At 37.2% G+C, this 72,089-nt stretch overlaps 1 protein-coding gene across 1 annotated transcript; it reads right to left on the bottom strand.

Annotated features, from left to right (window-relative positions):
• Positions 1-14,251: 14,251 nt before the first annotated feature.
• Positions 14,252-39,805, bottom strand: SLC6A14 (solute carrier family 6 member 14; the record flags this gene model as incomplete). Its single annotated transcript, XM_081081136.1, has 14 exons — positions 14,252-14,398; positions 15,792-15,959; positions 18,738-18,847; positions 19,091-19,190; positions 19,723-19,841; positions 20,952-21,077; positions 21,886-22,114; positions 30,355-30,495; positions 31,341-31,473; positions 32,626-32,764; positions 33,575-33,736; positions 35,231-35,362; positions 38,517-38,682; positions 39,758-39,805. 14 exons carry the CDS (start codon positions 39,803-39,805, stop codon positions 14,252-14,254), a joined length of 1,920 nt encoding a protein of 639 aa, XP_080937262.1.
• Positions 39,806-72,089: the final 32,284 nt, after the last annotated feature.

Raw genomic sequence — 72,089 nt, 5'->3', positions numbered from 1 at the left:
TCATATATGGTCTTTATCATGTTGAGGTATGTTCTCTCTATTCTCACTTTGCTGAGAGTTTTTACCGTAAATGAGTCCTGGATTTTATCAAATGCTTTTTTTCTGCATCTATCAATATTATCATGTGTTTTTTATCCTTCCATTTGTTTATGTGGTCTATCACATTTATTGTTTTGTGGGCCTTACCCCACCTGGACAGAGCCCCTAAACAGAGCCCAAGGGAGAGGGACCTCCTGGTGGTATTCATGTTGGATATATATACCATTTTAAAGTACTATAACAATAAACCCATATACTAATACTACCCAAGCCTTTTCAACTTGTTAATTTTAGATTAGCTAATCTAATCTAATAAAAGAGAAACATGCAAATTAACCATACCTTTGCTATGCCCCAAGCTACACCCACAAGACAATCAGAGTGACTATATGCAAATTAACCCAATCAAGATTGCGGCCAGCAGCCACGGAGCTGGAGCAAGCAGGAGGCTTGGTTGCCCGTGCGATGGAGTAAGCCAAGCTTCCCACCTGCCCTGGCTGGCTCTAGTCTCTGCTGAAGGCAGCAAAGTTTCAATTATAGAAGATAAACAAACCCCAGATACCTGCTTCCAGCCAGCCTCTGCTGGGAGTTTGGGTGGCTGGGGGCCCTGGCCAGCCTGCAAATAGCCATGAGGCCATCACCCAGGCTGGCCACACCCTCATGGGGTGAGGTCCCTGCTGGGGGGCTTGGCCAGCCTGCAAACAGCCATCAGCCCCTCACCCAGGCTGGCCAGGCACCGCAATGGGGACCCCTACCCTGAAGGAGCTGTGTCCAGCCTGCAAAGAGCCATCACTCCCTCACCTAGGCTGGCCAGGCACCCCAGCAGGACCCCCCCACCCTGAATGGGCTGTGGCCAGCCTAAAAACAGCCCTAAGCCCCTCAAAACAGCCCTAAGCCCCTCACTGAGGCTGGCCAGGCACCCCAGTCCAAATTCAAGCAGACTTTGGCCTTCCATGGAAGAAAGGAAATACTAAGCTCCAGCCTCATTTAGCCTTTCACATAAGAGAAAGGAAATACTGGACTCCAACCACTCCAGCCCTCCAGTCCCACCTAAGGTAGTGGTGAGGAGAAGCACATATGAAGTTCACAATCTATAGGTACAAGCTCACTAAAACACTAAGACCTAAACAAAAGTATATTGACCTAGCCAGTTTTCTCAGTGGTTAGAGCATCGGCCCATTACTGAATGTCTCAGTTCCAATTCTGGTCAAGGGCACATACTTTGGTTGCAGGCTCGATCTCTGGCCTTGGTTGGGAGCATGCAGGAGGCAACCAATCAATGTGTCTCTCACACATCAATGCTTCTCTGTCTCTCCCCCTTCCTTCCACTCTCTCTAAAAAAATCAATAGAAAAAAAAATCCTCCAGTGCAGATTAACAAATAATAAAATAAACATAAATATATATATATAAAATAAGGATGATAGAATTATAAGACTGGGAAGTTGAAACAACTATGATTGATATACTAAGGGCTCTAATGCAAAAAGTAGACAGCATGTAAGAACAGATGAGTAATATAAGCAGAGAAATGGAAAGTCTAAGAAAAAAACACTAGAGGTCAAAAACACTATAATATAAATAAAAGATGTCTTTGATGGGATATCAAAGAGTGGATATGGCTGAGGAAAGAATCTCTGAGGTATGTCAATAGAAATATCCAAAACTAAAATATGGGCTTTCAGTCAAGATGGAGGAGTAGGTAAATGTAGTAATTGCATTCTCCCACAACCACATCAAAATTACAACTTCAGAACAACCATCATTCTGAACTTTCTGAAATCTAGCTGAACAGATGTGCTATAACTAAGGAATACAGAAGTCACATTGAGAGTGGAAGGAGGGGGAGAGACACTGAACAGGCTGGTCACATATCCATATGTGGCAGATGAAATCGGGAGAGATATCTCAGTTGCAGGGTTTCCTCCTGAGGAGCAATGATCCCAGTCTCACACCAGCCCAGAGCTCTAATGTCAGGAAGAGAAGTCCCCCATACGTCAAGCTGTAAAAACCAGCAGGGAGAATGTTAAGTGAAATAAGCCAGTCAGAGAAAGATAAATATCACATGATCTCACTCATTTATGGAATATAATGAACAACATAAACTGATGAACAAAAACGGATTCAGAGACAGAGAAGCATCGATCAGACCGTCAAACCTTAGAGGGAAGGTAGAGGAGGGTGGGGTAAGGGAGAGAGATCAACCAAAGGACTTATATGCAAGCATATAGGCCTAACCCATGGACACAGACAATGGGGGGGTGAGGGCATGAGTGGGGGGTATGTGGGGTAATGTGGGGATAAGGACACATATGTAATAACTTAATCAATAAAGAAATTTTTAAAAATAAGAATAAATTAAAAAGCAGCAGGGATTGTGACTTAGTGAGATGATCTGCTGCTGAAGTCCCAGGTGATCCTCTTAAAAAGCCCGTGCACTGACCTACTCAGACTCATACACTCTGAGCTCCAGCAGTGGGGCAGCAACTCAAAAGGTGCCAGGGGCATACTGGCTTCAGGGTAAAAGCTGGAGGGGCAGCTTTCTCTGAGACAGAAGTGGTGGCAGAGGCCATTGTTCCCTTGCTGAGCTCTCCCTCTACAGAGCTGGTAGCGGGCACCTCAACCTGGCTCACACTATTCACCCTGCCCTAATGATTCCCTGAGACCTCACCCTGAAATAGGACAGTAAGAGGCTAGGAAAATCCAAACAATTTGGACAGCTTGCAGCCATCTTGTGAATTGCAAGGCCCTATATTCCTTAACCAAGCAAACTTAAGAGCAAATGGTTTATACCCTCCTCCATAACTAGAAAATACATAGTTTAAATCACTCTGGCCTGGAGAAATAGAGGACAAAGGCCCAATTAATGTCATTTGTGCCAGCTAAACAAGGACAGATGAAGTTGGGGAACAAATAACAAAAACTCCACTAGTGCCAGACAGACCTAAGATAAAAGTAAGACAGTAAAACAGACCAAAAAATAACCCAAAACTCCCCTATACACTCATTTTAATGCATCAGCATATTAAAAATGCACCTGGAAAGCTGATGAATATTCTACTGAAACCCTCCCCTAAGATTCTTGCTTGTATGGAAAAAAAAATGGATTAAAAGCCCTCAGGGCAAAGATTCAATGGGGGTTGCTCTAGTCTAGAGCATGCCCACATCCCTTCCTGGGCATGAACTTTTTCTTTCTTCCTGAATTCTAAGGGTCCCCACAAGACTTACAGTCATAGGAGTGGTGGGCAGTGGCAGCTTGACCAGGGCTCACCCCTGATGCTGTCTCCAAGGGCCTCTTTTTTCTGACTTCCCAGTGAGCTAACAGCAGCTCCACCTTGGCTCACTTCTCTCCTATAACATTTCTAGAGAGTCAAAGCAGAACACTGCCTATGGTCTCCCCTGTTGTTTCTTCTATTCTAATTTCTTTCTTTGTTTCATTGTCCCCAGCATTAATAAACATACTCTCAAACCTATCTGCATTCATGTTGCAAAATCTTTCCTACATGAAGTAAAGGATCCACACATTACAGGTCAACCTGAGGCAGGCCTGTTCTGGCTGGCCCCTGAGCTGTAATAGTCCCACTTAACTTGTGGGCTCAACCAAGCTGTTTCTAGTATCTTTTCCATAGAAATGGCCTGTCTTGGCGCATGTTAAAAATTTCCTAAAATCTCTAAAATAAGCAGCATCTGGCTTGGGCATGCCCCGGACCTCTTACTAAGTGACCCCAGCCTGGCACTAGTGACAGCCAGCCTTGGTTCACAGCTTGGTCTCTTCTGGGCACCCTCAAGCCCAGCACAAGTAACAATCATCTTAAGATCTCTTTGTAGCTCAGGCTGGCTGGCCTAGGGAAGGCACAGGTGGCAGCTAACCTTGGCCTACACCTATGAGAGGCCCTAGAGTCAATGCCCCCAGTGGACAGCTTCAGACCACATTGAAGCACCATCCAACCACCTTCACAAATGACACACTCAAGGGGAAGATTATTGAGCACTGGAACCCTGTTGAAGTGACTCCATTCCATGGAGTTAGCCCTGAACAGCAGCTTCTCCATTATGGTTGCAGCCCATCCTCAAAGCTGATTGGCTGGAAGGTCAGCTAATCATGTACCAATAGCAATCAAGGCTCAACTACAACAGGAGGGAGCATGCAGTTCACATGAGCAAAGGGGATGCACCTGGAATGCCCAGCTCAGGTGACCAGGGAGACTGTGCCACTAGTCCCTACACAGCACCTACTATATAAGGCCACCCTACCAAGACTGGGAGACATAGCAGCTCTACCTAGTATACAGAAGCAAACACAGAGAGGCAGCCAAAATGAGGAGAGAAAGAAACAGAACAAAACTCCAGAAAAAGAACTAAACAAAATGGAGACAAGCAATATACAAGCTGCAGAGTTCAAAACACTGCTTATAACGATGCTCAATGAACTTAGGGGAAAAGTAGAGGAACTTAGTGAGAACTTCAACAAAGAAATAGGAAACATAAAAAAGAACCAGTCATAAATGAAGAATGCATGAAGTGAAATGAAGAATACATTACAGGCTATCAACAGTGGAGTAGATGAAGCAGAATATCATATAAGTGATTTGTAAGATAATGAAGCAGTAAATACCCAATCAGAACAGCAAAAAGAAAAAGAATCCAAAAAATGAGGATAGTTTAAGGAGCCTTTGGGACAACTTCAAGTGTACCAACATTTGCATCTTGGGGATGCCAGAAGAAGAGAGACAGAGCAAGAAATTTGAAACCTATTTGAAGAAATAATGATGGAAAACTTCTGTTACCTGGTGATGGAAATAAACATTTACTAGTAAGTGCAGGAAGTGCTGAGTCCCAAATAAGATAAACCCAAAGAGGCCCACACCAAGACACATCATAATTAAAATGCAAAAAGTTAAAGACAAAGGAAAAATCTGAAAAGCAGCAGGAGAAAAGCAGCTAATTACTGATAAGGGAGCTCCCATAAGACTATCAGTGATTTCTCAACAGAAACTTTGCAGGCCAAAAGGGAGTGGCATGAAATATTCAAAGTGATGAAAAGTAAGGACCTACAATCAAGATTACTCTACCCAGCAAAGTTACTGTTTAGAATTGAAGGACAAATAAAGAGCTTCCCAGACAAGAAAAAGTTAAAGGGGTTCATCACCACCAAATCAGTATTACAGGAAATGTTAAAGGGACTTTTTAAGAAAAAAAATACATTAATAATAAAATGGCAATAAATACATATTTATTGGTAACTATTTTAAATGCAAATGGATTAAATGCTCCAATCAAGAGGTATACATTGGCTTAATTGATAACAAAATAAGACCCTTACATATGCTAACAGAGACTCATTTCACATCAAAAGATACACAGAGGCTGAAAGTAAAGGGATGGAAAAGGGTATTTTATGAAAATGGAAACAAACAAACAAAAAAAACTGGGGTAGCAATACTTATACCAGACAAAATAGACTTTAAAACAAAGGCTATATAAAGACAAAGAGGGATCCAGCAATTACACTTCAGGGTATTTATCAAAGAAAGCACTAAATCTAAAAGACATATACATCTATATGTTTATTGCTGCATTATTTACAATAGCAGAGATATGGAAGCAGCCCAAGTGCTCATCAATAGATGAATGGATAAAGAAGTGGTGTATATATACAATGGAATATGATTCAGTCATAATAAATAATGAAATGTTGCCATCAGCAACAACATGGAGGAACCTAGAGGGTATCGTGCTGGGTGAAATAAGTTAGACAAATGCCAGGTGATTTCACTTATATATGGAATCCAAAAAATAAAATAAACAAACAGACTTGTACATAGAGAACATTTTGACAATTGCCAGATTTGCAGGGTGGAGGGGAGAGTGGGTAAAAAAGATGGCAGGATTAAGAAGTACAAATTGTTAGTTATAAAATAGTCACAGGCTTGTAAAGTACATCATAGGAAATATAGTCAACAATATTGTGATAACTAGGTATGGTGTCAGATGGGTACTAGGTTTATTGGTGATCATTTCATAAGTTATATATTTATATTTAATAATGAGGTTATATACCTGAAACTAATATAATATTATACACCAAATGTAACTGAAACAAGTTAAAGTGAAAGAAATTAAATGTAAAGAGAAAAGAAACTGATAAAAAGACCTGAATAGAGTACCAATGGCTGAGAGACAACTACAAAAGGTGTAACATTCATAATGGGGATACCAGAATAAGAGAGAGAGGAGGAGGAGGCTACAGGAGGAGGAATACGAGGTGAGTGGAGAAGGAGACACATTTTCAGCAATAAGAACTAATAATTTTCCCCAACTTAATGTCAGACATGAATTCAAGATCCAGGAAACTCAGAGAACTACAAGCATGATACATGATTATCTTAGCACTTTTACATTCATTTCTGTGGGTATTTGATTAATATCTTATCTCCCATGCTTGAATGCATATTCCAGGTGAGCAGAGACTTTATTTTTTGCTCATAATCATGCTCCCAGAATACATCACAGTGCCTAACCTTTGCTTGGGTATATAACAAATACTTATTGAATAAATAAATCTTTTAAGCTTTGAAGTCATAATTGGGAAATAAGTTTGGTATGAAAAGTTTATACATATAATTCTTCTCCATCCTATCTATATGAAGATGAGTTATTCCCCAAGCAGTTAATGAGCTGCAGTTTGACACTCATCTTAAGATTATCCTGGCTTTTTGTCATCTTGTACATTTACCTGAATTTCTTGAACATTTCTAACTTGTTTAGTACAATGTTTTCTGTATCTGTTAGTTTTCATGAATACTATTCCAAACATAATGTTCAAGTCCTTGGGTGGAAAATATGAAATACTTGATGCTCATAAGTTAACCAGTGGAGGTAGAAAGATTGCAGGGCCAGGGATGAAAGTGAGGGAATGGAAGAGTTTCTCTTTGGACTCAAACTCTGTGGATTAAGGTATTAGTTTCAAATGAGTTTACTTAATGCCTAAATCTGTTTCTGCATTTCCAGAAGTACTCACAATATTAGAAACACCTAAAGCTTAAAATAGTGTGAGAATTATTTGGGGACATGCCTGTTGAATTACTTTTTTAAACTGTACAGTAACACAAATTTACATAATTATCTAAATTCTATAGGGTTGGCGTGAATCCTAAAATAGGAATTGGAGCATGGAGGAGGTCTCTGACAAAGTCTTATAATTTGTGGGTAATTACTTTTTACGGTACATTTCTATCTTGTTTTTTAACTTGTTTTTTTTTTAAAATGAATAGTGGAGTAGTTGCAGTAGAGAAAGACATATCTTTAAAAAGAAGAAAGAGAGGAGGGAAGAGCACTTTTAAAATACTACATTTAACCAGCCAATTTGGTGTCTGTACTTCTCTACCATGTTTCAGCTTCCTGGAAATCTGAACTCACCCCATATGGCTCTTACTCGCCGCCTGGTTTCCCCCAGGTGGATTATGCGTCATCAAATTGTGACATAGTTCTCCTACGTGCATGCTCAATTGTGAGGTCACGTGCCCTCCAGTATATAAGGCGGGACGCTGAAGCGTATCCCAGTAGCACCAGGCAGTGTAGGAAGACCAGCACACTGGCCAGGGGCTTCTGGAGTTCCAGTGGCTAGTGGCCCCTGAGTGCCTGAGAAGAGAGAGAGAAGAGGACGAAGACGAGCCATGTGTATCCTGTTGCTCCTAATTAGCGGTATTTTGTTCGCCTACGTGTTTCTTTTCTGGAAAGACCGGCTTCAGGTAAAGTGCGTAAGAGAGACTGGAAAGAGTTGAAACTAGGTGAATACATGGATGTGGGGGGTGGGGGGTGGAGGTGGGAGTTGTATAAGAAAGTAAAAAGATAGTAAAATGGTACAATAAGGGTAAGGGAAGGTCACCTCATTCCCCTTCTCTTGATAGAGCCCCAGATGTTTATTCTTTACCCCCACTTTTCTCATCTTGACTCGTGATTTGACAGCTGTGATTTGTTATAGAAAAAAAAAACCCAAAAAACCCAAGTCACTAAGTGTTATGGTCAGCTTTTTACCCACTTGAAAAGTACAGCTTAAAGTGCCCACTCTCCACCACTACCTCCTGTTTTAGGAATCTGTACCTTCTCTTCTCTGACTTTTACTGCCTCTATGTTTCTGTTTTCCTCTTCCTCCCCTGTATTTTCCTTTTCAGCCATCTTTATGAGAACTTTAGGGGCATTCACAAATCATTCAAGCCAAAATGTGATATTCCTGGTGATATTTAAAGTTGCAAATGAAGTACTTTTAGGTAAGGGTCAGACTGAGTCCAAATACAGACCTACTGGACTGCCCAAGAAATGTAAGGCAAGGGCATGGCATTTTAGCATTAAAAGGCACTTTCAAATATTTTCCCTCTCAGTCTGTGTTTGGTAATATCACATTTCCAAATCAATGTAATCATTCAACATATTATTTTTTCATTTATAAGTAGAGTACTTTATTAAACTCACAAAGATATCTCAGATCAAAAACCATCTTTCTTTACAAGCACAATGAATAAAATTCTTGGGTTTAAGATTCACTTGGGATTAGATATTTCTAGCATTTGACTTGATCAACTACCATAAGAACATTTATTTCTTTTTTAAAATTTCTTTATTGATTAAGGTATTACATATGTGTCCTTATCCCACCATAACCCCCCCCCCACCTCCCCAACTCATGCCCTCACCCCCCTGTGTCTGTGTCCATTGGTTAGGCTTATATGCATGCATAAAGTCCTTTGGTTGATCTTTCCCCCTTACCCCCACCCTCCCCTACCTTCCCTCTGGGGTTTGACAGTCTGATCAATGCTTCTCTGTCTCTGGATCTTCAACAGATTTTTAATCTCTGATTCTTAGGGGAGCACAGGCAGTTGATTTTGGTAACCAAGACTAAGCATGTTGTTATTTGGTAGCATTTTTAAATTGCTAAACTCAATAAAGTATATATGTGTGATTTCCATCTCTTACAGAGAAACCATCAAATGTCATCATCAGATTCAACTGTTTTTGTACTAGTAAGATCATCCTCTTCTACTTGGTCAACTGAGCGCAATACTGTTAACAGTCTTACAATCAGCAATCTCTCTCAGGATACGTTCATTAATTTTCCACAATCAGTTGTCATCCAGAAACTAATCCTGGTAAATCTCGGGATGGCAGAATATAACCTGGTTGAATTGGAACATTTCCTAGTTACTGAGGATGTAAATGGTGCATTCGTTGACCCTAATTCCACTGGCATGTGTATAGAATGTATTGACTATGAAGTCAATCATTAAAGGCACTTTGAGTGGATTAATTTGATTGTGTGTGTTTATACCAAATAGTTTATTTTTAAAAAAGGAGGGGGTGCCAAGTAAGATACAAAATCCAGATATTTATCAATTTGCTTATTTACATTTAAAGAATTGATTAGAAGTTGCTAATATATATTTAACTGGGGAAAGAATGAAAGCACAATAGAGAAGGAAAATTATCGAGTTAAGGTATAGTGATTTGAAATTTCACTTGTGTGAAAAATGGTTTTCCCTAATAGTTTATAATACAGCACTACACATGTCTCCAAGTTTGCATTAAAGTAAATGGATTTGATGGGACACTTTCCATTAATGCAGAATACTATTTTTTTGTGAAATCTGTGTAGTAGTAATAATAAGCTGTCATTGAGCACCCAGGCACTCTGTTAAGATCTGTGCTTTACACCTTTGTGAAAAGAATCAGACACACTCTTACTCTTTGTAGTAAGCTCTTAAAGGGGGTTTCTTCCCCATCATCCTTTTCCCACTGCCAATTATATATTACTAGAGGCCCAGTGTACAGAATTTGTGCCCAGGTTGGGGGGTGTCCCTCAGCCCAGCCCGCACCCTCTCCAATCCGGGATCCCTCTCGCAATCCGGAACCACTGGCTCCTAACCGCTCATCTGTCTGCCTGCCTGATGGCCCTAACTGCTCTCCCCTGCCAGCCTGATCCCCCTGACTGCTCTACCCTCCTGGCTTAATCATCCTAACTGCTCCCCCTTGCCGGCCTGATCTCTCTAACTGCTCTTGCCTGCCAGCCTGATGGCCCTAACTGCCTATCTGTGCTCCCCTCCTGGCCTGATCCCCCTAATTGCCTATCTGCTCTCCCTTCCTCTCTGTGCCCTTCAGACCAGGGAGCAGGTATGCTGAGAGCTCTCCGCCGAGCCCCGCCCCCGTCCTGATTGGTCATTACTTGACAGCATCCCAGCCAATTTGCATATTCCTCTATTATTAGTATAGATTTCCTTAGAAATGTACCTAAATCTTTCCTGAATTGCAAGAATCACTTATAGAAAATAGCATGCATTTTTATATTTGATTAAAAAAAATCCACACCTCAAATAGCATCAAAATATAATGGCAGAATGCCTGTGGTATAATATGGATTAAAATTAAGGGAATAAAATACTTTTAAGCTCTAGTCACCCATCTATTTCATGTAATACTTTATAAAATCCAGTGTAACTCAGTTAACAATCTATGGAAATTCACTAACAGCATTTGACCTACCTTCCCTCAAAGAAAACCCTTAAAATATCTAAGATGAGTTTATCTTACATTTATGTACATAACTCACTGAGATCATTCAATTACAGGCCTACCTGCTTACCTACCTACATGCCCACTCCTCTCAAAACCAATTATTAGTATAAATTTAAAAATGCTTTAATTCCTTACTCCTATAATCTTCAAACTAAAGGAAGAAAATGAATTTAAAATGTATAAGAAATTAAAGTTTAAAATTATTCCTTTTATTTATTACTTGCCAAGAAAAAAAGCTAGCAGTGGTATGTATGGTTCTTAAACTTTTGAGCCACAGATCTCTTTGATAGTCTGTTGAAGATTATGGATACTTTCCTTAGAAAAATGCATGCATACATACACATAGAATAATATTGCATATCATTTTACTTAGGTGGTAGGCAGTTAGACAGACATGAGCAGAGCAAGGATGATGGGCCAGGTACAGAAGGACACCAGGGTGGAAAGCCCCAGGTGCCTAGCAAAGAACAATAGTAGGGTGGGACCTCACCCCCACGGTGACCTTTCCTCCCCTAGCATATCTCTGGTCTTGCAGTTTGGACCCCCTGACCTTTCCTCCCTAGAGGTAACATCTAGGCCTCAGTTGCATTTCAGCTCCAGGCCCAGAAAAGCAGCAAAACCAGACAAGTGGCCCCATGGCTGACCTCAGGACCAGCTGCATTGGATAATGACCCCTTGCCCTGGTGCCAACCAAGCAATCAGTGGAGACCTAGATCCCGAAAAGAAGCACCTGGAAAGCTGCTAATTATTCTGTTAAAATCTTCCCTTGGAACCTCCCCTAAAATTTCCACCCTTAAAACCTTTAGGATGAGGACCCAGTGCGCTCTCCCTCCTGGGAGCACTCCCTGCCTTCCCCTCTCCTTTCCCTGTCCCCAGGCACTTACCATTACCTTCCTCACTCCCAAACTCCAAGGGCCCTTCCTTTACCTCTATAACTTGTTTCATAAGCCCATTTCTCCTACAAATTACTTCTTCCATCTCTGTGATTTTATAAATACATAAATAAGTGTTGGCTCTGAATTCTTTCCTAGCCAGAACTCAAGTATCGAGGTTGTTAAATCCAGGACCAGTGTGACCCCCACCAGTCTAACACCTGGTGTGTTTCCTGCTGCCTTCCATATGTTCTCTGAAGCCCAGGTTAAAAACTTTAAAAATAGTTGAAAAATGTCTTACATATTAAGGCAATGCTCATCATCCTAGGCTGTGATGTTTCAACCAACTGTCAATAATATGTAATCACTGTAAAAAACTATGAATGATGTAATATGTTTTCATTATCTTCTGTAAGGAAACTGGGACACAGGACTTTCTAATTTGGTTTCTTTCATTCTTGACAAGTTTAACAACTTTATCTCCTATAAGGATGTAAACAAGTTATCACCTATAAGTAGTAACATATTCAAATAAGACAAAATCATTCTACTTGATCTATTAATATATTACAACATAAATTTTTAAATTTGATTAAAGCCATTTCCTCACTCATAGTTTGTTCCATGTTCTATTTGAAATTACAGCTAGATTTCAAAGAGTACAATGAACTACTCTTAATTTTCTAAAGTAGTAGAAATTAGATGGGTCATATTTTTCTTCCAAATATAACCTAAGGAAGAGATTATATGGGGAAGGAAATACTTAAATATTCTGGTTTCTATTTTCTAGATTTATCACTTACTGTACACAGGGTCCTTATTTTTCTGTCTTATTTTGCTATTTGTAAATAAAGGACATAATTACTATGTTCACATAGAAAAAGTTAGCCACTAATACCTAAAGTTTTTAGACATATTTGTATCAAAAGTATTAAACTATATCCACATGTTATATATAGAGTCCATTTATTCCATATATATACTAGGGGCCCGGTGCACGAAATTCGTGCACTGGGTGTGGGGGGGGGGGAGTGTCCCTCAGCCCAGCCTGCCCCCTCTCACATACTGGGAGCCTTGCCCAGGCCTGATGCCTCTGACAGAGGTGTCAGGCCTGGGCAGGGGACCCTCATTTCCCCCCATCACTGGTTCTGCCCCCAGCCCAGGCCTCATGCCTCTGGCCCAGGCATCAGGCCTGGGTAGGGGACCCCCAGACCCCTCCGATTGCTGGCTCTGCCCCTTGCCCAGGCCTGATGCCTCAGCCAGAGGCATAGACCCCCATCACCCTCTGATCACCTGATCGGCCCCTTGCCCAGGCCTGACGCCTCTGCCAGAGGTGTCAGGCTTGGACAGGGGACCCCAAACTCCCCCCGATCACTGGCTCTGGCCCCCGCCCAGGCCTGAGGCCTCTGGCCCAGGAATCATGCCTGGGCAGGGGACCCCCATCTCCCTCTGATCACTTGCTCCACCCCCGGCCCAAGCCTGACGCCTCTGACCCAGGCTTCAGGCCTGGGCAAGGGGACCATCCTATCCCCCCAATCCCCGGCTCCGCCCCCCACCCAGGCCTGATGCCTCGGCCAGAGGAGTTGACCCTCATCACCCTCCAGTCACCAATCACCGGATCGGCCCCTTGACCAGGCCTGAGGCCTCCGGCAGAGGTGTCAGGCCTGGGTAGGGGACCCCCAGCTCCCCGCGGTTGCAGGCTCCGCCCCTGCCCAGGCCTAACGCCTCTGGCCTAGGCGTCCGGCCCGGGCAGCGGGGACCTGCAGTGGCAGCGGGGGGCGCCGCGATCGTGGGTTCGCTTTAGGCCCAGGCAAGGGACCCCTAGCTCCTGGGACTGCCAGCTTCGACTGTGCCCAGCTCCCATCGCTGGCTCCACCCCTACTTCCTGCTATCACTGGCCAGGGCGGCAAAGGCGCCTGATTCACCGATCATGGCTGGGGGGCAGGGCAAAGGCGGCCCCAAGGCCGCCTTTGCCCTGCCCCCCAGCTCTTAGCTCCCCCCTGGGTTTCTGATCACTGTCAGTGGCAGGGGGCTGCTTTCCCTTTCGCCTCCCTGCATTGTGCCTACATATGCAAATTAGCCGCCATCTTGTTGGCAGTTAACTGCCAATCTTAGTTGGAAGTTAACTGCCAATCTTAGTTGGCAGTTAACTGCCAATCTTAGTTGGCAGTTAACTGCCAATCTTAGTTGGCAGTTAACTGCCAATCTTAGTTGGCAGTTAACTGCCAATCATAGTTGGCAATTAATTTGCATATAGCCCTGATTAGCCAATGAAAAGGATATCGTCGTACGCCAATTACCATTTTTCTCTTTTATTAGTGTAGATACCATTTCTAATTAAGTGAGGCCTTCAATTTTAATACTTTCTTTTAAATATACTGATTTATTTTCTCCAGCTTTATGGGGAATAAAAGATTGTATAATAAGAAAATATAAACAAGTAATATTATAAAACTTATACAATAGCAAATATAACTATTTTCTAAATAACCTGCTCAAATTAAAGCCTTCAATATATTATGGTAATGTGTACAAAAATGGTATTGTGAAACAGAGACAGCTATGTGTGTGTTAATACAGATAGATCATCTAAAAAGAAATATAATAGGCACATTGCTAAACATTTTTATATTACATTCCTGCTTAAATGGGAAAAATAGCTGTTATACTATTATGAACATAATATATACATTTTATTCAATTAACATACAAATAAATAAAAATTTTCGCTAAAATAATCACATTACACAAGCACATAATTTTTAAAATTAGAAGTTATTCTGGTTTGCCACTGCCACTGACAGTAGGTATTTCATGGTCAATCTCTTTCTTAGGATCCACCATGTCTTTATATCTCTCCCCACGGTGTTGTTCCAGGTATGGACCCCAGTTAGGAGCTGGTCTGCAGCAGCTTACAATACGCTGAAATGAGGGGGGGGAAAAGCTGTCTTAGAACTTAAGTGCTACAATCTGTAAATAAATATCAAAGCACATTTTTTTTAGAATGTTAAATTTCTTTGCCCTAGTCTCAGGTTGACTGTCTGGTGGGGATCTAAACCAGTGTATACCTGAAAAGTTTCAAGAACCAAAGAAAGGGAGTTCTAGGGTAAAACAATTAATCTAGATCCATTCTTGAATGGGCTTAGATATTTATTTTAAATCCAACTACTGAGCCCAGCTGGCATGGCTCAATGATTGAGTGTCAACCTATGTACCAGGAGGTTACGTTTGATCCCCGGTGGGAGGCGTGCAGGAGGCAGCCAACCAATTATTCTCTCTCATCATTGATGTCTCTCTCTCTCTCTCTCTCTCTCTCTCTCTCTCTTTCTCTCTGAAATAATATATATATATTTATATATATTTTTTTAAATCTGACTACTGAGCCTACCTTATTATTGCCCTATGCCCTAATGATGTGTCATAATCGACTCCATCCCCCTAGGCCTCCAAGGAAGAGGGGTGACTCAGGACCTAGTTTAGGTTCAAGATAATTTACCAGTCTAAAGATTCTATTAGGATATATATTATAAACAGAGTGGTGATTTTTTTTCAGACCAGGTTTTACAAATGAAGATTATAGATATAACACAAAAAAAGGTCATTTGCTTTGCTTTTGCATCATCTTCAGGAACAACTTAGTACAAGTGTAGACATGATAACTTATGTGCTAAGCACTCTAATAGCACCTGAGGCTACAGCAACAAACAAGACAAGACTTCTTCTTAACAGACCTTATAGTCTAGTACAAGGAGACACACAAATATATGTATAGTGTAATACAATGCTATGCACATAGTAATGGATGTTTGTCTCAGATACAGAAGTAGCCTAATGGAAAGAGTGATTAATTTGATCTCATGGTCATAAGCTCATATTACCAACATATTGGTAAGTTAATCTTTAGTTTGATCACAGTGATTTAAATGAAGTACAAATAATGTTAATTTTAATTGAATTTATTGGGGTGACATTGGTTAATAAAATTATATAGCTTTCAGAGGTACAGTTCTATAATACATCACCTATATGTAAACTAATAAAATAGAAACATTCTTATAGATATAGAGAAAAGACTGGCAGCTGTCAGAGGGAGGGGGTGGGGGTACTGGGTGAAAAGGGTGAAGAAATTAAGCAAACCCCCCCTCCCCCGCAAGAAAAAACAACTCATAGATAACAGTATGGTGATTACCAGAAGTAAAGGAGCTGGGAAAGGTAAGAAAGGGTAAAAGGAAAAAAAAGAAAGAAAGGGTAAAAGGGGGACAAACGGTGATGGAAGGACATTTGATTTGGGGTGGTGAACAAATAATGTACTTACTTGAATGATGTTTCCTTTAGCTTGAATTATTTTTATAATAGCCATAATTGGAATCCAAATAATGCAGAAAATAATCAAACACCAGCCTAAAGCAACTCCCCAGTCCGGGTATGGAATTTCGCCATAAGTAGGTCTATTAAATTTCACCAGTGACCAGATAAAAATTACCTGTGAAAGTTAACATATGAAAGGACAATGCTAAAGATCAGACTTTATTGCACTAATGATTCCAATTGCACTAATTATTAGCAATTTGATTCCATTCCTTAGAAATAATTTATCAAAAGAAATTACAATGAAAATACATTCAAGCAACTAAGATAATCAGATAACTAGCCAGAAGGTAACAATACTATGTGGACCAATCTAAATGACTTATATTTGGCTTTGAATAGATTAAAATTAGCACCTCCGCATATTTATAAAAAATACAATACTTGTCCAACATGTATTTCAATAAAATACTTTACCATAAAATATAGCAGACTGTAAGTAAAATAATATCTGAGATATTCTGTTAATGAACTTATAACTTTTATTTATAATAGCATGGTTTTATTTTAAACCATTAGCTAGCGAGCATATCAATTAATTTAATGAGAATGTAAAATACACTTTAGTGAACATGCTTTGCTCCTTGCTTAGCAATTATTTCTATTATTTCTCACTGCACAGAGCATCCCTTACTCCAAACCCAAGCTCACACACATTCACTTATTAGTATTACATATATATTTACCAAAGCACACATCACTTCCAGCCTCTTGAGAAAAAAACAAGCTCAATGTGTGTTTGGTAAAACAGTGAAATCTGAATCTTAAAGCTGAAACACGTTAAGGCCACGTTTTTTAAAAAATGCCTTTAAAAAACACGTTGCAGCATTAAACTAATTGTGTATTTAGAAATCTGTAAAACAAAATCAAAACCAAAAATCACCTAGTAGTTCCTCTAAATTTAGTTTAAATGTATTTAGAATACAAGAATCTTTATAAAATACTCAAATTTCATTTTATAATTTAATAGATTTAGTTAATTACAGAAATTTAAATATATTTTACACTTACCATAATTTTACATAGCTAAAAGAGAATAAATGAGGGATAGTGGAGTCTAATATGCATAACTTTATATAAATGGCTTATGATGTATGTCATTTAATATTTAATACTTTTGCATTTATAAATAAACTCAGTTGTCACCCTGACCGGTGACTCAGTTGGCTGGAGCATCATCCCATACACCAAAAGGTTGTGGGTTTGATTCCCAGTTAGGGCACATACCAAGGTTTCCGGTTTGACCCGGGTCAGGGTGTGTACAAGAGGCAACCAATCCATGTTTCTCTTTCACATCAATTTTTCCCTCTCTCTCTCTCTCTCTCTCCCTTCCTCTCTCTCCAAAATCAATAAAAACATATCCTTGGGTGAGGATTAAAATGATAGATGATAGATAGATAGATGATAGATAAATAGATAGATAGATAGATAGATAGATAGATAGATAATAGAAGATAGATGATAGATAAATTCAGTTGTCAAATTTATCTAATCAAAGTTGGCTGGCTAAAAGACTAGTTAGGTATTCTAAATTTATAAGGATTTTATTTTATTATGGAGACTTGTCAAAAAGGCCAAACAATATTTAGTAGCACTGTCAAAGTCATTTAGCAAAAAATATGGGGCATACAAATATTTTAATTCAGCACATCTAGTCTTAAACTGCTCACAATTTAAAACTGACCTTATAATGTTAAACACACACACACACACACACAACTTAATTCCCTCTAAAAATAAACATGAGACTTCAGATGTGAAGCAAATTCTAGATCAAGTTATTTAATGGTCTTTTGTAGGAAAACCTTTGAAGCATGGAGGCAATAAGAACCAGAACACATCCTCTATGAAGCTTTGTAACCACCACACATCCACCGTTATCTCTAGTCAATAGTAATTTCCATCCCATTATGTGTTATTTTGGCATTCGGCCTTTACTGCCCTGAACTGTTATTTAAAGACTAGAGGCCTGGTGCACAAAATTTGTGCATGACGGTGTGTGTGGGGGGGGGTCCCTCAGCCCAGCCTGCACCCTTTCCAATTCGGGATCCCTCAGGGGATGTCTGACTGCCAGTTTAGGCCCAATCCCTGCAGTCAGACATCCCTCTTGCAATCCAGGACTGTTGGCTCCTAACCACTCACCTGCCTGATGCCCTAACTGCTCCCCGGCCAGCCTGATTGCCCCCTAACTGCCCTCCCCTGCTGGCCTGATCTCCCCTAATCGCCTCTGCCTCAGCTCCTGCCGCCATGGCTTTGTCCGGAAGGATGTCCGGAAAATGTCCAGTCTAATTAGCATATTACCCTTTTATTAGTATAGATAGTATGTCTATATGTCATGTCTTCCAGAAGACATATTTTGCTTTCCCTCAGCTCCTAAATAGCAACTGTTGAATTTGTTAACATAAACTGGTGCCTCTATTGACAGGTGAGTTTCTTTTAGTAATTTCATATACTAAGTACCTCCCATAAAGAGAAAAAAATATGCATTGGAATCTTTGTTGATTCTTAGCAATTAGTATATTTAGAGTATGGGTTATATGCATATTTGTATTTTTCTGTACCTAGCATATTTATTATAGAATGAAAAAATGAATGATTTATTTTTATTTGTCCTACTGGTAATTCTTAAATATGTTAGAATTTTAAGTCTATAGGAGCCTGTCTATTTTCTCAAATAGTAAATGTTTAAACCTATGGGCTCAGAAATAATACTGCAAAGACATTTTAATTTAGGCAACTTGGAGGCACCAGTCATAAAGCAAAAGTTGAAAAATCATCAATTTATGACATTTGTTTGCCTTTTTGTCTTCAATGTGAGTTATTTTTCAATTTTATCTCAGAGATGTTTAAATATATATTTTTTATACTAAATTAATGGAATATTAATACTTACAATCAAAAGAACAGGCGTAATGACAAACCAGCAAGCTCTCCACCATAGCCAGAATATCCACCTTTTTGCTCCAATCATCATTTCTATATCTTCAATGAATCTGTTCCCTCCTAACAAAACAACCAACAGAGTGAATTCAGTCCTTGCTCATGTGTTCCTCCATTAATCATTGTGGCCTCAAGTTTTGTCTGAACATTTTCCTATACTACAGCAATGAAGGATACACATTTACATTTTATTTATACTATATTTTTACCAGTTATATTATACTTTACTATTATAATACACACAATGGAAAAGAATAAAACTAAATTACTTTAGTAGAAAGAGTAATTCTAAGAGTTACCACTTACCATAAATCCAGATGATTCCTATTAATTCCAGTATAGCTGCAATCATAATGCCCCATCCAGCACAGAAGTAGTCAATCAGATTAACCCAGTAAATTCCAGCCTATCAAAACATTAATTACTTATAAGTATATTTTAATTGTTTTTATGATTTATTAAGCATTCAAATTGAATTTATTAATTTTATTTTAGCATATGCTCCTTGATTTCACCTCTGCCAAAAATGTGAAAAGGAATGTTTTCAAATGTGAACACAAATATGGATTTAAATCTCAAAAATGATGTCTTTTTTTCTGTAAGATGTAACTTGGAAAAAAGCATTTAGAATAGTTAATTATTAAAATGATATGTGTATTCTGTAATAGTGGCCAATAAATATAGTGTATGTTTAAAGTCTCTAACTTGATTGTAATTGGGGAAATTGTTCATTAGTGAGCTTCCTGCCCCTCTGCAAAATATACTTATTGAAATTGTGCTATAATGGCAAACAATCTGAACTAAAATTCAGAAAACCTTGATCCAAGTCAGACTTGGACTTGTCATTAAACATTCTCTTAAACTGTGGTTTTCTCATTGAGATTATAAAGTATGTTCCAAGTAATACTTTGTCTATGGAAAAAAATACTATAATATACCTGAGTTACACAGACGAGACCAAGGAGAAACAAAACCAGGCAGCAACCCAAAGTTATGGGAATTCTCATTGTCTTCATCACTTTGGGAAATAAATCTTGAATTGTTGTTGTAATTGTTTCTTCAGAAGGGGGAAAAATGGCATGTTATATGTCAACTCATTTGTCAATAAGTTTAATCACAGAATTCAACTTCTATTAATGAAATTTACAAATATATATTGAGAAAATAGTCTAGCCTTAATTGTAGCTTTTAAAAACCCTTAAGATCCTTTCTCTTGGCAGTCACTGCTTGTCGGTTCTGATAAAAATCAAAGGCAGCTCGATTTGTCATTTTTAGTTTGTTTTATAAAGTTTTTCATTGGTAGCAACTATAAGGTAACAGGTCCCTGGGGGCTGAAGTAGTTTGAAAGAGTTATAGGGAAGGAAGAAGTCTAATACAACTTTTTAAAAAGGTGAGTATTTGACTAAATAACATGGATACAGAAAGGCCTTCCAGGTTAAGAAATAAATGTATTCCCATAAACCACCAAACCCAATCATTGATTATTTTATACAAATAATTACAATAATCTAAAAATCTTATAGAAGAACTTGAACTTCATATCAGTATATTAAGAAATTAAAACCAACCTTTAAAAAAGAAAAAAAGAAAGTGTTCATGAAACAGGGTATTGGCTAAAAGTAGAAGGGTGTTTGAGTGAAAAGATTAAGAAATATACTTGAAATTTTCGAGAGCTTTGAAAGTCAATTAGAGGAGACTGGACTTTGCCCCATAAACAGTAAACTATTAAAATGTTTTATGTAAGAAGACAATATAATAAAAACTGTTTCAGAATTTTTTGGTGTATACCTAAGGAAAATTTTTATGAATACATACAGCCATGTGCAAGAATAGCCATTGCAGTAGTTTGTGTAAGTTTTAAAAACTGGAAATAATCCAGTTGCCTGTCACAATGGCAACAAATTGTGAATTAGCTAGACCTATATGTCTATGTATCAACATTTTTTAATATCTGAAGCAAATATAATAACATATTAATGTTTGTTCCTTTTGGGTGTTTGATTCATGAATACTTTTTATTTTTTAATTTAAGTTAAAAATTTTCAGAAAGATTTTTCTGAGAGTAAAGCCTAGGGGGGCAACAAGGGTTAAGAAAAAGATAATTTTAAGTAGAAGAAACATGAGTACAATATAAAAGAGATAGGCTAACAGTGGGAGTCTTACTTACCAATGGAAGCAAACTGAGAGTCGAGACCCAAAGTCAAAAGCATGAAGAAAAATAATATAGACCAGAATGGTCCACCTGGGAGTTGGGCTAGAGCTTCTGGATAAGCAACAAATGCCAAATCAAAACCTAAGAAAAATGCATGACATTTTAATTTAAATTAGTTGCCAAAAAAATTCCCATATTTGGACATTTTCAAAATAAAGTACTAGAAAAATCTCATTCTAATTTGGTAACACAATCCATGAACTATGTTTTTAGCAACTATTTCACTTTCACTTTTAAAAATATTTGATTTGGTTACGATGTGAATCCATGATGTGAATTAAGCTAGAGGTGTCAATTTTAGAAATGGTACATTTCTCACATAAGAAATCTTAATTATTTCATTGATTTTGACTCTTATTTTAAGATTGATGAAGAATAATATCTTTCTTAAACTCCAGAAACCTAAATTATCTTACCCTAGAAATTCTAAAAGAATCATTAACCAAATGATGTTCAGGTTGGACACAGCTGGGCAAAGTCACTTGGGTTTCTAACTATATGATATTAATGTGTGTTCAAAATTCAGATCAATACACACACACACACATATATCATCGCTTTTATATATATGCATACACACAAATAAAGATAATGCATGTAAGTGCTTATCATGATTTGTGATACTTATAATTGTGTAGGGAGTAATTCATATTAAAAACTAAACAAAATTCAGAAAAAAAAATCTTAAATTGTTCCCTGGTATAGTCTTATTTTCTCAAACATTTAAGAATTACTTCATTCTTAAAATAACCAAAGTATATAAGATGAAATAAGGAATGCAATACCCTAAATCTTGAGTGCTTTAAGTAAATTTCTCTAAAATATATTAGTATTGCTTAAATGAACTACATTGAGTTAATAAAAATTAATAATATATAGCATTCCATACCTGATTTTACAACTTGAGATACTTCCTGTCCAGAGATGTGAGCCATGTGTCCCAATATAGAAAAAATAGCAAATCCAGCAAACACACTAGTGAGGCAGTTTGTCAAACATACCACAATGGCATCTGAGAAGCAGTTATTATTGAACTTATTGTAAGATGATAGAGTAGCTAAGCCACCCCAAGCCACTGAAAGGGAGTAAAATATCTGTGTGGCAGCATCTTTCCAAATCTATGAGAAAATAAGTTGATATTTTAAAACATACACTCTTAATTTTCATTTGCATAAAATATTTTATATATACAAATGAACAAATATAATACCCACTACTCAGCTTAAGGAATAAAATGTTATCAGTCTTTTGAAGACTCAGTTTCCCCCTTCTTAATCTTATCACCTCCAGTGGTAACTGCTATCCTGACTTTTGTGTTTATCATTTTCTTGTTTTTCTTTGTATATTTACTACATAAATATGTAAACTTAAACACAATGGCATTTAGCTTTGCATGTTTTTGAGTTTATAGAAAAGTTTTCTTAATACATATTAACTTATACAACTTCCCTTTTCAGTCAGTATTGTATGAAATTTATCCCTTATCAATTTGAACCATAAGGTATTTCAATTTTATAAGTCAAAAATGAAAGAATATAAACAAATTCATATGGTCCAGATATATATATATAAACATTTTTTACTGCTGTATTGCCCCACTGTGTATGCCACACTTTACCCTTTATCCTGTTGATGGACATTTGGTTTCTTCAGTATTTTGCTATTAGAAACAATGTAACTGTGAATATTCTTGTGTGTGTCCTCATACCTAGTTGTGGCACTGTGATGTCATAGGGTATAAGAATCTTCCCCATTCCTAAATATTGCCAAATTATCCTTCAAAGTTGTTGTACCACTTTGCACTTCCAGTAGCTGGTTATGAGAGTTCCCATTCCTGCACATTTTTTGTAACATTGGTCAGAATTTTTAATACAGTCTAATCTAGTGACTGAAGTGAGAGTTGATTACCCTAATGACATATGTTTTGGCATGTTTTTATGTGTTCTACTCCATAGTTGTTGTTTTTTCTGTGAATTTCCTGTTCATGTCTTTTGCCATTTTTGTGTGGCTTATTTGCCTTATTGGATCTCTATGAATATATAATGTAATTTGGATTCTAACCTTTGTCTATTATATATGTTAAATTTTTTTCTGACACTTTGTGGTTTATTTTTTTCACCTCTTAACATTGTGTTCTTAAATGAAACAAAGATTTTGTTGTTCTTTTAATGTAGCAAAGGTTGTTCATCCTTGCCTGTTTGTATTGTCCTTGATTTCTCTGACTTAAAAAATAATCCTTAAAAATAATAATCCTTAACCCAAGGTCATAAAGATACTATGCTATATTTTCTTCTAAAAGATTTAAAGTTTTGCTTATATTGTTAAGTTTCAGTTCACCTGAAATTTATATTGTGCATATTAAATTGGAAATCCCAATTCATTTTTCTCCAAATGACATATCAATGTTCCAAAGATAATTGATATTATCAACTGTACAATTGAATAGTTCATCCTTGCCCCCACTGATTTTCATTGCCACCTCTGCCACATATCAAGTTCCATGTATTCATTAATATTTCTGAGATTACTATTATTTTCCACTGGTCTGTATGTCTATATCTATGTTAACACTGTACTATTTTAATACCTATAGCATTATAATATTGTTTCATATCTGGTAAGACAAGTGTGCCTCACTTCCTCAAAAACACCTTGTTTTGTTTTTTCTTTTGCATTTTCCTCTTTCACATAAATTTAAAATCAGTTTTTAAGTTCCACCAAAAAGACAGCTGTGCTGGAAATGTATTGGAATTCTTACATATCAATTTGGAAACAATAAATCATAATTCTTAACATGGATAGTTCTAGGCAATTTTTGAACAATAATGATACATTGAGGCAGCCCTTAGATCACCCCATTCTCTCATTCCATGTGTTTTGTTGTTGTTACTCCTCACCTGAGGCTATTTTTCATTGATTTTCAGAGAGAGTGGAATGGGAGGGTGGGAGAGAGGAGAGACACAGAGAGACACATCAATTGGTTGCCTCCTGCACATGCCCCAACCAGGGCCAGTTATCGAGCATGCAACCAAGGTAAATGCCCTTGACTGGTATCGAACCCAGGACCCCTCAATCTGCAGGCCAATGCTCTATTCACTGAGCCAAACTGGCTAGGGCCCTCATTCCATGTTTTGATTAGAGCCTCATGTAGCTGGTCTCATCACTTTAAGTAGCATCCCCATTCTTCATCTAATCCTACCCATTTATTATTTCACAATTACCCCTCCTATGTATTTGCTAAAGGACAGTGATTAATCTTAGAAACTAATCTAGATAAATCCATTTAACAATGAAATTCTGCAGCTATAACATTACCCCAAAGAAAAAAAAATCAAATTGTGCAGATTTTAAATAATAGAGTCGGCATATACAGGGTGCCCCCAAAAATGTATACCCACTTTTAACCGATTATTAATTCCAATGGATTAAATCTGAAAAGAAAGAAACATCAATTGAGCTACCAGCTGTTAAAGTGTGTATACATTTTTGGAACACCCTGTACTTGGGCAAAAATAATTTTTAGTTTATCTGAAAACAGGACTCATCAGTGAAAGCAGGCAATATAACAGGATGAGTAGTTCTAGCTCCGGAGTCAAAAAGAATGAAGTTTATATCCAATAACTCCCACTCTGTTTTTCAATGTATTTAACATCTTTAAACCTGTTCTTTCATCTATAAAATGGAAATGGCAAAAGTAACAATTTTAATGTATCCTAGGAATGATGTGAGGCGCATGCAAAGCAATTAGCAGATGCTCAGTAGTAGCTATTGTTGTTATTATGAAAAAAATCATAAATTGATACTTGTTGTTTATGGAAGTTAAAAACAATAATTTTCTCCCTGAAATGTATATAATCTATTTTCAATTACAATAGAAATAAAGTTTTTAGGCAGTAAAATAAATATTACTAGGTCTTCAGAATACAGCTTGATGTTAGATTATTATTGCACTATAATTGCTTTATAATGTCAGGAAGCCAGTAGGAAATATATGAATAGATAGATAGAACATGGTTATTTTACTTAGATGTAATAAAAATATGTTATAAATAAAGTACTCTCTTTTTTCTTAGGCAGTTGTATATGTTAAAAGATAAATAACGTGCTTATGTTGGTCTCATCTTCTTTTAGTTGATATTATGTTTTCATAGGTGAATTAGGGGAAGCTGGAAATGGTATGGCAGGTGTGAGTCATAATGTTTACCTAAGGTTGTAAAGAACACTGAAGCAAAATCCCAAACATAGTTGTAATACCCATGCCTACCAATCTCATAGCTATATACAGGATCATTGCTTTAGGAATTAGGAAATCTTAATTCAAGATGCAGAAACTGGCTGTCTAAACTTAACTAAATCTGAATCTTTTTGGGTCTCAATATTATCACTGTAAAATGAGTTAGTAAAATAATCACTGGAGACCCCTCTGGCTATACATTTGTATGGTTCTCTACTCTTCTAGAGATCTCAATAGAGATCACATAATCAATGATAAGGAAAAATATATACTTATGATCCCATGCTCTGTGGCCAGAGAGAAATTTTAAAAATCTAAGAAAAAATTCTAATTGCCAGCAAACCCCAAGAAAAAGAAGTGGAGGTAGTGCAGTGGGGAGGTGGGAGGATTAAATTTTATGTTCACAAAGAGCATTAGGTTTAGTTCTGATCTTATAAAGCTGCCTGAGGGGAGGGCAGAGGGGCAGACTGGATGAAAGGAGGTGAAGGGATTAGCCAAAGAACATATATGCATAACCCATTGACACAGAGGACAGTGTGGTGAATGCCAGAGGGAAAGGGGGGTGGGGATTAGGTGTAGAAGAGCAAAGGGTGGGGGGAAATGCGGATATCTGTAACAGTGTCAACAATAAAAATAAAGAAAAATAAAGCTAATTCAGACACAGAAACACAGACCAATATAAAACATTCATAGAATATTTTCAGGAAAGTTTCAAGGAACTGTAAAGCCCAGGTGATCTGAGTCTTGTAAAAGCCACTTAAAGAATAGGGAAAGGACTTTCCAACTATGATCAAAGTTATGATGTTGAAAGAAAATGAATGTTCCACTTCTTAGGGAAAATGTTGCATCTATAATAACATACAGGGATTGGCAAAAGTAGGTTTACAGTTGTTTGTATGAAAAAAGACATGCAGGTTATGATTGTTACAATGGATTTATGAACTCTGCTTTGAGTACTTACAACTGTAAACCTACTTTTGTCTGCCCTTGTAGTATAATATAATAACAATAATTTAAATATGTGTGTGGTCATATTTATATAACACTTTACCATTCCAAAAATGCATTAATAGTTAATCTTGTTTAATAACCTAATATAGAGAAGAATAACCTAATATAGAGAAGATAATGTATCTAATCCATATTTTTGTTTTTATTCATCATGAAATATGGTCTTTGAGTTGGGAAGAGATTAACAAACAATGTTAAAAGATGAGAGGCCTAAAATAAACAAAGAAATCAACAGATGGTCTGTGAACACATCAAAGCATGTTAATTTCCAAGATTAAAATCATAAAACCTCATAGGTCTAAACTAAGTTAGGGCTCTTGTGGTTGATTATGGAGTGAAAATTATTTGGCCACAAGAAAGGTAAGCAAAGATCAGAGATAGACACATCAATTTTCAAAAAGATAATAGATGGATTTCCATGAATAAAAACAAATTTATTCCATGAATAAATTTGACATGCTTACCAGAAAATTTCTATAATAAATAATTAAATATCCAAATTGTAAGTACAGGCATACCTCGGAGATATTGCAAGTTCTGTTGAAGACTACCACAATAAAGCAAATAACACAATAAAGTGAATATTGCAATAAAGTGAGTCAAATGAATTTTTGGTTTCCCAGTTCATATAGGCATTATGTTTACACTATACTGTAGTCCATTAAATGTGCAATGGCATTATATCTAAAAAACAATGTACATACCTTAACGTAAAATACTTCACTGCTAAGAAGCATCCCAGGCAAAGGGAATAAATGTGCAAAGGTTCAGAGGCAGAAACAATTTTGGTATGTGTGAGGAAGAGAAAGGAGGCCTCTCTGGCAAAAATGAGCAAGAGGACATTGGAGAGGTGGGCAGGCCCTGGTTATGCAGAACTTTATAGACTATCACAAGGACTCTGGATTTTGTGCTCACAGCCATGGTAAATCACTGAAGAGTGACTTATGAAATAAGGACCATACTATTGTAAGATAATCATAATAGTACTATGAGAACCCTTTGTATGATCTGCTTGATCTTTCTGAAAAATCTAAAACTGTTCTAAAAAAATAAAGCCTACTAATAAAAAAAAAAGTGAAACGGGAGGGGGGAATTAAAAAAATACTTTGTTGCTAAAAAATGCTAACCATCATCTGAGCCTTTAGTGATTAGTAATTTTTTTGCTGATGGAGGGTCTTCCCTCAATGTTCATGGCTGCTGACTGACCAGGGTGGTGGCTGCTGAAGGTTGGGGTGTCTGTGGCAATTTCTTAAAATAAGACAATGAAGTTTGCAGCATGGATTGACTCTTCCTTTCATGAACAATTTCTCTGTAGCATGTGATGCTGTTTGATGCCATTTTACCCACAGTAGAACTTCCTTCAAAAGTGGAGCCATACCTCCCAAACCCTGCTGCTGCTTTATCAACTAAGTTAATGTAATATTCTGTATCCTGTGTTGTCATTTCAACAACCTTAGCCACATATTCACCAGGTGTAGATTCCATCTCAAGAAACTGATTTATTTGCTTATTCATAAGAAGCAAGTCCTCATCTGGTAAAGTTTTACCAGAAGATTGCAGCAATTAGGTCAGTCTTCAGAATCCACTTCTAATTCTAGTTCTCTTGATATTTCTACCACAGCTGCAATTACTCCTTCCACTGAAGTCTTGATCCCCTCAAAATAATCCACGATAATTTGTATTAATCCCTGTTAATGTTGACATATATTTTTAATGTTGATATTTTGGCTTCCTCATGAATAACAAATGTTCTTAATGGTATTTAGATGGTGAGTCTTTTCCAGAAGGTTTTCCATTGATTTTGCTCAGATCCATCAGAGGTATCACTACCTACCTATGGCAGTTAAAGCCTTATAATGTGTATTTCTTAAATAATAAGACTTGAAAATAAAAATTACTCCTTGATTTTTCAGCTGCAAAATGGATGTTGGGTTAGCAGGCATGAAAACAACATTAAGCTCATTGTACAACTCCAGCAGAGCTCTTGGGTGGCCAAGTGCACTGTCAATAAGCAGTAATATTTTGAAAGGAATTTTTTTTCTGAACAGTAGGTCTCAACAATGGGTTAAAATATTCAGTAAACCATGTTGTAAACAGATGTGCTATCCTCCAGGCTTTGTTGTTACATTTATGGAGCATAGGCAGACTAGATTTAGCATCACTCTTAAGGGCACTAGGGTTTTTGGAATGCTAAATGAGCATTGGCTTCAACTTCAAGTCACCAGACCATCCTCTGAAGCTTTGAAGCCAGGCATTGGCTTCTCCTCTCCAGCTATGAAAGTCCTAGTTGGCATCTTCTTCCAATAGAAGACTGTTCCATCTACATTAAAAATTGTTTAGTGTAACCACCTTTACTATCTTAGCTAGATCTTCTGGATAACTTGCTGAAGCTTCCACATGAGCACTTGCTGCTTTACCACCTTTCACTTTTATGTTATGAAGATGGCTTCTTTCCTTCAATCTCATGAACCAACCTCTGGTGGCTTTAAACTTCTGCAGCTTCCTTACCTCTCTCAGCCTTCATAGACTTGAAGAGAGTTATGGCTTCCCTCGGGATTAGGCTTTGGCTTAATGGAATGTGGTGGATGTTTTGATCTTCTATTCAGACTACTAAAATTTTCTCCATATCAGCAACAAGGCTGTTTTTATTTCTTATCATTTGTGCCCCACCGAAATAGAACTTTTAATTTCCTTCAAGAACTTTTTATTTTTTTAATTTATCTTTATTGTTGAAAGTATTACACGTCCCCTTTTGTTCCACCATTCACAACTTGACTGATGCATGAGGCCTAGCTTTCAGTGTATCTTGGTTTTCAACATGCCTTCCACATTAAGCTTAATCATTTCTAGCTTCTGATTTAAAGTGATAGATGTGCAACTCTTCCTTTCACTTGAACACTTAGAAGCCATTGTGGGGTTGTCAATCAACCTGATATAAATACTGCTATGTCTCAGAGAATAAGAAGACCCAAGAAGAGGGAGAGAGACAGGGGAATAGCTGGTGGGTGGAACAGTCAGAACACATGATACCCCGAAATATTTATAATAGTAACATGAAGCATAACTGGTCGCAGATCACCAGAACAAATATATTAATAATTTAAAAGTTCGAAGTATTGGAAGAATTACCAAAATGTGACCGACACATGAAGAGAGCAAACGCTGTTGGAAAAATTGTGCCAATAGACTTGCTCAACACAGGGTAGCCACAAACCTTCAATTTGTAAAAAACAACAACAACATTATCTGGGAAGTGCAATCAAGTGAAGTGCAATAAAATGAGGTATGACTGTATTTAGAAAATAGCAATTACTGGAAATAAGCATGGTTGCACAAAGAACATCATAGCAAACTAAAACAAATATCCATTTGGGATAACACTACTAGATTTGACTAAAAAAGTGAAAGCATTTCACTTTTATCAATACAAGCTTGGTGTATAGACTACACTTATTTTTAATGTTCCTTACAATCAAAATTATAAAAGTATTTATGAACCTGTGATACCGACAGCCATTATCTTGAGGTGGACCAAAGTTAAAATAGGGTTACCCAATTCATATTCATGGCACATGTTTGTGTGTCTGGTAACAGTAACAATTTTGTTTATAGAATGATTCATCCATTTCAATTTTGTGTTTTAACTTGATAATCCATTCGGCAAAATGTGATTTTACTTTTTTTGGATATTAACTTTTGAAGAAAGTTAAAATATATATTAGTCTATTAAACTTTCAACTGCAATCTTTAAATCTCCTATGAGTTTATCCAATAAGTCACATGGTTGTAGTCAATTTGTAGGTATTCATGCATGAAATATTATTTGTCAGATTAATAAGCTCCAAATCTTTGTGGTCAAATAGAATCAGTTATATGAATAAAAGGACTTTTAGAGTCCTATTGCTAAAATGATTATCTCACTTCCAATAAGAGAGCATTAGTGTAATATAAATAGCTAAGCCAGACATCCTATTGGACAGAAACACTAATAAATTTAACTGTATATCTTTTGCAAGCTACTACATTATGATACTCTTATCTGAAACCAAAGATTTTTGGTATTTGCTTTTAAGATTTACCTTCTCAGATAATTTGAAATTCAAATTGTCTTACCTCAGCTTCCATAAGTTTTGTAAAATTTGACTGTGCTCCTATATAATATGAAATGCCTTGTGATGCACCCTCCAGAGTTGCACCTCGTATTAGCAGGATGAGTAGGACAACATATGGGAAAAGAGCTGTAAAATATACCACCTATCAAGAAAAACAATAGAAAGTTAATGTCATTTCAAAAGTGTGCAATTAAAACATTAGTTTGGAAAGTTTCCACTGACTTTGTGATATTCACAATATTTTTGTGATCTAGTAGCTTGTCTCATCACAACTTAACATTAACTGAATGTGCTAGATATTATACCAGGAATGCAAAGATAGTATCCAGTTATTCCTATCCTCAACTTTTTAAGGAAATTTCACTGTAGTAGTTACAAACACATAAACATCCATTTTTCTGGATGCTATACAACTTCTCACAGAGAAATTTCATGTTGTTCTCTGAAATTGCCATGATACTTTCTGAAAGTTTAAAAAATAAAACAATGAAGGGGAAAATATAGTGTTTTTCAGAAAGGGATTCTTTGCTGAGAGAGAGAGTTCTGAGTCAATTTTAGCAAACTTTAAGAGAATAATTATATAGTTGGTTTTTTATCTCCTCCAATTAGGGGAATCCTGGCATAATTACCCTGTAGAACAAGGATCTAGACTTTTGAAACTACACGTTGCAATATATAAGATGCTTATTTATATAATAGGACAGAAAATTTAAAAATATACTTGCAAGCCTCAGAATGCTATATCAGCTAGAAGGGTTTAAGTTTTGAGTAACTACACAACTCTAGTATTAGTTTGTGCTTGCTTTGTTTTATTTGTAACAATAGCAGTGATGTTATACAATTTTTAGAAGTGGGACGCCTACTTTGAAAGGCTTTCACATATTTGAATGTTCCCATTATAGAAAAGACATGCATTTGATAATGCTCATCAATGAACTACAATGATATTGGAAAACAGCTCCATCACTAATGCATTTTCCAAATTACCTTTCCAGAAGACTTGATTCCTTTAAATAGTGCTGCACCAACTATGATCCAAGCCAGTAGAAGACAAAGTGCTAAATACCACACAATTTTTCCTGTCTCATCCATTCCACTTGAGCGTTGGAGTGCCACTTTGCTGAAAACACATAAGCCCTTTTATGAACACAGAATCACCTGTCTTAATACATTGACTTTTGTCATACATTTTATCCAGTGGGAAGCTTCATGAGTAGTTTATTAACACATCAATGTCATGTGAACCTTTTATTGACATTGGAGGGGCAAAAATAGTACAATGAAAAGCCAGGCTCTGGGTTAGGTTTAAGTGAAACCAAACCAAAGTTCCAAACCCTGGAATAAAAGATTTACTGATTCCTTTAGCTATGATTTTGCCCTAATATTTCAAAGCTCCTTTTATGCAAAAAAAAATTAACCTTACATTAGATTATTTCATTTTACTTACTACAATATTTGTCTTAAGTTAAAATAACAAATATACCATTTAAAATTGCATTAAATGTTTTCTTATTTATTGTACTTATATTTATCATCAAATCTAAATGGCCTCACTATTTATAACTTTTTCAAAGGCTCTCTATCAAATTCTATGATTTCCACTAGGAACGTGAATGAATCTAGGATTTTAATTCTTAGCTTGGTCTTTGGGAACATTTTAAGAACCAAATTTTAAAAGGGTCACAAAAGAGCATTAATATATAGATGGGGAAGAACTCATTACAGCACTGTTCAAAGAAGTTAGGTCAGGGTAAAGGATAGGTGTATATTAAAGAAAATAAAGAGAGAGCATTTCAAATTAATAAAAGTAAATACAACTCAAAATATCTCTTTCTATCATATAGTGACCATTATTAGCAAATGGATAATAAAGAATCGCAGCCTAAAATAGAAATTTTATCCACAAATTACTTATCACACAACTGTTTATCATTAAAACTTGCTAATTATAGTCTAAAATTTGAATAGTTTTATTCAAATAAAGTCCCTAATTTATAGTTAATAGTGCTAAATAAATCATTACTGACAATGTGTTTCCATTTATGTAAGTAATTTATAAACGATAATTTTTTGACTATGAGCTAAATTTGCATGTTACTACTGCTCACACAAGATAAGGTAAACATCTGAATCAAATGGAGTAGAATTAGTTCCGCTTCCCTTTTCTCTACTTATATGAGTTAAGAAAAGAGCCGATTAATATTTTATTGTTATTCATAAAAAATTTTTTTAGTAACATCTGTTTAAGAAGTGGATCATCTAGGGTACTTACTTCCAATATTGTTCACTGGGAAGCTGCCCTGGTTGATAAATTTCAGTTCCATTGTCGCAGGTAAAATTGTTGAAGTCTACCCAGCTTTTATTCACATGGATGAGTGTCTCTATTTGTGTAGTCACATTGCAGTGAGTTACTGAAAATTATAAAAAAGAATGCACATACAAACACGTACTTAGTTTTAAAAGAGTACTTTCCTGGAAAACAAGTTTTCATGGTAAAATATTTAAAGTACAGTCTAAATTGTTACTTGGTGAAGGTAGGGTAAAAATCATACAAATGGAATAAGACATGCACATTCTGCATCTTAAATCTTCTCAACTACTAAGCTGGGAGTGAGTATGAAAATATTTGCCCTTTTAAACTATGATTATATTTCTAGTCATAAAAGCTATAAAATTAACAATAATTTCAGTTGGGATTTAGTGCTCTAAGGGACTCTTAGTATGTGGACTTATTTAACCTATATAGAAAATTACACCTTTAAGTTAAGAAGTATTGTCTTTACCACTTCACCCTCTGATATACAAAGGCAAATCCCAGTGGTAATAGTCTGCAATATCAATGCTACATTATTCCAAAGATTAGCAACATGTGGCATGGGCAATACTGACTGTCTCTTGAAACACACTACAATGACCATGGATGGTGCTTTTCTCTCTTTATCACTTTCCCATTATCTTTTTTCTCTCCTGCCCATGGCTAGGGCCTGCTAGAAATCTTCTAGTAGCCATTTAGCCTTACTGGCTGTCCTCAGAAATTAACATTGCATTCATCAATTTTCAGGTTATACATGCTCTATTCAGTTTTTATCAGTAACCCATGGCTCACTTAAAACTTATCCTAAATTGGTTAGAAAATAATCTAACCCTTTAAGCTTCTTAGAAAATATGAAAGAATGAAGCAGAGTTAACAATATTTTTAAAAATAAACAAATGAATTTTACCGATAGGTGATCTGCTACAGTTTTGATCTGCCCAATAAGAACAATTTTTCCATGGTAGTTCACTTCGAAAAGAAGCAAACATGTAGTAAATACTATAGGCAATTATGACATTGTAATAGATGGTCACAGAAACGGATACCAGGACCATTGTAATTCCCACACCTGAAAAAGAGAACAATTAAAGTTTTAAAAAAAAGTGAAGTTTCTTTTGCTGGTTCATAAAAAGCTGCATCTCAATTTCCACAAAATCTATTTTAAAATGAGAAGGCTGTTTCAAATAACTTTTTCTTTTGGGGTGGGTAGGGAGGCAGTACTATTGTCTGAATAGTTTTCTTCTCAAATTTCAAATTATTTTGATGATTAGCTTTCTGAGACAGTTTTTCAGTTGGTTAGAGAAAAGTTCTAAGATCAGGGCAGAAGATGGTACTAATCCATTAAATTCAGAGAAGGAAAAATACATGTCCATTACTCTTACTTATGAAGTCTGTAAAGTCTTGTCAGAGTGGGTACTATTCTTAAAAATAATAAAGAAAGAAAAGAAAAACAAGTCAAAGCTCAAATTCTATTGACTCACTAACCAATACTTAATCTTCATCCATAAACCAACATTTTGACAAGTAAAAGATAAAGCCTATGAGTTAATGTCCTGAAAGGATAGTGTACACCATTTCTACAGTACATGTGAAGAAAATTCAATGACTCAGTAACAACCTGAATTTAAACTTCTGGAGTTTTTTTAACTCAGTAGTTTCAAAATGTTTAGCATACTAAATGTAACTCCTATGCTAAAACTAGTTTTTGAGGTAGCTTCCTTAATATTCCAGCAAAATATACTGTTTACATCACTATAAATTTATTTTTGATGATGCATTGAGGCTTTTACAAATAGTTTTCAGCTGCTAGCACCTACCAAAATAAGATATACCTACAGATAGAAAGGCTGTTTTATGTTTAATAACAATCAAGGCATTAAAGAAAAACTTTACCACCCCTAGCTGGTTTGGCTCAGTGTATAGAGTGTCAGCCTGTGGACTGAAGGACTGAAGGGTCCCAGGTTTGATTCCTGCCAAGGGCACATTTCCGGGTTGTGGACTCGATCCTCCCCCAGTAGGGGGCGTGCAGGAGGCAGCCAATCAATGATTCTCTCTCATTGATGTTTCTATTTCTCCCTCTCCCTGCCTCTCTGAAATCAATAAAAATATATTTTAAAAAAACTTTACCAGTGTTTTATTTTATTAAGAGCATCCAAGAAAAATAAAATTGTGACCTTTCAACTTTTCTGAGTGAGGCATTGTAAAAGATATGCAAAAGCAAGAAGGCAAAGACCACCTGAAGTAGAAAAATGCCAGAGCCACGAAATGAATGCACAGCAGGACCATGTGCCAAGAGAATTGAAAGGGTGAAAAATAGGAAAAGAATGACACCCTTACAACCCTCTCTAGTTCTTCCTTACCCCTTCCATATCTGCAGCCTGAGACAAACAGAAATAAAAATTAACATTTGATTTTTAAATTCTACAGTGTCAATATGCAGAAAATGTATGGGTCTTTGTCTTTAACCTGTCCAAATTTTAAACAGTTTTATTTCTCAGAGTGAGGACAGCTATATGCATGAATAGACCAACAATTATAATAGGAAACACATTTTAATACCAACCTCGAAACAATGGAAGAATATTCCAAACTGAAACTGGACCTAAGCTAGCAAATTGTCCCAGTGAACACTCTAGGAAGAACAATGGTAAACCAGCCAATGCTAGCATAATCGCATAAGGTATCAAGAAGGCACCTAGAAAATGCAAAAAAGAAACAAAGCACTATTATATCCCAAAATTTTGATGGCAATTAATAACCAGCATAACATTTTGAAAGCATTCTGATACAGTGGAGTCATTTCTGAGTTTAGGCCCCAAATTTACTACTTTCTGGGAAAAAGTCCTCGATTCTCTAAACCTATGAAATGAGGATGCTAGTACAGTAAGTCCTCAACATCCTTGATAGGTTCTGCAACTTTAAGTGAAATGACATTAATAAAACCAATTTTAATAAAACTAATTAATAGAACCAAGAGGTAAGTTCCTAGAGCAACTCATCAATATTATAACAAAACTATGTTGAACGAAACAACATTATTTGGGGACTGGCTGTATATGTAATGTGGTTGTTGTGCTTATGAAAAACAATAGCCCATAAGAAGCAATCCAGAGGAGTTGAATGATCATTATGTTTTAGAGCCAGACCAAATGAGGTATATATCCTGTTTCCACCATTCACTAGTTATGTGGCCTGAGGCAATTTACCTAACTTCTGAATCTAATGTTCTTCATAAATGGGAAGAATTATGTGTGACAACTCATCAGTGTATGGTGAGGGTTTAATTACAGAGCCTGTGAGAAAACACTTGGCAAAAATGGTAGGCGCATAGCATATGTTCCAAGTTAGTTTCCCTCCTTTCTCTTTTAAAAATAAATGGACTATTTTTAAGAAATAGGGTGCAAATGTTAAATGTGGTTCAGAGTGGAAGCCATTGCAGTTAAGGTCATTATTCTTCAAACCGTTATAAGGGCCTTCATTCAATTTAATAAGAAATTTATTGTTTTGTTAGAAGAGCCTGAACATTTGAGATGCATTCAGAGTTAGCTTTTAATTTTATGAGGACTAATTATCTCACATGTAGATTATCCAGGCCCCTTTTGATTTTTAAAAAAATATCTTTTATGATTTTACTTTTTTCCTGCCTACTTTTGGGGTATAATATTGCTCATTAGAAGTTTTATCATATTGTGGGTAGAAACAGGGACATAACACTAAACTCATTGATCAAGTATTCTAGAAGCCTAAACAAATTTAATAAGAAAATGTGAGAATCAGTGTATAAAAATGGGCTTTTGGATTATGTACATTTTATTTACCATGTTACATTTTTTCCTCATATATTTTTCATATTATGATACTGTAACATCATACCTGAGAATTACATTTTGAAACCCTCAAAATATATTTTACTAAAAATAATGAGACAATAAACTACTTGTTATTTACAAGTCACTAGTCACTAGAACATATGGACAAATATGCTTTTACAGATGTTGCAATAAACATACCGTCATTATTATGACTAATAGTTTAAGTCCTGTCAATGATATTTATGAAGAAAATATAATACAAAATATCCCTGTTTAAATACAACAGTAATCAAAGGCTTACTAGCCCAGTGTGAATAGTTTTTTTAGAGGGAGAAAAGGGATTACTTTCCCCAGTGCTATATATGGCTTTTCACCCATTATATTTTTCATTATTAATAACAAACATATTGGTAAAGTAATACAGTACAGTAGTACACATTGGTAACATTGCTGGCCTAGACTCTAAGGAAGTATAGTACTTCTTTTTCATAAACTGCTAAAAAGAATTTATAGATTAAAATGATTCCAGGTTTTAGCGTATTTTTAATTTAACTGACCATATTTTTTAATTTCTTTATTGATTAAGTTATTACTTATGTGTCCTGACCATATTTTTTAAATCGGCTTTGTAATATTTGACAAATTTGAATTTTATGTTCATCTTCTACCCTTGCGCAAAAAGAGAACGAAGCAATTCAGAGAGTCTAGATCATCTATTACCCAAAGGATGTGATCTTTAAAAACCGAGAGTTCATATAATGTATTAATTCTTAGAGAAAATGGTAAATGAGATAATGGCATACAATAAATGATATTATTGTATTTTGGCTATGTTTAAAAACTCTATTAAACCTAGTTTCATATAGTTCCTGAAAATTTATGGCAACTACTTGGTCTGTGTATGATGTCAAATTACAGGGAAATTCATATTCTAAAACTGAATACAAGAGGCTGGAAAGGAGCTTGAATGTTTCTTTTCACTACACTGGACCTTAGGATATAGACACCAAAAAGATTGTGATTTATGACCCATTTTCCAGCTCAAACGTATACCAAACCCATGACTAAATGACATAGGCTACCTAGGGGAATTTTTTGCCACACCACACTTAAAGTTTTTTATAAACAGAACTTCTTTCTTAAGTCTCTGAAGGTTGGTGTGAATCTTTTAAGGCAACCAATTAACAAGGAATATAAGATTGAAATATCACCACAAAATATCCTATTGTACCAAGAAAAATAATTACAGTGGCACAGTTTCACTTGTATCCAATTATGAAATATAAGGGCATGGCACCTCTATACTTCTAAAAGAACCTGTAATTACAAGTGAGTAAAATATGGTGTAAGTGAAAAGTTATTTCAACATTACTAGAGAATTATGCAACTCATTTTGTATCCCTTTGTGTGTTATCTCAGAATTATTTTTTCTTGTTGTTCTAATTGAGTCTTCCTTAGTAATTTCTGAGGTATAAACAGTATTATTTTGCAGAAATTAAACACCTCGTCTTGAACTAAATTCTATTGCATTTTAAAAGGATCTTCTACATAATCAATTCAATTAGGGATACATGTAACTGAATATTGCAGCTTCAAATACTAAACCTTTAATTATTTTTTAATCAACTGCTCCCACACCTAAATTTCCAAAACGCACACAAACAATTTACTTAAACTTCTTATTAGAACTAGAAATCACTGTCTTTTTCTAACACTAAAGTCTGAACAAATTATCACAGGAATGTATAAATTAAGAATAGTAAGTCACAGTTGGAGATTATACAAGATCTCAAATCCAAAACACAGAAGTTGTAAATATACAACTTTTATCATGTTTAGATGTGAGGATTTTGTGAAGCTACCTTCCTAACAAGCTAGCAATTTACAGTCTAATAATAAATACAGTATGCTTGTTTCCTGTTCTCCCACTAACCCAAAACATCATATACCTTTCCTCAGTTCTTAAAATATCCTTAGAGGCCTTACAGCACTCCACTTAAAGCTGGATGAGAAAGATGTGGGGGCAAGGGGAAATACCTCCGCCATTGTTGTAGGTCAAATACGGGAATCTCCACACATTCCCCAATCCAACTGCATATCCAACCATAGATAGAAGATAATCCGATTTATTGGACCAGTTGCCACGTACTTGATTCTCATCATTTTCATCAACATGGAAATTCTCAGATGACGCTGTCACTTTCTGGAGAAGGGAAAATATCAAGAGCTTGTCTTTCTACTATTAAAAATTCCACAGAAGCATAATTTCACTAATCGAGAGAGAGAGCCTGAAAACCGTAGAACCTGAGCTAAGGGGAATGCTATCCAAGGTTGAAGAAATTTCTGCTAATGACTGCTTTTACTTTACATTTACCTCTTGAAGTGAAAAAGCTCTGTAGGCAGATATTTGAACTACTTCTTCAGGTGAGATCATCCACATTTTGGTGGAAAGGTTACATGTGGCACGCAGTATGAAGGGTAAATAAAGGTGGACAAATAAGTTTGCAAATGGAAAAGTCTTAAAGATGAACTAGGTAAAACCCAATACTCTTGAGATTGTAGAAGATTTTTGAGAAAGATCAGCTATAGCTTCCACTAAAAACAAAAAAAGAGAGAGAGAGAGAGAGAGAGAGAGAGAGAGAGAGAGAGAGAGAGAGAGAGAAAGAAAGAAAGAAAGAAAGAAAGAAAGAAAGAAAGAAAGAAAGAAAGAAAGAAAGAAAGAAAGAAAAGAAAAGAAAAGAAGGAATGAAAGAAGAAATAAACTCCTTTTCTCATAGGCTGATAGTTTTGGATGTGGGGAAGTTTAACTTAACCCCTATCTTGGAGAGTAAAATCAGTGCTTTTCTGGAAGCCATAGGATAATATTCAGAGACAATTTCTCCTGTCCCACCAGGTGGAGCAGCTCTCTCTCCACTTCAGAGGAGAGGAGTTGTCTCCCAACCTGTTAGCTGCTCTGGGCTATGGAGGGTTCCTCAAGTCAGATAAGAACAGAGTATTTTCCTTTTTCTCCAGCATATGGACACAGTCTAGAGAGAAACAGAAAACAGGGTTTTCTGGGCACACTCAAGGCAGAGGATGAGGTGCCCCTGTCTTCTAGCTACTGGAGTAAGAGCTGTTTTATTTTTCCTCTACTCTCTGAAGACATCTCAGGCACACTGGACGGCAGTTGAAAGAAATGTGGAGAAGTAATAAGCACAGAAAGCAAAAACTGAGACTTGCCTCCCCTTAAAATTTTCCTTCCCAGGCCCTCCGTACCTCTGCAGCTCCCAGAACCCTACCTCTTTCCCTCTGCACTTGAAGAAGCTGGGGCACTTCAAGTTGTCCATTGTTCACTCACTCCCTCTGCTTGAGCTCCGCCTCGTCTCACAGTCCTGCTGAGCTGGACTGGTGGCAGGTGCACACTCCCAGTTGTTACCTGTCAGAGTGAGCTACCTTGTCCAGGGGTGGGACCATTTATGAAGCGAAGCTATCTCCTCCCCTCTCCGGAGCGACCTGTTGTGTCAATTACTGGAAGAGACCAACGTGTTTTTCCCCAGGTAAGCTAGCATGTAGCAATCCCCTGCCGAGCCCCAGGAAAAGGGCTGGGCTGTGAGAGAGCAGAGCAGCCCCAGCGAGAGGACTGACAGCCTTTGACTCAGAGCCCAGCAGGTGCCTTCGCAATCTCACCTGCTTTCCCAGGTTCCCAGCTTCCCCCTAGGCTCCTGTTTTACTCTAGTCTCTGTCCTGGGACCAAGTGCTGATCTCCACTGGTCTGTGGGGCCCATTCTGTTCCCCAAGATTTTCATGAATAGACCATACTACCCTCGGCGCTGGGGTTTCCCAAAAATTTGCCCTCACTAGAAAGCACTTGATCCCCTGAGGCAAACGCTGCTCCCAGAAGAAAAGTTCCTGAGTTAGGAACCTTGAAAAGCAGCCAATTTAGATACTATTACTCAGCTGGCTCTGACTGAAAAGAGCAAATTTGAGCCTATGTCTCAGGCACCTTTCTCAGCCTTCAGGAGGCATTGCCCTTTACAGGGATTGCTTTGTGTAGTACTTCAAAGACGTCAAACAAAAACAAATTATTGAGCAGTTTTATGGGAAATTCTAACCCTAACAAAAGACTCCCTTTTGTAAGAAAAGTAAGGCCTAGAAAGTAAACTAGAAGGAAGCATCGTAACTTGGTTGGGGAGGAAAGAATTATTTTATGCTGTTTACCAATGTAACACCTCTTAATAAGAAAACTCAAAAAATTTAAATGACATCTTCCCAGGTAAAAAGATTATGGCAGTCTCTGAAACAGTACAAATCGGGCACACAGAGATACCAGCAGAGAGCCAAAGTCTGTATCCTATGTGGAGCGCCTTTGTTCTCCGCTGACTGCAATAGAAATACGCCCTGGGGAATCTGGGCAGGTAAGGTAGAGGAAAGTCTATGAGGGAAGTGGGAAGGCAATAAGGAGAAAATATCAAGATATTTCATCTAAATTGATCTTGAACATAGATAAGTTGGTGAGTGTGTGTGTGTGTGTGTGTGTGTGTGTGTGTGTGTGTCTATTAGTATGAAATACTACTGATACAATCTAAAGGCTAAGATAAAGGAATTATAGCCTATCTTTGACATAGAAAAGAGGAGAGGAAGAGAGACTTATACACCTCTTTATAAAAGGATAAGCTGAAAAGCAAATCTAATAGCATTTACCAAACTATCAAAGTCCTGTATCAAGTTCTGTTTCCATGGGGCACTGCAAACAGGTGGTAACCATGGGAAGAGGAAGAGAATAGGAATCTTAAGGGTAGATAGAGTATGGGGATAGCAAGGCAATGGTTGTTGGCATGCACAGGAAACCACCAGCTATTTTCCCTGCCTATTACACAGTAGAAAAATTTCTACCAACCATGAGAGTTTAGAGCATCAAAGACATAACATTAAGGTAGAACTTATTTCAGAGAATGTGCTGTTGTTTACTTATTTGTTTTAGGGGATATTGTTCCCATTGCCATGCATGGCTTTTCATGACATGGCTCCTGTGTACCGTTTTAGTGTCATCTTGTGTCATTCTTTGCCTCAAACTCTTGAGCTTGTGTGACCTTTCCTATGTATGCACATACATGTTTACTTCTATACTCATGTTTTCTCATACTATTTCTACTTCTGGAAATTCCTGCCCTGCTCATTTGGCTAACAACTACTCATCCTTTAAGACTCTGCTTAGGTGTCACCTCCTCCAGGGCTTTCCACAGTGGTTGTACCTCCATTACTGCAGACTGTGTTTAGATGCCTCTCCTCTGTAATCCTAGGCTACCCGACACATATTGTACATTATGTGAGACTATTTGTTTAGTCCTCAGGACTTCAAGTTCTCTGAGGGTTGCACAACTGTTCCCTTTATCATTCCTGTATTCCCAACACCAGGCACAAAACCTGATACAGAGCAGGCACTCAGCAAATAATTATTTAAAAATTTTACTCAGAAGAGCCATTGAATTACTTTGTGCTCAAAAAAGAGAAAGGGCAACTGGTCTAGAATGCACCTCCAAGAAGTCATAAAACACCAAAAGTATGTTTTCTCTTCTTTAGGTTAATGTGACATTAACTGAGAGACAATTGTGTTTGTGAATTTTTTATTTATTTTGGGACTTGAAAAAGTATAGAAATTGAGTGGGCACAGGACAGAGGGAACTACATAAACTCAGTCACAGGGGCTTGAATGAGCATGGTGTGGAAGAACATGGGGAGCTTGTTAATTATTGGAGTACTAAGAAACATTTCAGAGAGAAAGTGTGGCCATTTGTGTGCTTTGAAATCTAGACCTAAGTCATGACCTGATATTCAATAGTAAAGTAATTGTTAATTTGGGGATGTCACAAAGTATACTCTAGTTGTGGGGAAAAAAAACTTCAAAATTATAATTAACGACCTCGATGCAATGAGTTGTGCAATGCTGGACTTTTAACTATGGGCTATCTCTTCCTTCCAGGACACGCATACCACAGCCATGAATCTGCTGTTAAAAAAAGAACACTGACAGCAATTTAAAGGTTTATTCATAATTGAGATTTTTGTCCAGGAAAAAATGTTAAAATAAAAATGGATCCAATAGTTATAGTCCACACTCTTCTCTTCTACTAAAATTAAATTTATGTCATTGTCCATGGAAATTCCTTCAATTTTGATTTTGGTCACTAAAATTAAAGCAGGCTCATTACCTAAAGATTTTTTCTAGCTATTTGGATGTGAAAATTTTGCACAAATTTTTTCTAACCCTATCCTGAAAGAACCCTATTAAACTTTAACAGCTGAAAGTCTATGGGAAAGAACCCCATTAGTCTATCTGTAGGGAAATATATGTATATATTTTTAAAACACTATCATAGTAAACATGTATATATGAAATAGCCCTTTAAAGTTTATAGTTTCAGACATTAGCCACTTTATTAAAATATCAGACTCCACCCATAGTCAAAACACTGACACATTATTTCTTTAAAACTGTCTTCAATTCTAGGTAACAAGACTTACTTAGGAAAGACAATCATGTAGATTTCCTTTCTGGCAGCCAAGGAGGAAATGATTTTCTAGCTGCATCAGCTAGTGGATGGGCTGAGGAAACGTACACTATTTTCCTAGAGAATACTAAAGGAGAATATATGCCAGAGAACCTTAAAAGAAAACCATAGCTACTAGTGCATACTTTCATACTTTCTAAATAGGAAAAGTGAATCTGTTAAATTTCATTATTACTTTTTACATTTGCTGTAGCATACCATACAGCTTTTTTTTTAAGTATTGAGTGTACAAATCATAGGTGTACCACTTAATAAATTTTCACAAAAATGATACTCACAGGCATCTACCATCAAGTTCAAGAAACAACAGTATCAGGACCTCAGAAGACCCCTCCTTACCCTCCTCAAGGCTAACCACTATCTTGAATTTTAACATAATAAATTAGTTATGCCAGTTTTTTTAACTTTTTATATGGAATATTATGGCATGTACACTTTATGTCTGAGCTCTTTTGGTTCAACAATATTTTGGAGATCCAATCATACTATAACATAGACCTGTAGTTCGTCTACTTTTATATTAGATGATATTCCAATATATGACTATACCACAATTGATTTGTTTTACTGATGGACATTTGGACTGTTTCCAGATTGGGGCTATTTTGAAGAGTATGGCTATGAAATTTGTTGTAACATATCTTCTGTGTATATTTCTTTTAGGCGTAGATCTAGAGTGGACTTTCTGGATCATGGTAGATGTTGCCAAACAGGTTTCCAAAGTGATTCCAATTTACATTCCTACTCACACTACTACATAGATTTTTAAAGGCCATGTGGAATGGAATGGGCTGTGGGGGAAAAAAGGAAGATGGAAGGAAGGAGATACTTGATGGGAAAAGAGAAGATATAGTTGTTTATCGAGCCAGGCACTGTTTTAAGCGCTATACATTTATGATTTCATTTAATTCTCATAGAACTCCATTTGAGGTAGGAACTATTATGATCCCCATTTTACAAATGAAGAGAGAGAGGTTCTGAGAAGTTAAGTTACTTGCTCAAAGTTATACCACTAGTAAGTGACAGATCTGATATTTGAACCCAGACTATCTGACTAAAGTTTATGCTCACAAACCACTTTACTATACAAACATGAAGACAAGATGTTTAAAACTGCTTTTTCTGCAGCATTTTTGCTGCATGAGTCTTGGTGTGTCCATCAGCATTAATGATGACATGAAATAATTAAGCATCATTTGACCCTCCCTATCCAAAAGAACAGTACACATAGATGAAACTCTGTTTAATCTCTTCTTCAGTAATATTGAATAAGCTGATCTGTATTTCCTCCTTGAAGAAGTCACAACTCAGACAGCATTTGGTGCTTCCTTCCCAGCTGAGTCTCACATAGTTAATTTGCAAGGGTCACTCACCATTGAGAGATTTAGACTCAACTGATTCATACTGAAGACATTCAGTACTGGGTGTTCAGAGGGCTGAATTTTAGTACTTACAGCTAAGAAACAAAGGGAGACACATATTTTTCTCTGGGGTGTAACAAACACATGGGATTTGGAGACTACTGAACATTTAGATACTTCACTAACTAACCACCATGTAATGCAGCTTCCCCCTCCCCTGTTTTTGGAGTATCTTTAACCAAACCAATCTTTTATATAAGAGATATCAGAATCACTTTAGGTAATGGAGCTAATGTGGATTTTTTAAAAATAAATTTAAAAAATTCTCTCCCAGGACAGATAAGGACTTCCTTTGGTACATTAATACTAATTCTATTACCTTGAAACCTTGATTATGGAGCCAATAGGGGTACTCTTTAAATTGTTAGCAACAGTGAATAAACATTTTAATTTGAACTAGTTGTCTGATACTATTATAATGATGCATTAAAGGAGAGAAATATTTAGTCTTCACCCTTGATACATTTGTATTTCTCCTTTTAAAATCATTGTTGTAAGGCATGCTTACTGCCAGTTTGCATTTTGTATCAGAACTATGTGCTCTAGCTCTTCAGAGATTCAGTGCCTAATTTTTTGCTTTCTCACCTAAGGAAATTATTTCCTTCATATGACCAATAGAATAATTGTTCTTGTTATCTTTTTAAATAAAAGCAAGCATTAAAAGATTATTTCATTATGGGACCTAACTGAAATCCAACTACTAGAGTCCTTTTAGAAGATAAAACAAATTAAATAATATGTTAATATTGTCTATGTTCATGTGCAGAAATTTTCAATATCTTATTCTAATTAATAAAGATCAAACTGGGAGTTGCCATTACTACATATTCTAGAGAACTGGAAAAAGAATTGCTATGAGAAAAAAAAAAACAATCATGTGTATAAAGCAGCAATTTTCAACCTTTTTCATGTCATGGTGCACATAAACTACTAAAATTCTGCAGCACACCAATAAATATATTTTTTACCAATCTGACAAAAAAATAGATATAATTTTAATTCACTTGCACCAGAAAGCTATTGTTTTGTTGGCTGTTTTTCTTTTCTTTTCTTTTCTTTTCTTTTCTTTTCTTTTCTTTTCTTTTCTTTTCTTTTCTTTCTTTTTCAATCTAAGGGAAAAGAGGTCAGTGCCCCTGACTTAATAGTCAGGTATTGCATGTTTTAAATATTCTTGTGGCACATCAGTTGAAAATCGCTGATATAAAATATAACATTTATTTTTTTCTTGCTTGGCTGACATCCTTTAATATACAAGTGATGTTCATAGAATGTCTAATATGTGAATAAAATAATGATTTCTTTCCTCCTTCACCATGTACAGTGATGCTTTAGCTTCCTTTGCTTAAACTGACTTCTAGAAGGAAGGGCTATCTGATTTGTTTGTTTCATTACTGTCAAATAATACTGTCACTAACAGCAATACTGTTACTTCCTCTAACAATAATGATAACCACCACAACAGTAATAGCATCAGCTACCCTTTGTTTGACTAGCTGCCATATGACATGTACTTTATAAATGTTATTTTCAATCCTCACAACTCCCCCAAATCGATATACTATTATTCTCTCCATTTTTACAGATGAATATATAGGCACAGAGAAGTGAAATGATTTGTCCAAGGTTATCGGGCTGGAAAATGCAGGGGCTGATACTCAAACACAATTCTATTAGAACCTGAGCTTTTCCCGGTAGTCATACTATGGAGCGTCTCCTTCCCATCTTAGCCTTTGTTGATTATTCTATAAGTTCATTCCCTCTTCTCAGCATTCCTCCTTTTTGTTGTTTACTTCTATTTCTCCTTCCTTTCATCCATATCATGCCTAACCCAGTCTGTCTTATCAAACTGTTTTCCCTTTCTTGGCAGTCTCCCCTCCATCTGTCCCTCCTTCTCAGTCAGTCTCCTCTTAAAATATAAACCAAGGATAATTAGTACTCATCACCAGCCTGAAATGATGACACCTTAACATCTGCCAGATATCTCACTTCTCCAAGGTAGGAATCACTTTGGGATACTACTGAAGAGAGGAGGGCTGATTCAGTGTACAAATCAATTGAATCACTGACATGGACTTCCTAGAATCAGAGATCAGTTTATGAAACCAGTACCAAGATCTCTACCAACACCCATGGTCAGGAGGGCTTATAAATAAAATGAAGTCCAGGTCTATTATCAGCATTCTTATAGTTATTAACACAGTGGAGTGCTGCAACCAGTCACTGGTAGTTAAGATTTTAGGCTTCCCATTACCCTGTGTTTTGGGGATACTATTGTTTTCAGGCTTAAGAGTGGTGATACACCCGTCTTGTAATTACATAACACTAGCTAATGCCTCAGTGTGCATTTACAGGCTGATTCATTTGTTTAGATCTTTTGTGTCTAGAAATAATGAGAGCTATATAATTAAGACTTACTGGGAAATATTATTTTTAAATGAATGAAAAATTATAACACAACCTCTTACATAATACCTTTCCATTAAATCATTTTACCAATTTGAATTGCTCATTCCAATGAGGTGTACCAAGTGAAATAGGTGCAATGCGTATTAGTCTCATTTTTCTAAATAACTAAGAGAAAAACACTCACACTGACGTTTCATGACTTCATCATGAAAAAATAATCTGTGGAGCTAGAAAACAGCAACATTTCCTGATATAGGTATTAAATTCTATTACCTATTCCAAGATGTCCAGTTTACTGAATCATAGTGGATATGCATGGAACTTCTTTCTAACTACTGCTTTTAACCATGGTGTGCTAAATCTTTATTTTCTGAACCTGAAAAATACCTCAGGAGTAAAACTGACACTATTTGCATGACATGACATTATATATACAAAACCATAAGCACTCCTCAACCCAAAATTGTTAGAACTATTGAACAAATTCATTAAGTTGCAGAATACAAAATCGATGTACAAAAATGTGTTGTATTTCTATACACGACAATGAAACAACACCTCACACCTGTTAGAATGGCTGCTATCAAAAGCATAAGAAATAATAATTGTTGAAGTGAAATGATTTGTCCAAGGTCATTGGGCTGAATGTGGAGAAAAAGGGAACATTTGTCCACTGTGGAAATGTAAATTGGTGCAGCCACTATGGAAAACAGTATAGAGTTTCTTCAAAAAATTAAGAATATAACTACCAAAAGACCCAGTAATTCCACTTCTGGGTATTTATGTGAAGAAAACAAAAACACTAATTTGAGAGAATATATGCATCCCCTATTTTTATTGCAGTGTTATTTACAATATTCAAGATATAGAAACAACCTATGTGTTCATTGATGGATGAATGGATAATGAAGATGCGGTATACATATACAATTCAGACATAAAAAATAATGAAATCTTGCCATTTGCAACAGCATGGATGGACTTTAAGGGTATTATGCTACGTGAAATAAGTCAGACAGAGAAAAAAATACCATATGAGTTCACTTATATGTGGAATCTAAAAAGTAACAACAAAAATAAAATGCTCATAGATAGAGTACAGACTGGTAGTTACCAAAGGCAAGGGGGTGTTGTAGGTATAATGGGAGAAGGGGGTCAGAGATGTGAACATTCAATTATAAAATGTATAGTCATGGGAATGTAATGTACAGAATGGCGACTATAGTTAATAATGTTGTATATTTGGTGGGTTTTGTTTTGTTTTTTTATTGATTTCAGAGAGGAAGGGAGAGAGAGTGAGAGATAGAAACATCAATGCTGAGAGAGAATCATTGATTGGCTGCCTCCTGCACACCCCCACTGGGGATTGAGCCCACAACCCAGGCATGTGTCCTGACCTGGAATCAAACCATGACCTCTCAGCTCATAGGTCGAACCTCAACCACTGAGCTATGAGCCAAGTATTGTATATTTGAAAGTGGCTAAGAGAGTAGATCTTAAGGTTTTCATCACATACACAAAAATTTTGTGACTATGGTAACAGATGTTAACTAGTCTTATTGCCATGATCATTTCACAATATATACAAATACGTTGTACACCTGAAATTAATATAGTGTTATATGTCAATTATTCCTCAACTTAAAAAAAAATAAAAAACACATGAGGAAAACAAAACAATACCTCAGGCATATCCCGTAGCTTTTTGGTCACTTGTAGGTATTAAAAAGTCCAAACTAGTCCAACCCATTTTAAAACTTGAATTCATTGCCTGTTTACTGTTCATCTTCTCTCTCCCTCCAGTAACAGCCAGACTTCAGCTCAAGGAACTTGGAGTGGTGAGGTAATAAATTGTTCTCTTTCATTCATCCCCTCTCTTTCAGAGTCCCTTTCTCCTTTGCAGGGTGGGGGATGAGAAGAGCTCCAGTTCTAATCGGCATTTCACTGTCACTGCTTTCCTGCCTATGAATTACTGGTCATCAATGCCTTCTACAAGGCAGGTATCCACGTCAGGAGGGCGTGTGAGGTCGTCTGGAACTGTATGTACAGGTGGCTCCTCTTCTCACTATTCTCTGACATACAGTTGCAACCTCCTCCTAGCCGGCCTCACTAGTATACCTCAGAGCCTCTGACTGCAGGGAACACCTCCATCACCTAGAAGCCCTTGGATAGCATACTGGCAAGAAGACTCAAGCCTGGCTACCTTTGGTGGCATCCATTTGACCAATGGAAAACACACATACTTTCTTTGTCAAATTGGGAGTTCAAGCTGTCCCATTGACATCTCCTTTCTTTGCCTTGCCATCTCTCTTCTATTAAGTTTTCCTGCTACCAAAAAGTCATAGGGGACAAATCAGATGGTCCATTATATAAGCAAAGGTTAAAACAAAAAAAAAGTGGCATGACAGTGTCCTTTTATGCCCAGCCCTGCTATTTCTGGCAAGCAGTTATCTTAGAGTCCTCTCCACCTGTACTTGGTGTTGGAGCATTTCTCCTTTCCCCCTTTAAGAAAAAAAAATAGAAAACTATAACACTTTATACTTTACACATATAACATTTTATACTTCACACATATAACTTCTCATCTGATCCTCCTAACAACAACTATGAAATAGGTGGCAATTGTATCATTTTGAGGAAACTGATTCCCAGGCCCATGCTCTTTGCTGGAGCCCCACTCAAACACTGACTTCAGAGGTTCTGCCTTATACATGCAACTAGACTGACATGAAAACCTTTGGGACCTCTGTAATAAAATCTTCTTGGAAAGGGTTGGTCCAAGACAAAGAAGCCTTATTTAGAATCTCATTCTACTGTATTAAAGCAAGGTTCTGGGTGTGGGGGGGGAAGGCTACTTGGCACATAAACACACTAAGTGCTATGGAGAAGCTTTTTAAGGAGGGTATTAGAAAATTGTGTAAGACAATAAATAATCAAGTGCTAAATTGTGAGTACAGATTTAAGTGCTCAGATAATTAGAATAGCTAGGGAAAGTTTCACAGAGGACATAAGATAAGTCTTTTTTTTAAAATATATTTTATTGATTTTTTTACAGAGAGGAAGGGAGAGAGATAGAGAGTTAGAAACATCGATGAGAGAGAAACATCGATCAGCTGCCTCCTGCACATCTCCCACAGGGATGTGCCCGCAACCCAAGCACATGCCCTTGACCGGAATCGAACCCGGGACCCTTGAGTCCGCAGGCCGATGCTCTATCCACTGAGCCAAACCGGTTTCGGCGTAGTCTTGAAACAATTAGGACTTATGGGACAAGTTAACTGTAATCAGGCAAGAATGAGCAGAAAACAATGATACAGTTCTGACTAGAGCAAAAGATTTTGTGTTGGAAAGGGGGTGTAGAAGAAATGGTTGGCTTATTGCAGATTACCAGTCTACAAGATTCATGGACAAGGGACCTTGTCTTGTTCAACAGTGTATGCTCAGTGTCTTGAAGGAGGCCTGGAGCATAGCAGGCTCAATAAATATTTGTTGCTTGCTGAACCGAAGAATAGATATGCTTTAATCTAGATTCCATAATATAGGAAAGAGGGAGCTTTCAGAGTTATCATCAAGAACAGAATCACATGAGAATTTTCTAAAGTGCCTTTAAAATTACTTCAAATTTTATTTTGTATCCAGTCTTTATCCTATTCTACTTAAGAATATCTCAAAGTCTATAAGGTAAATCAATTGCATAGTTGATAGGACTGCAAATTGGTATAAATTTCTGGAGGGCAATTTGACAACATGTATCAAAAAGTTAAAGAATTTTCATACCCTTTGACGTAGTATTCCTTATAGAATGTACCAAGGAAACAAAGATGTAAACAAAATTTTAGCATAGTTGAGAAAAGCTGATAACACACTAAATGATCATTTTGTGACTAAGTAAATGTTATAGCATTAGTCAACCAACAAAATTTTAGTTGTAGAATAGTAACATAAAAATGTAAACATACACACAAATAGATTGGTTATTTTCTGAACTCTGTGCCCTATGGCTCCCAGTATTTTTTATTTCCTTCTCCCTTGCCACACTCCTCTGCACCATGTCTACTGCACACACGTGCTCAGTCAGCCAGTTGGAGTAAAAAAATACTTACAGCTTGGCATTCTCAATGTATAAACCATACACTGATTAGGTAAATTGCAGGTACACAAGCCTATTATTTAAATTAGTTAGACACAGCTTACTTGTTAATTAGGCCCTTAAAGAGACTGTTGCTCTAGATTTTTCTCCAAGGCTGGTTAGCCCACTAATTTGGCTCTCTTCTTTCCTGACAGACCAGCAGGCCCATCCCTCAGAGCTGAAGTAAAATTGCATGTTCTGAAAGCCCTCCAAAACTATATATCATATAGTATTTATTTTACATACTGATTATAAAAGTAATTCTTTTTGCTAAAAAAATTACAAAATAAAAGTATAAAGTAAAAACAAAAGTCATCCATAATACCTCCACCCAGATGCAACCACTGTTGTTGGAACATTCACTTTATTTATGTAAATGTGTCTATCTATATATATATTGATAAAAGGGTAATATGCTAATCAGAGCAGACATCTTCTGGATGTCCATCTGGACAAAGCCACAGCAGCTGCGAGGCCTGTGGCTCAGGCAGCTGTGGGCTCAGGCAGCCATGAGCCCTGGCAGTTGTGAGGCCCAGGGCTCAGGCCTCACAGCCACAGCGGCCAGCAGTGGCAGCAGCAGCAGCAGCAGTGTGGTGATGGGGGTGGCACCTTCCCCTGATCAGCCCGGACATCCCCTGAGGGCTCCCAAACTGTGAGAGTGGGCAAGCTGGGCTGAGGGACCCACCCCCTCCTGGTGCATGAATTTTTGTGCACTGGGCCTCTAATATATATATATATATATATATATATATATATATATATATATATATATATATATATAATAAAATCAGTTTTATGTTGTAAAATAAGTTTTAGATTCCATTTTTTTGTACTTAGTATATTTGGGCATTTTCTTGTGTCAACATTTTTAAATGGCTTCATAGCATCCTATCACATGGATATGATAAATTATTTGACCTATTTTTGGTGATTTATAGTATTTTAAGTTTTTATTGTTATAAAAGTTATTTAGATAAGCATCCTTGTCTTTAATAAACTCAAAATGGATAAAGGACTTAAATGTACGACAGGAAACCATAAAAATTCTAGAAGAATCCAAAGGCTACAAAATCTCAGACATATGCCGAAGCAATTTCTTCACTGATACAGCTCCTAGGGCACTTGAAACTAAAGAGAAAATGAACAAATGGGACTACATCAAAATAAAAAGCTTCTGCACAGCAAAAGAAACCATCAACAAAACAACGAGAAAACCCACTGTGTGGGAAAACATATTTGCCAATGTCATATCTGATAAGGGCCTAATCTCCAAAATCTATAGGGAACTCATACAACTTAACAAAAGGAAGATAAACAATCCAATCAAAAAATGGGCAAAGGACCTAAATAGACACCTTTCAAAAGAGGACATTCAGAAAGCCAAGAGACATATGAAAACATGCTCAAAGTCACTAATCATCCGAGAGATGCAAATCAAAACAACAATGAGGTACCATCTCACACCTGTCAGACTGGCTATCATCAACAAATCAGCAAACGACAAGTGCTGGAGAGGATGTGGAGAAAAAGGAACACTTGTGCACTGCTGGTGGGAATGCAGACTGGTGCAGCCACTATGGAAGACAGTATGGAGTTTCCTTAAAAAACTGAAAATGGAACTCCCATTTGACCCTGTGATCCCACTTCTAGGAATATATCCCAAGAAACCAGAAACACCAATCAGAAAAGATATATGCACCCCTATGTTCATAGCAGCACAATTCACCATAGCTAAGATTTGGAAACAGCCTAAGTGCCCATCAGTAGATGAATGGATTAGAAAACTGTGGTACATCTACACGATGGAATACTATGCTGCTCTAAAAAGGAAGGAACTCTTACCATTTGCAACGTCATGGATGGAACTGGAGAGCATTATGCTAAGTGAAATAAGCCAGTCAATGAAGGAAAAATACCACATGATCTCACTCATTCATGGATAATAGAGACCATTATAAACTTTTGAACAATAATAGATTCAGAGGCAGAGCTGCCTCAAACAGATTGTCAAACTGCAGTGGGAAGGCCGGGGAGGGTTGGGGGGCAGGAGGTAGGGGGGTAAGAGATCAACTAAAGGACTTGTATGCATGCGTATAAGCATAACCAATGGACATAAGACACTGGGGGATAGGGGAGGCTGGGGGACTGTCTAGGGCGGGGGGATAAAATGGACACATATGTAATACCCTTTGTAATACTTTAAGCAATAAAAAAATTAAAAAAAAAAAAAGAAAAAAAAAAAGTTTTTATTGTTATAAAAGTTATTTAGATAAGCATCCTTGTCTATAATTTATTAAGTATTATTTCCTCAAAATACGTCCATAGAATTGTGATTAGAAATAAAAAAGAATAATTGTTTTCACACTTAAGACATATTTCTAAGTTACCATCCAAAATTGTACCAACTCACATTACCCCCAGAAGTATATCAGAGAACATTGACAATCCTTGGTACATAATAGCTATAGGCCAATATTTTCACAGTATGGTTTAAAAACCCTGACCCAGTCCTAGATTTTTTTTAAAAAAAGAATATTTCCTATTTATTTGCATTCTACATTTACTGTAATTTACTAATTATATTCAGAAAGATGCTCTATAGATCTTTATGGAAAATTACTTTTTTATATAACAACTAGAGGCCCAGTGCATGAAATTTGTGCATGGGCAGGGTCCCCTTAGCCCAGCCTGCACCCTCTCCAATCTGGGACCCCTCAGGGGATGTCCAACTGCTGGTTTAGGCCCGATCCCTCTCACAATCCTGGACTGCTGGCTCCTAATCACTCACCTGCCTGCCTGCCTGGTTGGCACTAACTGCCCCCCCCCCCCACCAGCCTGATCGCTCCTCACTGCCTCTGCATGCTGGCCTGATCACCCCTAACTGTCCCCACTGCCAGCCTGGTTGCTCCTAACTGCCTGCCCCTGCCACCCTGGTCACCCCTTAGTGCCCCCCCTACTGGCCTGGTCACCCCTTACTGCCCTCCCTGCCAGCCTGGTTACCCCCAAGTACCCCCCTGCTGTCCTAGTTACCTCTAACTGCCCCCTCTGCTGGTCTGGTCACCCCTCACAGCCCCCCACTGGCCTGGTCATCCCACATAGCCTGCTTGTTCAGTTGTTTGGTCATCCCTCACTAACCCTCCTACTGGCCTGGTCATAGACAGCCATCTTGTTGAGGGCATGAGGGTTAACTTGCATATTACCTTTTTATTATATAGGACTAGAGGCCTGATACATGAAATTCATGCAAGAGGCTCAGCCCTCACAGCCACAGTGGCTGTCTTGGCCCTCACAGCCCCGGCTTCGTCCCGAAGGATGTCCTGTCTAATTAGCATATTACACGTTTATTATTATAGATGAAGTCAAATTAGTGATTTTGTTATCTGATCAATCTCTTACTTCCATTTCTCTGTAAATTTCACTTACATCCTGAATATCACTAGAATGTAATAAAAAAATTTTACTAGCTGCTAGTGTGATTTCAGATGGTCAAAAAGGTCACCAAATAAATGTAAAATGTAATTCCATACTGTTTTGTGTATTAAGTTTCATTAACTTCATTAATTAATTTTTTGAAAGTTATATGGGAGAAGACTAATACATCTTGAGTGGTAACATGTGCCAGGTAGTGTGTGCTTCTCATTTTACATGTATAATCTCATTTAATCTTCACAAGTTTCTTAGGTAAAATTCACAGTATGCTGTTTTACTTGTGGGGAAACTGAGGCATAGAAACTAAGTAACTCTACTCAATCCACAAGAAAATAGCAGAGCCACAACTGAGATCCAGGTCTATCTTTCCAAGACTTCCAGTCAGGATGACAGTGTAAGTAAATGTGGTACTCAAATCCTCCCACTGCTACATCAAAATTACAAGTAAACTACTGAACAATCATCATTCATAACCACCTGAAATATAGCTGAATGGAAGTCCTACAACTAGGTATTTTAAAAAGAAGCCACATCAAGACTGGTAAGAGGGGAGGAGAAGAGTAATTGACTAGTTCCATACCCACTTGTGGGAGTTTAAAATCAGGAGGGAGATCTCAGCTGCACAGGTCCCCCTGAGCAGTGAGGAGTCCCAGCCCCACACCAGGCCTCCTAACCCAGGGTCCCAGAGCCAGGTGGAGGGGAGTGCATGGGAGCTTGGAGGCCCAGGTGCTGCCCAGGGCCCAGAGGTCAGCTGGGACCTGCCCTTCCATGCCAGACTCTCATGCTCCGATCACCAGCCAGGCCTAGGGACGGCACCCATGCACGAATTTCGTGCACCAGGCCTCTAGTATGATGTCAGATGTGTATGAGATTTACTAGGATGATCACATAGTAAGTTATACAATGTCTAATCACTGAAGTGTACAACTGAAACTAATATAATATTATATGTCAACTGTAATTGAAAAATAAAAATTGAAAAAATATATTTTTTTAAAAAAGAGCCCTTTCCACTTCACTCCATTGAATTCTGTAAAGTTAAGTCAACACAAGAGATACCACCTCCTATGATCAATAATCTTCATCAGCTCCCTAATACCTCATACTATGTTTGAGTCTATTTCTAACCAAAACCTTCTACCATGCACTAATATTACACCAGGAATATTCTGAAGATGTATCAGTAACTGATTGCACAGCACATTAGAAGTCCAAACACAGCCACTTAAAACAACACACCTATATAAAGTATAAGACATTAAAGATGCTTAAGACAGAGTGACTTACACCCAGTGGCTCCAATTTTAATGTTATCTATTAGTCTACCTGTAGATGTGTGCATTTTCTTATTTTACAATATTTGGGGAGAATATTAATGCTCGGAATACCCTCATTGTATCTCTGGCTGACATCTAAGAGTTCCACACAAATATCTGGGGGCAGTATTTGACTATCTTTGTCAAGGTATATGTTACTAAACATGAGGTCAGAAATAATCTAATGTATGAATCAACTTCTTTCAGACCATCTCCCTCTCTTTCTTCCCTTAAAAGGAGTGGCTTGCTTTTCAGTTGTTTGTTTCCCGTTACTTGGAATAAATTATTATCCCCTTGCATGAGAATCCTATAAACATTTGGGAAACAATCTTTGAGACAATTCTTTTTGTTCACAGGGGCCAACATGAGTACATTAAAGCTGTTGAGAATTTATAAGGTAGCAGCCTAGTTACAGAACTGGTATTGTCCCAGATAAGCTCATACAACAAGCCTTGTAAGGCAATTTATGATTACCCCCAAGTTTCTCAACCTCAACACTACTGACATTTTGAGCCAGGTGATTCTCTTTGGGGCGGGGGGGGGGGAAGTCCTTTGCATCATAGGATGTTCAGCAGCATCCCTGGCTTTTACCTAGTAGATGCCAGAAGCACTCCCACCCCAGTTGTAACAAAAAATGTCTCCGGACACTGGCAAATGTGCCTCCAGGTGGGGGGAAGGTAGTAGATAAAATATCTGCCAGTTGAGAACTACTTCTCTCAAGAAAGTGTCATTAACTCTTTAGTGAGGTACTGCTTCCAGTTTCCATTCAAAGCTGGTGGATAGGGTAAAGAAGAGAGTAAGGAAAGTCACCGGGTTGGACAGCGATGGTTAAAATAATAGGTATATCTATAAATAGATATGATATTAATGTCTCCCTTAATGAATTGCTGTAAAGAAGTATCAAGAAAAATATATTTGCTCTATTATTGAATAGCACCTATATTTGGGAAATATATTGGAATGGTTAAGAATTTAGTCTCTACAATAATATGGATTTTCATGTGAATCCCTGCTCTGCTAACTAATTTGGATAAGTTTCTTAGGAATTCTTTGTTTCAGTTTCCTCATTTATAAAATGGAGATTTTGATATAGTATTTGTTTCATTGGATTGTTGTGATGGTTTAATAATAGAATGTAAATAAAATACCCCCAAAAGATAGCTCCCTCTAAGTAAAAAACAAAACAAAACAAAACAAAACAAAACCTCTTGGAAACCTGTTTGACTAGTATTCTTTTTCCCCACCTTGATGTTTTGATTTTGAAAATACAAAAAAAAAATGTGGTACTATATATGTTGTTATAAGATAAACCATAGAAACTTGCCTGAATAATTATTCTGTCTGAATGGAATCTAACTTTCTTCTTTCCAAGAGGAAAACGAATTTCTCAATTTTTAATTTATTTGTGGTTATAAAAGAAAAATAGGCTAGGACAATGGTGGAACCCACTGAAGCTGCCCAAAGAACCTGTACTTCATACGCACCTGGAACTAGAGAGCCCCAACCACTGTTCAAAACTTGTGAGCTAAGAGACAGTGCCACAGCAACTGGCTGGCTTTTGGCCAGTCAAATCATGTTAGACCTGTTTACTTCATGTGTGATTGAGTTGGCTTGTGACAAAGCATGCAAATCATGAGGCCAAAACTTTGACCTTTTCCAGATTGCTAAGAAAATTTCACCAATTGAACTCATATATCTATTCTTTAAATCACAAATTTAATATTTAAGGTTCAACTACAAAGTAGGTAGCTATGCATTTGAAAGGAAAATAAAGAAATTGGTTTCAAAGGTACATAGAAATTTAGCACTCAAAAGGTCTCTTACAAGTATCCTCTATATTTTTCAGCCCCTCCTTTTCATTCTTTTATTAAGGTACCAAATCTAAAATCCCTAAGGGCCATGAGAGTAATATGAAAAATGTTCTGTTCCTGTCTCAGCCTCCCTAAATCACCCTCAAGTTTCACTGTCAACATTAACTCAACCTAGTACCTCAGTGCTTCAAGAATGAGAAGTGTAGAACCAGCACAGAGGGGATCTATATTGAGCCTTTGACAATGGGCTCCTGCACAGACCTTGAAACCCGGAAGCTGCTGATCTATGGAGATATTTCTCTAGCATTTGCTTCTCTTGCCTGCCTGATTCAAATCTGTTCAACTTAAAGGCATAGTATAAATCTCTTTGGTTTACTAAAGGTTTGGACTAAACTTTCATGATGTTCATGTCTTTCCACATTACTTCCACCCCCCAAAAAATAAAAGTACAAAGCAGAAAATCAAAATCATTACTATTTCCACCCACCAAAATGTAACATTTTGGTATATAAATAATTTAAAACTTTCCCTATGGAGATGTGTATTTTAAAATAACAAAGGATCATTTGATATATTCTTTTAACAAGTGTTTTCCTTATCTAATATATGTATTTTAAGTACTACATACTTGCAGAGAAATGCACAAATTGTAAGCATATAATTATATTTTTCACAAAATGAACATGTCCCATGTAATCATCACCCAGGTCAAGAAATAAAATATTACTGGCTTCCCAGTGTTTTGTGTTTCCCTCCAGCCATACTTCCCAAGCCCAAAGTAAAACATTATGTTGACTTCTTTCACTGTTTGCTACTTTTATGTTTCTGAATTTTTTATAAAAGAAAGTATAGAGTATGTACTTGTTTTTGTCTCTAGCTTTATATCACATTTCTCTGGCATATAATTAAAAGTGGAATTCCTGGGTCATAGACTATGTTAGTTTTAGTATAGAATGTCAAACTGCTTCCCAAAGTGCTTTAAGTTTACGCTCCTACTAGCAGTTCATGGGCATCCCAGTTGCTTTATAGTCTCACCAAAACTTGCTATTATCCATCTTTTTCATTTTATCCATTCAAGTGGATGCATATTTACGTCTCATCCTGTTTTCAATTTGCATTTCTCCTATGAATGACGATGTTGAGTAACTTTCCATAGATCCCCTCTGTGCTGGTTCTACACTTCTCATTCTTGAAGCACTGAGGTACTAGGTTGAGTTAATGTTGACAGTGAAACTTGAGGGTGATTTAGGGAGATTGAGACAGGAACAGAACATTTTTCACATTACTCTTATGGCCCTTAAGGGATTTTAGATTTGGTACCTTAATAAAAGTAGACATCCACTTTTGTGAAGTATCTGGTGAAGTATTCTAGATGTTTGTCTATTGGGTTGTGTGTTTTTATTGACTGTGTAGGAATTCTTTAGATAGTATTCTGGTTACACCAACTTGGTTGATTATATATATTGCAAACACCTCCTAATCTGCAACCTGTTTTCAAATTTTCTTAATGATGCTTTTGATTAACACAAGTTCTTAATTTAATGTTTAATTTTTCTAGCACCGTTTTTTATTGTGTTTTGTGTTCTGTTTAAGAAATCTTTGCCCAAAGCCAGTAAAATTTCCTCTTATGTTTTTTCCTAGTAACTGTTTTATCTTTCGCGTTTTGATCTGTGGTCCATCTGGAATTGATGTGTATAGGGTGTAATATGGAAGTGAGATTTCCTTTGTTTCTATTTGTAATCCAATAGGCTATGAATCCAGCATCATTTGTTGAAAAACTCCCCTTTCCCTGCTGCACGATAGTGCCCCTTTTGTCATTAGTCAAGTAACCATATACATATGAATCCATTTCTGAACCCTCTATTCTTCCCCATTGCTCTATTTACCTTATTTTGTGCCAATATCATGCTATCTTAGTTATTGTAAGTTTATAATAAGTCTTGTTATAAAACAGTGTATGTCTCCCTCTTTATTCTTCTTGCATTGACTATGATTGGTACTTTCCATAAAAACTTTAGAACAAGCATGCCAATTCCCACAAAGACACCTGCTGCAGTTTTAATTGAGAGTATTATGGAATTTATAGATCAATTTGGAATATTGGGATTTCCAAACTATGTGTCTGGTATATACCTCCATTTATTTAAGTCTTTTTGATATCTTTTGGTGACTTTTTGTAGTTTACTGTGTATTTTATCTAGCATATATTTTATTTTATTGAGGTATTTAATATTTTTATGGTATTTTAAATGTTATCTTAAAATTTTTCATTTTCTATTATTGCTTCTGGCATAAATACGATTTTATATTTGATCTTGTAGTCAATTATCTTAATAATTTACTTATTAATTGCAGTAGCTTGTTTACAGATTCTTTTGGATTATCCACATACACAATTCACCTGTGAATAATGACAGTTTTATTTCTTCCTTTTCAATTCTTACACCATTTTTTCCCTGCCTTGTTGCATTGGCCAGAACCCCTGGTACAATGATAAATGGGCATTTTTGTCTTATTCCCAATCTTGGTGTATACTGGGGGGAGTGGCTTTCAACATTTCATGGATAAACATGTTTCTTGTAGGCTTTTGATATATACTCTTTATCAAAATAAACAAGTTCTCCTCTCTTTCTGGTTTACTGCAAGTTTTATTTTTTAAATCTTGATGTTATTAAATGTTATTTTATGTATCTAATAAGATAAAATATGAATAGTTCCTTGATTCTGTTAATGTGAATTACATTCATTGATTTGAAAAGTTAAACTACCCTTACATTTCTGAAATAAATATAACCTATTTGGGCTATATTATCTTTTTAAATACAGCACTGCATTTTATTTGGTAATATGTTAGGATTTTTATTATATGAACTCTAACATGTTGTGAATATCTAAATATGGGTCTATTTTATCAATTTTTAATTTTTATTTATTATTGAATTTATTGATATGACCTTGGTTAATGAAATTATACAGGTTTCATATGTCCAATTCTACAATACATCATCTGTATAATGTATCATGTATTCACCACCTTCTATTTTATCAATATTAATGATTGAATTTGTTCCCATAATCATGTATCATAATGCAAGTTGTTTTTTAATTTTGCCATCATAAACAACATTGTGCTGAACATCTTCCTGCATACATAATTAACTTGTACTTATTTTCCAAAGTACTAAGTTGCATTACCTTCTTGGAATCACCTGAATTCAGCAGTAGCTTTATAAGTATCAATTGTCAAGGATCAGAACCCAGATTTCCTTATTAGTTTCTATAGGTTCCCTGAGTAGCAGAAGCTCCCTAAAGTATAAACTTGAGCTTACTACTATTGGCCTTGGCTGAAGATTGATATTTATTCAAAGGACAGAGCACCTGGAAAGTGAAAAAATTCTAAGCATCGTAGTGCTAAAATGGAAAATAATCTGGGAAAATACTTTATGAAACAATTGAATGTCATCTCTGGAAAACTCAAGTGAATAATGACAAGACCAAGGCAAATGAAGTCAGAAACACTGGATTTATATACCAGCTACCAGCTGTGTAATCTTAGGCTAATTAGTGTTTGCTGTAACTGAGTTTCTTCATCCATAAAATAAGAATATATTAATACTGGAGGATTATTAAGAGGATATAATGAGCCGCTCCTATTACTGAATCTTTTACAGATTTGGCATTCAACAAATGAGAGTTTTGTTAGTTTCTCTTTTGTTAAAAGACTTTTTAAAGATAATCTACAAAGAATTTAGTTTTCCTTTAAAGATGCTCAGAAAAAAAAGTATTTTTCTACATCAAGATCTTCCTTTGAACTTTAGTACATTTAAATAAATGGAAGACTTCCTATACTTGAAAACTGCCTGGAGAAAAAAAATATTTACTATCACTGACATCACTTATTTTGCATAATCATCAAAATGTCCATGTAAATATATTCTCTATGTGACTTTGTAACTTGTCATGTACGGCTAAAAAACCAGAATGAAATTCTAGTTCAGGGATGACTAATTAGGATCAGATTAGGTACTTCTTGGTTATGAAACTGTTGAGTCACACTCTCAGCCTACACCTTTTTTTCTTAACCATAAGTCTGATCTTCCTTCTATGAGTTGTTTTACTTTTTTTTTTTTTTTTTAGATTTCACATATAAGTGAGATCATAGAGTATTTGTCTTTCTCTGACTTATTTCACTCAGCATAATGCCTTCAAGGTCCATTCATGTTGTCACAAATGAGAGGTTTCCTTGTTTATTTGTTTTTATGGCTGAACAATATTCCATTGTAAATATATACCACAACTTCTTTATCCATTCATACATTGATGGACACTTAGGTTGTTTCCATGTCTTGGTTTTTGTTTTATTTTTTTAATAATGCTGCTAATAACATGAGGGTGTAGATATCTTGTTGAGTTAGTGTTTTTGTTTCTTTTGCTATATTCCCAGAAGTAGAATTGCTGGATTATATGGCAGTTCTATTTCCATTCTTTGAGGATCTTCTGCACTGTTTTACATGGTGGCTGTACCAATTTATATTCCCACCAACAAGGGTTCTTTTTTCTTCGTACCCTTGACAGCATTTTTATTTCTTGTCTTTTTAATGATGGCCAGTCTACACCTTTTGATCTGGAGATGGTGACATAAAATTTGCAGAAAGCACTTATGTATAATGCATTGCTTAATTATGTAAATTATACTTAATGGCAACCATAGTCTCTAAGGTAATGTCCACTGTGCTCATCTTCTTGCATTTCCACTTCTGGTCTTAGTTTTATCCTCTGGAGCTACAAAAGTTAGCACAAACCTTATTTATGTGACAATCTTTCAGCTGTTTCAAGTCAGTGCTCATTTCTCTGTGTACTTTTGAATCAGGATTATTATATAAATCCAGTTTACAGAAAAACAAACATAAAAGCACAGGTACAACCCATTTTCAAGAAATAATTTGTGATGTCTTATCCTATAGGATAAGACCATTCCCATGTTTGTCAAACAACCCCAATCAATAGTCTTATAAAAAAAAGTAGTCAGGCCCTAACTGGTTTGGCTCAGTGGATAGAGCGTCGGCCTGCAGACGGAAGGGTCCCAGGTTCGATCCCGGTCAAAGGCATGTACCTTGGTTGCGGGCACATCCCCAGTGGGAGGTGTGCAGGAGGCAGCTGATCGATGTTTCTCTCTCATCAATGTTTCTAACTCTCTATCTCCCTTCCTCTCTGTAAAAAATCAATAATATATATTGATATTATAATATATATATATATATTTTAAGTAGTCAGGTTTCAAAAAACACACACATGATAAAACTGACACTATCCTAATATCTTTTTGTGTAGCATCAACATTTAAATATCTGTCCAATTTTTAAATTTCTTAATAAATGCTGATTTATCAAAATGTTGAACTGATTATTTAGGGAAAGGAAAGGAGAGGTTATAAATGTCCTTTTCCCTTTTTATTTGTTTATACTAGAGAGTAAGAACAGTCCAAGCTGTAGGAAAACTGCTGAAGTACCATTGATGCTGAGAATTACTCTTCTTGAAGCCAATAATGTTAGAGCCCTAAGAGGCCTTTAAAATCACTAGTTCAACCTTCTTATTTTACAGATGAGAAAACCTAGCCACAGAGAAAGAAAATTATTTGTTTTTATATCCTTCAATTAGTCAGAAGTGGGACTGACTTCTCAATACCAATTGACTGCTATTCCCATGATTCTTTTTTTAATTTTTTTCCCTTTATTGAATAAGATATTACAAATGTGTCCTTATCCCACCAATGTCCCTTCATCACCCCAATCCTGCCCTCACCCTCACCCCCTGTTGTCCACATCCATCACTTATGCTTATATGCATGCATACAAATCCTTTGGTTGATCTTTCCCCCTCTCTTCTTCCCGCCTCTGACCTAATTTTTATCTTCAGGTGTAAGCTTATATATCACCTCTTCCAGGAAGCTTTCCCTAATACCTCAAGTTTAAGTTAGGTGACTGTGTGATATGTTTTCATACTTTGCTAAAATTTCTTTTTATCAGGTGTTATTATAGCTTAATATAAATATCTATTTGTCTGTCTCTCCCACTAAATTAGAAGTTCCTCAGGAATGAGAATCTAGATTTTTATCAGATCCCAAGCTTCAAGCACAATGTATAGGAAATCAACATCCTGATTTAATGCACGACTTTTATTTAATATGTAGACCCAGTACTGTCTTCAGTTTCTTCACAGCATGCCCTATAAGTCTTAGCCCTTCCCAGGACTAGTCATTAACTCCCTGAGGAAGCCATAAACTGGCCTGCCCTAAGCTCCACAAGGTATGGGTTTCTGTTAAAGTAGCTAAAGATAATATCTTGACTTAAGTAATGTTTCAGCTCCTGATCCCTTAAGGCAGAATGACCCCCTGGCTGCTTTCCCAGGGGACCAGACAGAAGGGCGCCAGAGCAGACCTCAGAGTTGTCCTCTGACCAATCAGCTCCCAGGACAACCCTAAATCCCTAACCCACAGCGTCTGATGATTTTGCCTTATATGATCTGTAACCTACATGCCATCAGGAAGTTCGGGCTTCCAGGTGATACCGTTCATAATAAAATACCCAATCTTTCTCCACTGCAATTCTTGGTGTTTAGTGTTCAGTTTTGCCAGCACTGGGTGGACTTACATTTTCTGTTAGATAACACATAGCACATGGAAAGTGTGCAACAAGTGTTTATTAAATTTGAAAGGTAACACCTGCCTGCCCTCTAGGGTCACATAGTCTCATTCTTAGATCAGTGTGATAAATTTTAGGGCAGCATCCTCAAAAAGAGGTCTTACCCCAGCTCTGAGTCAACTCTGTTGCCTCTAAATGCCAAAGTGGTTTGAGCCAATACATAGTGTGTCCTTGATGGTTTCCAACTGAACTAATGTTACAGATACATTTCTAAATGTATTCAAAGCCCAGGGAATGAATTTCTTCATTTATCCAACAAGTATTTATTCAGTGATTATATGTAAAGCATTGTTCTTTCTAGGCATTGAACATCCAGCACAGTTAATAAGACATAACAAACAATCCTTGCCCTCATGAAGGTTATTTTCTAAGTTACAGAATATTATCTATAAATAAAATTTTTTAAAGGTTTGGAGTTTCTTATGGTGACCTATGAACCAGGGGGTCATGGTTCAATTCCTGGTCAAGTCACATGCCCAGGTTGCGGGCTCAATCCCCAGTGTGGGGAGTGCAGGAGGCAGACAATCAATGATTCTCTCTCATCATTGATGTTTCTGTCTCCCTCTCCCTTCCTGTCTGAAATCAATAAAAATATATATTAAAAAGCTGATTAATATTTTCCACTCACTGGGGCCCCTTTGAGTAAACATTGAAAGAAGCCAAGATTGCCCAAGGCTACTCTCTTGTAAGTTTAAGTGTATTCAGTCAATCAGTCTCAGACAATCAATCCCCAGTCATTTAGAAATAGACAGACAAGGTAGTTTCCCTGTGCAAAAGCATTCACCAAAATGGAGGGCAGCGGGTGTAGAGTAGGGTGGGAAAACACATTCATTCTATAATTAATGACTAAAGATAATTTAGGTTAATAAATGGATAGAGGCTTATTTAAATACTAGGGGCCCAGTGCACAAATTTGTGCACCTTGAAAGGAACTGTGGGCCATGAGGCTGTAGTGAGCCCCTCCCGCTGTGGCCCCCAGTCCCCTGTCTGCCAGCAGCCTTGCTCCCTCCACCACTGCTCCCACTTGCTGATGGTGTGGAATGATTGGGGCTGGGCCCAGCAGCTGGTGCAAACTTCAGTGGCTGCTGTCCCAATACCCCTCAGGAGCAGGGGGAGGTGGAGAAGCCCTCAAGGGCGATCAGGGCCTGCAGCTACCACTCGCACCCACTGATGGCACCGAGTGATCAAGACTGGCACCAGGCACCAGCTGTGGGTGCGAGTGGGGCCGTCGCCAGTGGGTGCAAGCACCGGGTGGGACCACAGCACGTGGGAGCAAAGAATTTTCAGTAACCACCAGAGGCTCACCCTGATGACAGTGACCAGTGCCCTAGCTTTGTCTGGTGCCCCTGCTCACCTGCTCCACCATCCCGCCATGGCCAATGCCTGCCATGTTCCTTGCTCTGCCATCTACTGCCAATGCCCACCATGTTCTGCGTGTGCCCCCTGATGGTCCACGTGCGTCATAGTGATCGGTTGTTCAGTTGTTGGGTTCAGCTATTCGGTCTATTTGCATATTAGGGTTTTATATAGAGAGATTATAAAAAATACCAAATATAAAAAAAGATCAGTTGATATAAGAAAGTTGCCTTGAGCAATTACTATATGTTGGACATTGTGCTAAACTGAGAGGCATGCAACAATGAATAATACAGTCCATGCCCTCCAGCCACTTACAAAAAGTTGTAAATCAGCAGACAACAGAACAATCCTAATAGTTTCAACAATCTCTTAGACCTCAGCTTCTACCTTTTCCCCCTTTCTTACTTCAATCCCGCCCACTGGGATAGAATACTGCACTCCTGGGTCTTTGTTCTTGCTGTTTCTTCTCCTGTAATGTTAATCACACAGGTATCTCTGTGGCTCACTCCCTCACTTCCTTCAGGACTTTTCTCAAATATCACCTTAACAGAGAGGCTCTTTATGGCCACCTGATAGGAAAAAAAATCACTCACTAGGGGTTTCTCCACAATGCTTACAACCTTATGAAATTCTATTTATTTGCTTATTTGTTTATTACCTGTTTCCTCCAACTACAATCTAAAACCATGAAGCAGATACTTGATCTGTTGTATTTATTTCTGTGTCACTCACACCAACAATAGTGCCTAGCACCAAGTAGAAATTCCATGTTTATTGAATGAATTATACTGTCCAGTCTTTCTAGGAACTGTGCTAGGCACTTTAGGTGTTTGAACTCATTTACTTTAATCTGCACTACCATCTGACGAAGTAGATAGCATTAGTTTCATTTTCTAGATGACAAAACTGGAGCACAGAGGTTAACTGGGTGCCTAATCTTTAGTACCTGTAAATATATTATGTTACATGGCAAAGAGGTATTAAGGATTGCAGGTAGAATTAAGGTTGATAACCAATTTACCTTAAAATAGGGATATTAACATGGACTATCTGAGTGGGTACAATGTAATCAAGAAGGTCCTTAAAACTGAAGAGAAGGGCAGAATAAAAAAGTCAAAGTGATATGTTTTGAGAAGAACTCAACTTGACATTGCTAGTTTTGCATATGGAAGGAGGGGGCCACAAGCCAAGGAAGGTGGACAGCCTCTAGAAGCTGGAAAGGCAAGGGAATGAATCCTTCCCCAGAGCCTACAGAAAGGAACTAAGCCCCACCAACACCATGATCTTAGCCTAATGAAACTCCTGTCATACTTTTGTCTTCTAGAACTGTAAAACAACAAATTTGTGTTGCTTTACACCACTAAATTAGTGGCAATTTGTTACTACAGCAATACAAAAAACACAAATATACTGAGTTACCGAAAATGAATTAATTTGTGATAGACATATTTTAATTCAGTTCTGTCCAACTCATATGGTCTACACTGTTCCAGACAGTACAAATGCTATGAGAATTCAGTGAAAATAGAGATCACTTATTACAGAGAATGAGCAAAGACTTCATGACTGAGTTAGACTTTGAATGGGGCCTTGAAGCATTAGTAGGGCTTCAAATAGTGAATATATCAAAACAGACCAATTTCTTTCAATCAAGGAATGAATACACAAGGTGCAGTGTATTCATACAATGGAATAATACTAAACAATAAAAGAACCAATTGCTATAGATAAATAACATACATAAATCGAATAGACACTTTTCTGAGAGAAAGAAACCAGACAAAATACAGTGCATAACATATGGTTGCAATTATATGAAGTCCAAAAACAGGCAAAGCTAATCTATATTGTTAGAAATCCAAAAGTGGTTTCTGGGAGGGAGGAAAACTAATTGGAAAGGAGCACAACAGAACTTTCTAAGGTGAAAAAATATTCTTATTTGGGGGTGATAGTTATATGAATGTCTAGAATTTTCAAAACGCATGAAACTGAGCACTTAAAATTTCTTCATTTTATTGTGTTAATTATATCTTTTAAAAAGTGTAGTGTGAAGACGGGTAACCTTTCAACAAAAAAGCATGAGCAAGGGCTGAGAAGCAAGTTATGTGGATCAAATTTAGTAAACCAAAAGTAGTGCATTGGCTTAGAGAAATTCCTGATTCCAGCTGCACATTGCAATCACTTTGGGAGCTATTCCAAATACAGAAACCAGTGCCAATACAGAAATTCTAGTTTTAATTGACTTGTGGTGAGCCCAAAGCATCAGTACTTTTATAAGCTCCGCAAACAGTTCTTATATGAAGTCAGATTTCAGAATCAGGAGCTTAGAGGCAGAACTAATAGATGATGTAAAAGAGACAAATTATTAATGTCCTGGAACACATGCTAAGGAGTTTTAGTTTACTTAGATGGAGATACAGATACACTGAAGATTTTTAAACAGAAGAGAGAAAATAATCAGAGGTATGAATTAATAATATTCACCTCACTCATGTGAGAGTGAGAGGTGGAGAGGTGGATTAAAAGGCTGGCCTAATGATCCAGGCAAAAGGTAATATGAGGCAGAACTAATGTGGTGACTTTGGGAATAGAAGAGAGAGCAGACACGCTTCTTCAGCCATTCAGCCAGTGGTTTTTTATTTTAAATATATATATTTTTATTGATTTCAGAGAAGAATGGAGAAGGAGAGAGACCGAAACATCAATGATGAGAGAGAATCATTGATTGGCTGCCTCCTGCATGCCCCACACTAGGGATCAAGTCTGCAAGCCGGGCATGTGTCCTGACTGGGAATCGAACCGTGACCTCCTGGTACACAAGTCGATGCTCAACCACTGAGCCATGCTGGCCAGGTGGCCAGTGATTTTTTCATCTATCTAAAGATATGGATGAACAGATTATATGGATTAATGCATTCATTTATTCAGGCAATCATATTGGACATTAATCTGTCAATCTCTAGAAATAGACAAAAAGATATACTGTGCCTCTCTCAAACTTACATTCTAATGGAAAGTACAAATACTTTAAATGCCAGAGGCATTTTGGCTATATGGGAAGGGGTTGAAAGAAGGCGAAAAATTTAAGGATGATTATGGATCTAAAAGGAAGACAAAAGGAGGAAAGACTTCTTTTAGATAAAGAAGGGAAAGAATGAAGACAAGAAGTTTGTTTTGTCTTATTTTTACTAGTTTGTATTTGTGGTGTTTGTGGCATATCTAGATGGAAATGCTTAGATAATGAAAGACTTGGAGCTAGAGCTTAAGAGAGAGGACTAGAATGGAGAGAATACTAGGCTCACTCAAATTAGTAACATTGGTTAATGGTCAAAGTATAAAGACAGAAGAGGAAGGAAACAAAGAATAAGCCCCCAGGAATGCCCATTTCAATTGTTGCAACAGATAACATCAAATAAGAGCAATAACTGGGAGAGTGTGGTGATATGGAAGTCAAGGTGGGGATCAATGATGTAGACACCGAAGTGACATTGGTAACTAGATAAGCTTGTTGAATTGGAAATTAGAAAGTCATTAACAAAGCTGCTTCACTAGAATGGGTAGGGATAGATTAGAAGGAGTTGAGGGATATGCCGCATTTAAACCATCCTGATAGACAGCCCAGCCTCTCAGTTTCTGGAGTGACCTGGATCCTCTTCTGTCTGGTTATGAAACCTTCCAAGGGATGTCTTTGAATCTGCAAAACAGAGAAGTGAACATTTAGCAAAAAAGCTATATTCCACCAGTGACAAAATATCTGGGTTCAAATCCTGACTCTGTCACTTATTAGCTGCTTGATCTTAGATATTTGACTATTAGAAGTGATGTAGTGGAGGAGTGAAGTGACGTCAGCACAATGGCAGCATAGGAAGTTTTACTGCAGTGGCCCCTGGTGACTCCCGTGACACCAGACCCCCAGCAGGCTCCTGTGCTCACCCTGGCACCTGCCTACTCCAGCAGCCCCAGGCACCTACAAGGCTCCAGGCAACTTCCACAGTAGAGCTGCTCCCTGCATGCTTCGGGAAACACAGGCCTCTCTCTCCCTGGCACCTGGGTTTTATGACACCAAGCTGCCAATGGACTCTCCAGACCCTGGCCCCCATTATTCCTCCCTCAAGTCCAAGCAGCCCAGTGTAAAGAGAGACACCTTCGCTATGGGAGACGGAGTGTGAAGTGAGTACCCAACTTCAGCATAGACCCCAGAGCCAGCTGCCACAATACCAGACCAATTCTCACAGCCCTAGTTGGCTCCCTGCAGGCTCCAGTGGGGCAAAACAGCCATCATGGCACCAGGCTTCTGGTGGACAGACTTCAGGAACCCAGACCTGCACCTGTCAGCACCAGTGGCTCCAGGAAGCTCTTAGTGCTTCAGACTCTCCGAGGGCCCCTGCAACCTCACGTTTCCAGCACACATGGGTGCCAGCCAGCTCCTGCAGTCCCAGGTGCTTCAGTGGCCAGTGTAGCTCCAGGCAGTTTTCTTGGCTCCAAGATCACAGAGAGCTCCTGTGAACCCAGGCCCCTGATTCACTGCAGTGCCTGTTTGCTCCCTTGGACCTAGAGGTAGGTTCAGTGGCTCTGGGGGCTTATGGCCCACCCCAGTACAGGCTGACACATGTGGCACCAAGCTCCCAGTTGGCTCCTGTGAACTGCAAAACCATCCAGCTGCTGTCACACCTGGTCATTCCTGGTATATCCCAGAATCAGCCAGACCCTTGACCTTAGATGAATCCTGTGGCCTCAGGTTTCTAATCTATGCCCATGAACCCAGGCTCCAGTGGGGAGCCTCTGAACCCAGGGTCCCAGTAAGGTCTAGCACCAGGCTGAATATCACTATCCCAGGTTTTTGATTCACCCCAACATCAGGCTGCTCAAGGACTTCAGCAGCAAGCCTGCTCATAGACATCACCAGACTGCCCACCCAGAATCACTGGACAGGCTGCCTGGGGAAGGGCTTTGCTTGCCAAAGCCAACCTGTAAAGACTGGAAGTGGTGACTACATCTTCAAGTACACAGACATCAACCCAAGACCACAAGAATGATAAATAATCAGGAAAATATAAACCACAAAAAAGAAACTAATAAAATTCAGTAGGTAGGAAGAAATGGGTATGGGAAAAAGATTATAGCTGATTCTGGATCCTAAATAGAAAATTTTTCTTCCTGTAGTTTTTATAAAATATGAATTCTAAAATTTCCTATTACCCTATTTTACTTTATGAGAAAGAATGACTTCAGGTAATGAAAAAAATATATGGCTGCAACTCCCTCACCACAGGACCTTTGCACATGCTATTTCCTCTGCCTCAGCCAGTGCCACCCTCCTCACCTAGTTAACTCATACTCATATTTGAATTCTTAGTTTAAATACGACTTCCCCTGGGAAGCACTTCTTTGGCCTCTCCATCAAGGATATGTTTCATAGTGCTTTGAGGCTCTTTTTTTAAGATTTATTACATTTGCAATTTTAAATCTATTAGTGTGATTATTTGATAACTATTTGACATAAAGTAAATATTCAATTTATATTTAGTAGGTACATTGCTGAATGAGTGTGATCTTCAGAAAATATGAGCTATAACAAATCAATTTGCCTAGGCTTTTAGCAACAAATATAAAAGGACTTTCTTACATAATAGAGAATTGTACTGTTCAAATCACCGCCCTAGATCTCCTTTTTGAGAAATTCCTTCAAAGTTCATAATGTATGTTTTTAATTTATTCATTCTTTGAGAATAAAAATGAGTTTTGGAAACATCAGAAGTTATAATTTGCCTACTGTGCCTTAGAGAAACCTAAATTATTAGAAAGATGGCTACACAAAGAGTATCACCATTTGGGTCCCAAACTGAGCCATGTTCTTAAAGTGAAACTGATATTCTTATGTGGCTTATAACCAGCTTCTGAAGACAATTAGGAAAGGAGTTATACACATGATTAAATATTCTCACCAGGTTTTTCAATTTCCTGATATTGTCATTGTTACATATACTATACTTATCTGCTTCATTTGGTACCCATGAAATAAATGATTGGTGAATATGAGCCTTTATGACAATTCTTTATATTTTGTTGATGTATTTGGAAACCTATAGTCCTTCCTATATTACCATAACCAACATCATTGTTCCTGACCCTTGTATTCCTCAAGCTACTCCAGCTTAGGGGTAATGATAGGATCACAGTAATAGTCATAAAGCATGGCTCTGCCTCCATCCATTCTGTAGAAATGATAACCTCCAATCTCCTTCAGACGTCTTCCAAATATTTCTGGGAACACACAGAGGGTATTTTTCATGTGCTCTCTAGCTACCCTATGACAGTAATGATTCTCTTCCCCTCTCCCTCCTCACCTGCTGTAACTCTCCTTGACAAGGTAATGCCACTAATGCCAAAAAGTCCCAGCTATGCTGCTGATGCTCAGGAAAGGGATTACTGATGCTGATGCCTGACAGAGGTGCTGCTTCCTGGTTCAGTGTCTATACATATCTACATC

This window comes from Myotis nattereri (genome assembly GCF_964212035.1).
Source record: "Myotis nattereri genome assembly, chromosome: X".
In the NCBI taxonomy this organism is placed as follows: domain Eukaryota; kingdom Metazoa; phylum Chordata; class Mammalia; order Chiroptera; family Vespertilionidae; genus Myotis; species Myotis nattereri.
This window is presented reverse-complemented; position numbering and strand designations above follow the sequence as displayed.